We start from the raw sequence: 72,089 nt of genomic DNA on the forward strand, positions 1-72,089 counted from the left end.
ACTTGACTAGCTCGTTGATCAAAGATGGTTATGTTTCCTAGCCATAGACAAAGAGTTGTCATTTGATTAACGGGATCATATCACTAGGAGAATGATGTGATTGACTTGACCCATTCCGTTAGCTTAGCACCCGATCGTTTAGTATGTTGCTATTGCTTTCTTCATGACTTATACATGTTCCTATGACTATGAGATTATGCAACTCCCGTTTACTGGAGGAACACTTTGTGTGCTACCAAACGTCACAACGTAACTGGGTGATTATAAAGGAGCTCTACAGGTGTCTCCAAAGGTGAATGTTGGGTTGGCATATTTTGAGATTAGGATTTGTCACTCCGATTGTCGGAGAGGTATCTCTGGGCCCTCTCGGTAATGCACATCACATAAGCCTTGCAAGCATTACAACTAATGAGTTAGTTGCGAGATGATGTATTACGAAACGAGTAAAGAGACTTGCCGGTAACGAGATTGAACTAGGTATTGAGATACCGATGATCGAATCTCGGGAAGGTAACATACCGATGACAAAGGGAACAACGTATGTTGTTATGCGGTCTGACCGATAAAGATCTTTGTAGAATATGTAGGAACCAATATGAGCATCCAGGTTCCGCTATTGGTTATTGACCGGAGACGTGTCTCGGTCATGTCTACATTGTTCTCGAACTCGTAGGGTCCGCACGCTTAAGGTTTCGATGACAGTTATATTATGAGTTTATGAGTTTTGATGTATCGAAGTTAGTTCGGAGTCCCGGATGTGATCACGGACATGACGAGGAGTCTCGAAATGGTCGAGACATAAAGATTGATATATTGGACGGCTATATTCGGACACCGGAAGTGTTTCGGGTGATTTCGGAGAAAACCGGAGAGCCGGAGGGTTACCGGAACCCCCCCGGGAGAAGTAATGGGACATATGGGCCTTAGTGGAGAGAGAGAGGGGCAGCCAAAGGTGGGCCGCGCGCCTCCTCCCCCCTGGTCCGAATTGGACTAGGAGAGGGGGGGCGCCCCCCTTTCCTTCTCCCTCCCCACTTCTTTCCCCCTCCTAGTAGGAGTCCTACTCCTACTAGGAGGAGGACTCCTCCTGGCGCGCCAATAGGGGCCGGCCGGCCTCCTCCCCTTAATCCTTTATATACGGGGGCAGGGGGCACCCCTAGACACACAAGTTGATCCACGTGATCATATTCTTAGCCGTGTGCGGTGCCCCCTTCCACCATAATCCTCGATAATATTGTAGCGGTGCTTAGGCGAAGCCCTGCGACGGTAGTACATCAAGATCGTCACCACGCCGTCATGTTGACGGAACTCTTCCCCGACACTTTGCTGGATCGGAGTCCGGGGATCGTCATCGAGCTGAACGTGTGCTAGAACTCGGAGGTGCCGTAGTTTCGGTGCTTGATCGGACGGGCCGTGAAGACGTACGACTACATAAACCGCGTTGTCATAACGCTTCTGCTGTCGGTCTACAAGGGTACGTAGATCACACTCTCCTCTCGTTGCTATGCATCACCATGATCTTGCGTGTGCGTAGGAATTTTTTTGAAATTACTACGTTCCCCAATAGATCTCACTCTGGTTGACCTACAAGGTTCGGTAGTAACTTGATCTGAAGTTTCATGATCATCATCATTGGCTTCCTCACTAATTGGTGTAGGTGTCACAAGAACCGGTTTCTGTGATGAACTACTTTCCAATAAGGGAGCAGGTACAGTTACCTCATCAAGTTCTACTTTCCTCAAACTCACTTCTTTCGAGAGAAACTCCTTCTCTAGAAAGGATCCATTCTCAGCAACAAATATCTTTCCTTCGGATTTGTGATAGAAGGTGTACCCAACAGTTACTTTTGGGTATACTATGAAGACGCACTTCTCCGACTTGGGTTTGAGCTTATCAAGATGAAACTTTTTCACATAAGCATCGCAACCCCAAACTTTAAGAAACGACAGCTTAGGTTTCTTGCTAAACCACAGTTCATACGGTGTCGTCTCAACGGATTTAGATGGTGCCCTTTTTAATGTGAATGCAGCTATCTCTAATGCATAACCCCAAAATGATAGTGGTAAATCGGTAAGAGACATCATAGATTGCACTATATCAAATAAACTACGGTTATGACGTTCGGACACACCATTACGCTGTGGTGTTCTAGGTGGCATGAGTTTGTGAAACTATTCCACATTGTTTTAATTGAAGGCCAAACTCGTAACTCAAATATTCGCCTCTGCGATTAGATCGTAGATTTTTTTCTTGTTACGATGATTTTCCACTTCACTCTAAAATTCTTTGAACTTTTCAAATGTTTCAGACTTATGTTTCATCAAGTAGATATACCCATATCTGCTCAAATCATCTGTGAAGGTCAGAAAATAATGATACCCGCCGCGAGCCTCAACACTCATTGGACTGCATACATCAGTATGTATTATTTCCAACAAGTTTGTTGCTCGCTCCATTGTTCCGGAGAATGGAGTCTTAGTCATCTTGCCCATGAGGCATGGTTCACAAGCATCAACTGATTCATAATCAATCGATTCCAAAAGCCCATCAGCATAGAGTTTCTTCATGCGTTTTATACCAATATGACCTAAACGGCAGTGCCACAAATAAGTTGCACTATCATTATTAACTTTGCATCTTTTGGCTTCAATATTATGAATATGTGTATCACTACGATCGAGATCCAACAAACCAATTTCATTGAGTGTATAACCATAGAAGGTTTTATTCATGTAAACAGAACAACAATTATTCTCTGATTTTAAATGAATAACCGTATTGCAATAAACACGATCAAATCATATTCATGCTCAACGCAAATGCCAAATAACATTTATTTAGGTTTAACACTAATCCCAAAAGTATAGAGAGTGTGCGATGATGATCATATCAATCTTGGAACCACTTCCAATACACATTGTCACTTCACCCTTAACTAGTCTCTATTTATTCTGTAACTCCTGTTTTGAGTTACTAATTTTTAGCAACCGAACAAGTATCAAATACCTAGGGGCTACTATAAATACTAGTAAGATACACATCAATAACATATATATCAAATATACCCTTGTTCACTTTGCCATCCTTCTTATCCACTAAATATTCAGGGCATTTCCGCTTCCAGTGACCAGTCCCTTTGCAGTAGAAGCACTTAGTCTCAGGCTTAGGTCCAGACTTGGGCTTCTTCACTTGAGCAGCAACTTGCTTGCCGCTAGGTGACAGACCTATTGCAGGAGCAGATGCAGACGTTTCCTTCAATACAACAAGCGGAGTGACAAATCCTAATCTCGAAATACACCAACCCAAAAAGTACCTTCGGAGACACCTGTAGAGCACATTTATAATCACCTAGTTACATTGTGACGTTTGGTAGCACACAAAGTGTTCCTTCGGTAAACGGGAATTGCATAATCTCATAGTCATAGGAACATGTATAAGTCATGAAGAAAGCAATAGCAACAAACTAAACGATCAAGTGCTAAGCTAACGGAATGGGTCAAGTCAATCACATCATTCTCCTAATGATGTGATCCCGTTAATCAAATGACAACTCATGTCTATGGTTAGGAAACATAACCATCTTTGATCAACGAGCTAGTCAAGTAGAGGCATACTAGTGACATATGTTGGGGAACGTAGCAGAAATTCAAAATTTTCCTACGTGTCACCAAGATCTATCTATGGAGAAACCAGCAACGAGGGGAAGGAGAGTGCATCTACATACCCTTGTAGATCGCTATGCGGAAGCGTTCAAGTGAACGGGGTTGATGGAGTCGTACTCGTCGTGGTTCAAATCACCGATGATCCTAGTGCCGAACGGACGGCACCTCCGTGTTCAACACACGTACAGCCCGGTGACGTCTCCCATGCCTTGATCCAGCAAGGAGAGAGGGAGAGGTTGAGGAAGACTCCATCCAGCAGCAGCACGATGGCGTGGTGGTGGTGGAGGAGCGTGGTACTCCAGCAGGGCTTCGCCAAGCACCGCAAGAGACGAGGAGGGAGAGGGGTAGGGCTGCGCCAAGAAGGAGAGAAACTCGTGTGTGTTGGGCAGACCAAACCTCAAGTATATATAGGGGAAGGGGAGGGGTTGCGCCCCCACCTAGGGTTCCCTCTCTAGGGGTGGCGGCAGCCCCTAGATCCCATCTAGGTGGCGGCCACAAGGGGGAGAGGGGGAGGCGCACCTGGGGTGGGCCTTAGGGCCCATCTGCCCTAGGGTTTGCCCCCCTTCCCTCTTGGAGGCGCCTTGGGCCCTTGTGGGGGGGGGCGCACCAGCCCACCTAGGGCTGGTCCCCTCCCATACTAGGCCCATGCAGCCCTCCGGGGCTTGTGGCCCCACTTGGTGGACCCCCGGGACCCTTCCGGTGGTCCCGGTACGTTACCGATAAACCCCGAAACTTTTCCGGCGACCAAAACAGGACTTCCCATATATAAATCTTTACCTCCGGACCATTCCGGAACTCCTCGTGACATCCGGGATCTCATCCGGGACTCCGAACAACATTCGGTAACCACATACAAACTTCCTTTATAACCCTAACGTCATCGAACCTTAAGTGTGTAGACCCTACGGGTTCGGGAACCATGCAGACATGACCGAGACGTCCTCCGGTCAATAACCAACAGCGGGATCTGGATACCCATGTTGGTTCCCACATGTTCCACGATGATCTCATCGGATGAACCACGATGTCAAGGACTTAATCAATCCCGTATACAATTCCCTTTGTCTAGCGGTACGATACTTGCCCGAGATTCGATCGTCGGTATCCCGATACCTTTGTTCAATCTCGTTACCGGCAAGTCTCTTTACTCGTTCCGTAACACATCATCCCGTGATCAACTCCTTGATCACATTGTGCACATTATGATGATGTCCTACCGAGTGGGCCCAGAGATACCTCTCCGTTTACACGGAGTGACAAATCCCAGTCTCGATTCGTGCCAACCCAACAGACACTTTCGGAGATACCTGTAGTGTACCTTTATAGCCACCCAGTTACGTCGTGACGTTTGGCACACCCAAAGCACTCCTACGGTATCCGGGAGTTGCACAATCTCATGGTCTAAGGAAATGATACTTGACATTAGAAAAGCTTTAGCATACGAACTACATGATCTTGTGCTAGGCTTAGGATTGGGTCTTGTCCATCACATCATTCTCCTAATGATGTGATCCTGTTATCAATGACATCCAATGTCCATGGTCAGGAAACCGTAACCATCTATTGATCAACGAGCTAGTCAACTAGAGGCTTACTAGGGACATGGTGTTGTCTATGTATCCACACATGTATCTGAGTTTCCTATCAATACAATTCTAGCATGGATAATAAACGATTATCATGAGCAAGGAAATATAATAATAATCAATTTATTATTGCCTCTAGGGCATATTTCCAACAACATACTATTTGTCTATGTATTCACACATGTATTATGTTTCCGGTTAATACAATTCTAGCATGAATAATAAACATTTATCATGATATAAGGAAATAAATAATAACTTTATTATTGCCTCTAAAGCATAGGGGACGACCTTCGTCCTTCCTCTTTCTTCTGTCGTGGTCGAGCTTTAAGTCTTAACTTCATACCTTACAACTCAGGCAAGAACTCCTTCTTTAACTGATCCATCTTGAACACCTTCAAGATCATGTCAAGGTATGTGCTCATTTGAAAGTACCATTAAGCGTTTTGATCTATCCTTATAGATCTTGATGCTCAATGTTCAAGTAGCTTAATCCAGGCTTTCCATTGAAAAACACTTTTCAAATAACTCTGCATGTTTTCCAGAAATTCTACATCATTTCCGATCAACAATATGTTAACAACATATACTCATCAGAAATTCTATAGTGCTCCCACTCACTTCTTTGGAAATACAAGTTTCTCATAAACTTTGTATACACCCAAAACTTTGATCATCTCATCAAAGCATACATTCCAACTCTGAGATGCTTACTCCAGTCCTTAGAAGGATTGCTGGAGCTTTGCATACTTGTTAGCATCTTTCAGGATTGACAAAACCTTCCGGTTGTATCACATACAACCTTTCCTCAAAAAATCGTCGAGGAAACAATGTTTTGACATCCTATCTGCAAGATTTCATAAATAATGCAGTAATTGCTATTATAATTCCAACAGACTCTTAGCATCGCTACGAGTGAGAAAGTCTCATCGTAGTCAACTCCTTGAACTTGTCGGGAAACATCTTAACGACAAGTCGAGCTTTCTTAATGGTGACATTTACCATCATTGTCCGTCTTCCTTTTAAAATCCATATGTACCTAACAGCCTTACGACCATCAAGTAGTTCTTCCAAAGTCTACACTTTGTTTTCATACATGGATCCTCTCTCGGATTTTATGGCCTCGAGCCATTTATCGGAATCCAGGCCCACCATCGCTTCTCCATAGCTCGTAGGTTCATTGTTGTCTAGCAACATGACTTCCAAGACAGGATTACGTACCACTCTGAAGTAGTACGCATCATTGTCATCCCACGAGGTTTGGTAGTGACTTGATCCGAAGTTTCATGATCACTATCATAAGCTTCCACTTCAATTGGTGTAGGTGCCACAGGAACAACTCCCTGTGCCCTGCCACACACTAATTGAAGAGACGGTTCAATAACCTCATCAAGTCTCCACCATCCTCCCACTCAATTCTTTCGAGAGAAACTTTTCCTCGAGAAAGGACCCGATTCTAGAAACAATCCCTTATTGCTTTCGGATTTGAGACAGGAGGTATACCCAACTGTTTTGGGTGTCCTATGAAGATGCATTTATCCGCTTTGGGTTCGAGCTTATTAGCCTGAAACTTTTTCACATAAGCGTTGCAGCCCCAAACTTTTAAGAAATGACAGCTTAGGTTTCTCTAAACCATAGTTCATATGGTGTCATCTCATCAGAATTACGTGGTGCCCTTTTTAAAGTGAATGTGGTTGTCTCTAATGCCTAACCCATAAACTACCGTGGTAATTCGATAAGAGACATCATGGTTTGCATCATATCCAATAGGGTGCAGTTATGATGTTCGGACACACCATCACACTATGGTGTTCCAGGCTGTATTAGTTGTGAAACAATTTCCACAATGTCTTAATTCTGTGCCAAACTCGTAATTCAGATATTCATCGCTATGATCATATCATGGATCTTTTATCCTCTTGTCACGACGATCTTTCAACTTCACCCTGAAATTACTTGAACCTTTCAATAATTCAGACTCGTGATTCATCAAGTAAATATACTCAACATCTACTCAAATCATCTGTGAAGTAAGAACATAACGATATCCACTACACGCCTCAGCACTCATTGGACTGCACACATCAAAATGTATTACTTCCAACAAGTTGCTTTCTAGTTCCATTTTACTGAAAACGAGGCTTTCAGTCATCTTGCCCATGTGGTATGATTTGCATGTCTCAAGTGATTCAAAATCAAGTGAGTCCAAACGATCCATCTGTATAGAGTTTCTTCATGCATATCTACCAACAAACATGGTTCGCATGTCTCAATCCTTTCAGAAAATGAGTGAGTCCAAAGATCCATCAACATGGAGCTTCTTCATGCGTTTTATACCAATATGACTCAAATTGCAGTGCCACATTTGTGTGGTACTGTCATTACTATCTTATACTTTTGGCATGAAAAATGTGTATCACTACGATCAGGATGGTATTATTCAAATAAACAGAGTAACCATTATTCTCCTTAAATGAATAACCGTATCGCGAGAGACATAATCCAATCATGTCTATGCTCAATGCAAACACCAAATAACAATTATTTAGGTTTTAATACCAATCTCGATGGTAGAGGGAGCGTACGATATTTGATCAACCTTGGAAATACTTCCAACACATATCGTCATCTACCTTTTAGCTAGTCTCCGTTTATTCCGTAAACTTTTGTTTCGAGTTACTAACACTTAGCAACCGAACCGGTATTTAATACCCTGATGCTACTAGGAGTACTAGTAAAGTACACATTATAATGTATATCCAATATACTTCTGTCGACCTTGCCAGCCTTCTCATCTACCAAGTATCTAGGGTGGTTCTGCTTCAGTGACTGTTCCCCTTATTACAGAAGCACTTAGTCTCGGGCTTGGGTTCAACTTTGGGTTTCTTCACTAGAACAGCAACTGATTTGTTGTTCCATGAAGTATCCCTTTCTTGTCCTTGCCCTTCTTGAAACTAGTGGTTTTACTAACCATCAACGATTGATGCTCCCTTTTGATTTCTACTTTCGCAGTGTCGCGAATAGCTCAAGGATCATATCTATCCCTGATATGTTATAGTTCATCACGAAGCTCTAGTAGCTTGGTGGCAGTGACTTCAGAGAACCATCACTATTTCATCTGGAAGATCAACTCCCACTCGATTCAAGCGATTGTTGTACTCAGACAATCTGAGCACAAGCTCAACAATTGAGCTTTTCTCCCTTAGTTTGCGGGCTAAGAAAATCGTCGGAGGTCTTTTACCTCTTGACCTGGGCACGAGCCTGAAATCCCAATTTCAGCCCTCGAAACATCTCATATGTTTTGCGACGTTTCAAAAACCGTCTTCGGTGCCTCAACTCTAAATCCTTTAACTGAACTATCACGTAGTTATCAAAATGTGTATGTCAGATGTTCGCAACATCCACAGACGACGTTCGAGGTTCAGCACACTGAGCGGTGCATTAAGGACATAAGCCTTTTACTGTCTGCATAATTGCTACTATCAACTTTCAACTAAATTTTCTCTAGGAACATATCTAAACAGTAGAACTGAAGCGCGAGCTACGACATAATTTGCGAAGACCTTTTGACTATGTTCAGGATAATTAAGTTCATCTTATGAACTCCCACTTAGATAGACATCCCTCCAGTCATCTAAGTGATGACATGATCCGAGTCAACTAGGCCGTGTCCGATCATCATGTGAGACGGACTAGTCAACATCGGTGAACATCTTCATGTTGATCGTATCTTCTATACGACTCATGTTCGACCTTTCGGTCTTCTGTGTTCCGAGGCCATGTCTGTACATGCTAGGCTCGTCAAGTCAACCTAAGTGTTTCGCGTGTGTAAATCTGGCTTACACCCGTTGTATGTGAACGTAAGAATCTATCACACCCGATCATCACGTGGTGCTTCGAAACGACGAACTTTCGCAACGGTGCACAGTTAGGGGGAACACTTTCTTGAAATTTTAGTGAGGGATCATCTTATTTACTACCGTCGTTCTAAGCAAATAAGATGTATAAACATGATAAACATCACATGCAATCAAATAGTGACATGATATGGCCAATATCATATTGCTCCTTTTGATATCCATCTTCGGGGCTCCATGATCATCATCGTCACCGACATGACACCATGATCTCCATCATCATGATCTCCATCATCGTGTCTTCATGAAGTTGTCTCGCCAACTATTACTTCTACTACTACAGCTAACGGTTAGCAATAAAGTAAAGTAATTACATGACATTTATGTTGACACGCAGGTCATAAATAAATTAAGATAACTCCTATGGCTCCTGCCGGTTGTCATACTCATCGACATGCAAGTCGTGATTCCTATTACAAGAACATGATCATCTCATACATCACATATATCATTCATCACATCCTTTGGCCATATCACATCACATAGCATACCCTGCAAAAACAAGTTAGACGTCCTCTAATTGTTGTTTGCATGTTTTACGTGGCTGCTATGGGTTTCGAGCAAGAACGTTTCTTACCTACGCAAAAACCACAACGTGATATGCCAATTGCTATTTACCCTTCATAAGGACCCTTTTCATCGAATCCAATCCGACTAAAGTGGGAGAGACAGACACCCGCTAGCCACCTTATGCAACTAGTGCATGTCAGTCGGTGGAACCAGTCTCACGTAAGAGTACGTGTAAGGTCGGTCCGGGCCGCTTCATCCCACAATGCCGCCGAATCAAGATTGGACTAGTAACGGTAAGCATATTGAACAAAATCAACGCCCACAACTACTTTGTGTTCTACTCGTGCATAGAAACTATGCATAGACCTGGCTCATTATGCCACTGTTGGGGAACGTAGCAGAAATTCAAAATTTTCCTACGTGTCACCAAGATCTATCTATGGAGAAACCAGCAACGAGGGGAAGGAGAGTGCATCTACATACCCTTGTAGATCGCTACGCGGAAGCGTTCAAGTGAACGGGGTTGATGGAGTCGTACTCGTCGTGATTCAAATCACCGATGATCCTAGTGCCGAACGGACGGCACCTCCGTGTTCAACACACGTACAGCCCGGTGACGTCTCCCATGCCTTGATCCAGCAAGGAGAGAGGGAGAGGTTGAGGAAGACTCCATCCAGCAGCAGCACGACGGCGTGGTGGTGGTGGAGGAGCGTGGTACTCCAGCAGGGCTTCGCCAAGCACCGCAAGAGACGAGGAGGGAGAGGGGTAGGGCTGCGCCAAGAAGGAGAGAAACTCGTGTGTGTTGGGCAGACCAAACCTCAAGTATATATAGGGGAAGGGGAGGGGCTGCGCCCCCAACTAGGGTTCCCTCCCTAGGGGTGGCGGCAGCCCCTAGATCCCATCTAGGTGGCGGCCACAAGGGGGAGAGGGGGAGGCGCACCTGGGGTGGGCCTTAGGGCCCATCTGCCCTAGGGTTTGCCCCCCTTCCCTCTTGGAGGCGCCTTGGGCCCTTGTGGGGGGGGCGCACCAGCCCACCTAGGGCTGGTCCCCTCCCATACTAGGCCCATGCAGCCCTCCGGGGCTTGTGGCCCCACTTGGTGGACCCCCGGGACCCTTCCGGTGGTCCCGATACGTTACCGATAAACCCTGAAACTTTTCCGGCGACCAAAACAGGACTTCCCATATATAAATCTTTACCTCCGGACCATTTCGGAACTCCTCGTGACGTCCGAGATCTCATCCGGGACTCCGAACAACATTCGGTAACCACATACAAACTTCCTTTATAACCCTAGCGTCATCGAACCTTAAGTGTGTAGACCCTACGGGTTCGGGAACCATGCAGACATGACCGAGACGTCCTCCGGTCAATAACCAACAGCGGGATCTGGATACCCATGTTGGTTCCCACATGTTCCACAATGATCTCATCGGATGAACCACGATGTCAAGGACTTAATCAATCCCGTATACAATTCCCTTTGTCTAGCGGTACGATACTTGCCCGAGATTCGATCGTCGGTATCCCGATACCTTTGTTCAATCTCGTTACCGGCAAGTCTCTTTACTCGTTCCGTAACACATCATCCCGTGATCAACTCCTTGATCACATTGTGCACATTATGATGATGTCCTACCGAGTGGGCCCAGAGATACCTCTCCGTTTACACGGAGTGACAAATCCCAGTCTCGATTCGTGCCAACCCAACAGACACTTTCGGAGATACCTGTAGTGTACCTTTATAGCCACCCAGTTACGTTGTGACGTTTGGAACACCCAAAGCACTCCTACGGTATCCGGGAGTTGCACAATCTCATGGTCTAAGGAAATGATACTTGACATTAGAAAAGCTTTAGCATACGAACTACATGATCTTGTGCTAGGCTTAGGATTGAGTCTTGTCCATCACATCATTCTCCTAATGATGTGATCCCGTTATCAATGACATCCAATGTCCATGGTCAGGAAACCGTAACCATCTATTGATCAACGAGCTAGTCAACTAGAGGCTTACTAGGGACATGGTGTTGTCTATGTATCCACACATGTATCTGAGTTTCCTATCAATACAATTCTAGCATGGATAATAAACGATTATCATGAACAAGGAAATATAATAATAATCAATTTATTATTGCCTCTAGGGCATATTTCCAACAACATACTATTTGTCTATGTATTCACACATGTATTATGTTTCCGGTTAATACAATTCTAGCATGAATAATAAACATTTATCATGATATAAGGAAATAAATAATAACTTTATTATTGCCTCCAGGGCATATTTCCTTCAATAACAACATCGTTGTTCCCTTTGTCATCGGTATGTTACTTGCCCGAGATTTGATCGTCGGTATCTCAATACCTAGTTCAATCTCGTTACCGGCAAGTCTCTTTACTCGTTCCGTACCACATCATCCCGCAACTAACTCATTAGTCACAATGCTTGCAAGGCTTAAGTGATGTGCATTACCGAGTGGGCCCAGAGATACCTCTCCGACAATCAGAGTGACAAATCCTAATCTCGAAATACGTCAACCCAACAAGTACCTTCGGAGACACCTGTAGAGCACCTTTATAATCACCCATTTACGTTGTGACATTTAGTAGCACACAAAGTGTTCCTCCGGTAAACGGGAGTTGTATAATCTCATAGTCATAGGAATATGTATATGTCATGAAGAAAGCAATAGCAACAAACTAAACGATCAAGTGCTAAGCTAACAAAATGGGTCAAGTCAATCACATCATTCTCCTAATAATGTGATCCCGTTAATCAAATGATAACTCTTTGTCTATGGCTAGGAAACATAACCATCTTTGATCAACGAGCTAGTCAAGTAGAGGCATACTAGTGACACTCTGTTTGTCCATGTATTCACACATGTATCATGTTTCCGGTTAATACAATTCTAGCATGAATAATAAACATTTATCATGATATAAGGAAATAAATAATAACTTTATTGTTGTCTCTAGGGCTTCGGACTGGGAGTGGTGGGGACGAAGCAGAACGATGGCTGGAGAGGAGCTCGAGTGGGTGGTGTGCATGGAGGAGCCGGGACGCTTGACTTGCTCTGGCTGACAGCGCAATAGAGGGAGATGGTGGCATTGGGGAAGGAAAGGAATAGAGAGAGAGGGAGAGGGGGAGGGACCGATTGGAAGAAAAGAGCTGGCGGCCGAGGGCGGGGGAGGGGGGCTAAGTGCAAAAGGAGAAGTGCCACCGTTCGTGATGGTAAGAGTTAGAAGGTGACAGCTGGGGTGGACACTAGGGTTTGCACCGGTTTGGGCTGGGAGAAGGCCGACGCTGGCCGGATGGGAGGTGGGCTACGCCAGGTAGGCTGGGCTGCTCCCTCTCTCCCTCTAAAAGCTTTTTTTGTTGTTTTCCTATATGTCTGAAAACAATTTTGTAAATAGTTTTTGCGCAAGGAAAAGAAGCAGAAAATTAGGATTTTAATTTGAGATGAAAGAGGAAAATTCCTACAAAAACGCGTCACACGAAATGGAACATGATGAAGTCGAAGTTGCAGAAAACTAAGTATAACAAATTATTTTTACTCGTTGGAAACATATTTCAAAGTCTAAGAGCATTACATTTTTTAAGTATTATTATATTTATCTAAATTAAGTATTTCATAATTGTGGCAACACACAGGCATTCAGCTAGTTCTAATATAATAAGTTGGCCCACCCAGATCCATATCCAATCCCGTATAACCAATTGTATACGATGATCGTGTTGACGACGTTGGGCTGCCTTTCCGTGCTCTAATGGCTGCCGCCACGCGACCCGTTCAGGTGTGTCTATCCTTCTGCTACCTTTCCATGCTCTGCGGCGGATCACGGTGGGGCAGGAAGGTTTTGCCGTCCGGGAGTACGTGCAGACGGTTGTGTACGCATGTGACAGCTGGAAGAAGGTGCCTCCTGTGTTGGGTTGATGGTTCGAGGTTGACAGTTCTGGTTTCCTCCTCCGACATGGTAGTCGTGCGGGGGGTGTCAGTTCTGAAGTTTGATGGCGTGTCCGAGGACACGTTGCACCGGTCTGATTTTTTCAATGGCAATGGTTTTGCTTCAGGCAAACTACTTATGAGGTCCGCAAAGTTGCAGATTCATGATGGAGCTGTGTCGAGCTCGGGTGAAATGGTGATTTGTCTCATTTTTCTTGGTGGAGAGGGACATGCGCTGATTTTTGCATAGGATTCTTTCTTTTCATTCTTGTAATGTCGGTCTTTATGTGGCTTGTAATTGAACCCTTATTTTATTACTGTATTTCCGTCGATGAAATGGAAAGGTGGTGAGCTTGGTTCCAAAGGCGCAGAAGACCACCTCAGAATAATGTTGGGCCACGGTAGCCCTTTTCCACGCCGAATAGTTTTCAGTCCTGACAAGTGACAAGCAGAGCAGCCATCGTTGACGACTTGGACGTGCCACAGAATGCTCACGTACTACAACTTGGTCGCCAAGGTATCCGAGATCGATGAGGCCGAGACGGAGAGAATCATCCAATCTGGATTCGATTGGAACAAGGCGGTGTGGATACATGGACATAGCAGATTAACAGTAGCAGGTGCACTGCATGCTGACCAGCTGACGAGCCTCATCCGCCAACGATTGATTAACGGGGCCGTGACATCACTTGGGAAAAGCTACAGTTGGCAGCATGCACGCTCGTTTCCCTCCGCTCGCTGCTTCCTCGAACGAACGTCTGTAGCTAGCTCGGTGCTCCGGTGACTCGACGGGATGAGCGTCGCTAGCTAGCTTTGGTCGACAGCGACGGCGCCGGAGGAGGAGCGGGCCTGTAAAGCGCGGCGTCGCATCCATGAGTCGTCACGTTCGCGTGTCCGTCTCCGGCCGGAGGGAAGCTGGTGTCCAAACGGAAGGGGACACGGGGTGGAAGTGGAACGTTCGCCGGGGAGGGGAGGGGAGGGACCAACGCAGCCGCTCCACCGTCGCCATGCATCGCAAGGAGAACAAGGTAGGTAGGTGCCCCTTGTTCTTAGTTGCACAAACGACGGTAGCTGTCGGGCCGGAACTCGCCGTGCCGGCTGGGTCACTCGCATGTGATGTGTGGGGCTCCGTTCTTTTTTCGGCGTCTCCTCTGCGATGGGGGACGAGGAATTCTCGTCCGGGGGAGAGCAGGCCGCCGGCGCGCGTTTGAATGGAGGAGAGGTTTTGCACCCAAATCCCTTTTTGAGCAACGGGATTGCTAAAGCTCAGTCAGATGAGACTTAATTAATAAGTCCCTCTTGATACTATATTTATGGATCTTACGTGAAAACTCATGTAAAATTTTCTTTTAGTTTTTTATGTTTTATGTGTTGTATCATTTGACCAAGATTTGGTTAAATCTTAGTCGATTGAGACCTTGCTGCGCCCTTTGAGGAAGGCTATATATCATGGCTAGCTTTATGGATGAACAATTATATCATCTACGAGCTTACTAACGATACAATCAGACGGCCTACCAACCAACTAAAAAAGACTTATTACAATGACTGTAATTAGCTAGCACATGAGCCACTTGATTACAAGAATAAAAACAATGCTTACTTTTCTAGAAGAAAATCCATGCTTAAACTCACCTCTTGCAAGAAAGAACAAAAATATTTTAATTCGGTGCCGGCAACCACACTCCCCCAGCCCTCGCATCGCTCCCTCCCCGGGGCGACACGGGCGACGGCTCAGCCCCGTCTACCGCGCGACCTCCTCGCCACCCACTCCCCTCGCCGCCGCCCATGGGATCCGCCGGGCGAAGCCCGCGCGGATCTGGCGACGGCTGGGCCTCTTCTCCCCGTCGTTTCCTGGGCGCTCACGAGGCGGAGCTGGCGGCGGCGGGCGGCGGATGGCGGCCGGCGCACGGAGCTTCGCGTAGGCTGCGGGCGGAGGGAGGGGTGCAGGGACGGCGGCTTCGGTCCGAGCTCCCAGCGCGGCCTGGTTGTGGACAGCATGCGATGGCGGCGCGCATGCGCGCGACGACTCCGGATGCGTGCGTGGGGCGCGGACCGGCGGCGGGCGCGGTGACAGCTGGCTCGCAGCGGGCACGACGACTGCTGGGCGTGGTCGGCACGACGTCCCTGTGGCATGAGGTGTGCTGCGAGTGGAGGGTCCGCTCCTGCTCAGCTGCTTCACTCAAGTGGTTCGATCTGGATCTGGCGCGTCGGTGCTCCGTTCTGGTTGTTGCTCCTTACGATGCAGGTGTTTGTTGCGGTGGTGTGGTGGCCGCGGCGGTGCTGCGGTGGTGGTTGGCAGCTACGGGCAGGGGGTCCTGCGTGTCTGGGCACGGTGGATCGTGGGATCCCGCAGTCAGAGTGAGGTCGACTTCAACTGGGACGGTGGATCGTGGGCGGCGGCCGGTGGCGACTGATGGTGGACACAACTCTGGGAGAAATCCTTGTTCCGATCTTCATCGGAGCCGGCGACGGCGGCGCACGCGGGTGCCGTGACCTTTCTTGGAAGCGTTGTCTTAGAGGTGTACTCCTCTCCACGGCATTGGCTCCGGAGGAAAACCTCAGATCAGCTGTAGAGGGAAAACCAAAAATAGAATTGTAGAAAAAAACTAAAACTAAAAATGGTAACGAAAAAACCAGAAACAAAAAAAAATGGAAACCAAAACCTAAAGTACATTTCTGCCTTTTTCACTTTGAAAATCACAACTACAATTTTCTCTTTTCGAGCGGCACAATTGTGCTTCTCACGGAAGCACATAGTTTGTTTTTTTCCTTTTCTGAGGAAGCACAACTGTGCTTTTCCTTCTCATGGAAGCACATGTTATGTTTTCTTTCTACAGGAAGCATAATTGTGCTTCTCGAGGAAGCATAGGCAGTGTTTTTTCCTTTTTCGGGGGAGCATATATATGCCTTTTCTTTTTTAGAAGCACAACTATGCTTCACTTCTTTCTGAAAAACAAAAAAAAAAGTCTACCAAACCTAAGAACAACCAAAAGGCCAAAAAAAGGTAAAAAGATGAAAACCCAATAGTGCGTCCACGCGTGATATGTGGCAGCGGTTATTTGGTGCTTCTAGATCAAGAAAGTGACCTCTGAGGAGGCCTTCAAGTAGTGCCCCTTAATTAGTTGCTCCTGGGTTGCGTCATCCCTCAGGATCATATCACAATGAACTAGACTGGTCAGGATGCTCCAACAAACAATCTAGAATCCATACTTGATAGGATCAAGAATAAAAAAACATGATATCAAGAATAGCATATTGAAAGAATCTCAATCATTTTTCTTGATAACTTCTTCAACCTACGTATTTTTCATATAAATTGGATCAATTATTAATAAAATAAGTTCTATATCTCGCCTATTGTGAGACAAACCAACGCCTCACCTAAATGAGAGCATGTAGTCGGCCGGCATAGTAGTATTACATATGCTAGTTTCGTTAAAAAAAAACTCTCATTATTTTTAACTTTTCTTTACTTTTGTTTGTAATTTGAAATATTATATACACACATATATTAAAAACGAATGTTCATGAAATGTACATTTGTGGGATATTATTTTGTATAAATTTTTCAAAAGGTTCAGCGCACACTAAAAAAACATTAATGAATTTGCTGGTGCAATTTTTAAAATTATTCGTACCATTCAATTTTTTTGTGAAACTAAAATAATGTCACCTATGTAAAAATATATTCCGGAATTTTTTAAAAAGAATGTCCACGAAAATAGATATTTCTTTGCGTAATTTTAGGAAATATATGTACAATTGAAAATGTTGTTTATGACATGCAAAGTATTCCTGTATTTAAAAATATGTTCCATTATATCTATAAAAATAATTCACGAAATATAAAAAATTGTTTGTGCTGTTTCTGAAACAATTCAAATATATAAAATATTTTTTGCCATGTAGAAAAAAAATGGTCTACATATAGCAACTGTTTTCATGTTTCTAAACAATGTTCATGAAATTGTGAAAAGTATTCAAGCATGTGTTAAAAAATGTTCACTATGTATTGGAAAAATGGTCAATGTGCAGTTCCCAAATGTTCAACGTATATTCAGATAAAAATTCAACATTTATTTGAAAAGTACTTAATATGTATGTGAAAAATGTTCAACCTGTGTATGAATTTTTTTGAAGTATATTTAAAACACTAGACATGTATTTGAAAATAAAAAACAGATAAAAAAGGAAAATAATTTTTTTCCTCGAATAAGCACAAGCATGCGTATCATTCATTAAAAAAAGGAAAATAAAAATAAAAAGGGGAAATCACATCAAAGCTTGTGCATCTGATGTGTACCTATCGATAGAACATTCCAAAACCTCTCCTAGAAAGCTTTCGAACACCGAATTTTATTTGGCCGGCCAACTACTGGTGGCACCAGAGCCGAGAGGAGCGTACGTCTACAATAAGCAAGACATAGCTATCGTGGCAAGCTAGACACTCATCTCGCGTCAAGCGCCCCTGTGTTGATCCCGACCCAGGTAGCACGTCCTAACATATATTGTTTTCCATGCGTTGTCTACAAGCTAGCTAGCACAATCCTTAGTATAGGTTTTCCTTCTTTTTCCTTTTTATTTGTTTACTTTTCATTATATTTTCTGAATATATATATGAAATAAATTACATACATTTTCGAAATTTTCATTGATATTCATGCATTAAATAAACGTTCAGGAAATATAGAATAATTGTTCACAACAGTTATGAAAAATGTTTATACCATCAACTTTTTTAACATTTAATAATTTTGACTCGTCTTAAAATATTTTCGTGACATTATAAAAAATTATGAGACGCAAACATTTGTTTGCACAATTTATAAAAAGTTGAACCATTAAATAAAATTTTCATGACATTTAAAACAGTTCACACATTATAGAAAATATACACTATATTTAAGAAAAAATGTTCTAAATTTTGTTCTCCCAATTTTTAGAAATATTTAGGCCCTTAAAATAAGTTCATTAGCACGAAAAAAATATTCGCATGTTCAACCAGAAATGATCATCACATTTCTTAAAAATGTTAAATATGTGCTTTAAAATATATTTTGTGTATTAAAAATGTTCATAGTGTATTTACAATCATTCAACATGAATTTGGATGAATGGTAATTGTGTATTTGAAAAATGTTGCTCCTGTACCTAATTTGTTCCGTCCTACGTATGGAAAATATTCATTGTGTATTAAAAAAATAGTTGACACGTATTCGAGAAATGTAAAGTTAAACAAAGAGAAAGGGAAAATGACAATGAAAGACAAAAGATTAGAATGAAACTGATAAGCAAGTAAATAAAAATATGGGGGAGAAAAGGAGGAATCCCCGATCAAAAACCTTCTAAAAACCAAGTGAAAGGTTCCAAAACCGTTAAAGCCAGTGCAGCATATGCTTGTTCGGCCACGGTCCACTAAGTAATCACCAAAGGTGGGTACTCATTCGAGCTTGGTGTATTTCTTTTGCCTCAAAATAAATAACTAGACATTTCAAGCGCCGACTGGCGCTATCACACTCACACGCATGCTCAGTGGGCCATATCCCAATAACGATCTACGTCGCTCGCTTGCTTACACGCCAACTAAAAACCAACAAGTAATGGTTTCCTAAAAAACAATTTTTGGTTTTTCAAAATATTAGAATCGTACATTTGACAAATTCTCCCAGATTAAAAATGTCATCAAATCTAAAAAATGTTTGTGATATAAAAAGGTGAATTTGGAGAAACGTTAGCGTCTTTTGCAAATTTCATGAATTTTAACAAAAAGAGCCCGAATTTTAGAAATAATCTTGATTTTCAAAAAATCAAGAATTCTTAAAATGATCTTTGAAAAAAAAGTAAACCAAGAAGGATAGTTAAAAAAACCAGGAAACGCACCCCCAAGATGGGTCGGCCAGTTAGGAACGAAGAACGCCCAGAGCGGGAGGTGCGGGCCTTGTACACTATTTAGTGCAAATGTTATATCTCACTTATATAGAGTATAGCATCTGTCTCACGAGTAGGACGTTTCGGTGCCCAGACTCATCTGCACCTGGTTAGAAAAAATTCGTTAAAAAAAAAAAATCCAAATTTTTTTTGTGCGGCAGACAATTTGATGCGTGAGTTCTGCTCCAAATTTCAAGTCGTTTGAACATCTGAGCAACTTCAGCAAAAAAGACAAATTGATCAAAAACAGTACATGAACAGTAAACATTTTTACAGACCCCAATTTGTCTTTTTTGCTGCGATCGACTCATATGTTCAAATGATTTGAAAATTGGAGAAAACCTCACGCATCAAATTATCTACCACGCACAAAAAATTGGGAATTTTTTTAAGTCTTCTAGTATTTCTTTTGATTTTTTTCGTCGGCATGGGTGCAGATGAGTTCAGGTGCAGAGATGGATTTTCCCTGTCTCACCCGCAAAGCCCCACGGCGACGACGCGTATGGTACGGCCGAGTAATGTGTGCATTTCTTCGTTCGGATCCTGATACCCTGAAGGCATGTCGTGAAGGCATTGCTTTGACCTTTGGACTTGAATCTCAGGAGATTGGACATTGCGATGGACTGTCAAAACGTGGTTAAGGACATCGTAGGTGGATGTATCTGGTGCACAGAGGCAATTGGTGCTATTGGTGTAACTTCGCCTATGAAAAAAGAGGCTCAAACTATGAAACCCACAATCTAACTAGTTTACTTCTTCGTTAGATTAGGATAGACACATATGGCTCAGTCTACCTCATGACTCTCCTTATATCCTGTTGATTATTATCAATAAGCGTAGCAGACTGTTCTAAAAAAAGTTCTTGTTGCGTTCGTTACCGTCTTTTGTTTGTTTTATCCTCGATTTCTTCGGGTTTTTGCTTTTCCTTATACTTCGCTTGTCTTTGTTTTTTCATCGGTTCTGTTTTTTCTTTCTTTCTTCATTATACTTTAGTTTCTTCTTTCTTTCTTGGTTTTCTCCGTGTTTCTTTTGTTTCTTTGCTGGGTTTTGCTTGCTAACACATGCCTACCTTTTCTCAGAACACAATGTACATTTTCAGTGCACACGTGAAACATTTTTTTAAAACATATTGTATATTTTATAAAAACATGATGCACATTTTATTTAAAATACATGTTTTGAACACTTTTTAAAATACACGATAACATTTTACATTGTATTAAATTTTGTAAATGTCATGAATATTTAAATGAAACACGAAAATATTTTTGAAATATCCCGTACATTTTAAAATTGCGAAGAAACATTTTTTTAATCGACATGAACATAGTTTTACATCTGTATAAACATTTTTTTTAAACAAGTGAATATTTATTTTAAATTTTATACAGACATTTTTAATATTATGATTTTTTATCACGGAATCACTTTTTTGGTATACACTATTTTAAAATTCACATACATATTTTTTGAAATGTGAGAACATTTTTTCATTGCCAAGAACATTTTGTTAAATCATGTCAATTTTTTAATACTATGTTACTTTTTAAAATTTCGTTATTTTGTATAAAAATAAGTAAACGTCTGTTTTTCAATATATTCATTTGAAATAAAAGAAAGAGAGAAAGGGAAAAAAACAAGCTAGCCTGACACCGTGATGTCATCATGATATCAGTGTGGCCAATACAGGTCCCTGCTGGGTGGGCTCATCACCGGTTGCTATAGCCAGCAGTCGAACGCGGAAGGCTGACTTCTGCCTCGCTATAAGCAAGGCATAGCCCAGCCCACTATTTAGCAGCTTGTGCTGACGATTTTCCTTCATCCTGCCAGGACCTATAGGGAGTGAACATTGCCTATTTTAATGTGTAGATCGGGATAGCGAACATGAGCATTTTCTCTTGGTTCTTTCCATGGTTTTCAATTTAATTTTATTGGCAGTTCTTTATTAGAATTTGTGAACATTTTTTAGAAAATAGGAACATTTCCATGCAATTGTGAATAATTGTAAGTTTTTGTTAACATTTTATACATTCTGGAACATCTTTATATATTCATGACCATTTTCTAACCCTTGAATTTTAATATTCTTGAATTTTCTAGATTGTGGACCATTTTGCAATTCAAGAATGCATTTTTGACATTCAGAGGACACATTTAATTTCTGAATGGTTTTTGAAATTTGTGAAGTTTTTATTTAAAAAATTGGGATGTACATTCTTTCAGTGTTTGGAATTTGCCCCTCCGCTTGTCAACTACCTGGCATCTTTGTCGTGTATGTTGGATAGATTAGTAATTTTTTTGATTAATATCATTCATAAATAAATAATTAAGATGATAATAACTGCTGAAATATAGATGGTCTTTGGGGGCATGAAACAAATTCAAAAATAATAATCACTAAGGGGCCTCACAAGTGGACAGAATTTGAGACCCCTTTATAAGTGTTTCTTTTTCACATGTTGTTGGAACTTGAGAAAAGGAAGTGGTTTCCGCGCACTATTCCTCCGCCCACCACGCCACGCCTGCTCCGCGCGTGTTGTATTTCATGATCGAGCCAAGGCCAAACCTATGTCATGGGTACACTTAACTACCTCCTCGCGCACTGCCCACTGTCGAGAGCAGGCCTTCGAAACCCCACCTTTTGCGATCCTACACTCGGTGAAGGCCAATTAGGTTTTTGAGAGCGATTGCTCCCTCTTTTTCGTTTTCGAGCACTACTTCGTCACTTTCTCGTGTCCTTTGACATCACCATTTCGAGCGAAGCCGAGAAGAAGGCTGCCGCCACCGTCGCGGCTATGACTTGACTGATTGGAGAGTTTAATCCGCTTATCGCTCTACTGTTTATTCCCATGTTCAATGCCGTGTTCATGATTTATTTTAGTGTTATATTAACAAAAAAATGTTAATTAATCTAATAATAACAATATTAATCTCATACCGATATCTAAACATGTGAGCTCATACTAGACATAGAAGTGGAGCATCCATGAAAACGACAAGCATGCCTAGCACATGATTAACATATCACACCCGTCAGTTGGCCAGCACAAAAGCCATGGCGGCAAAAACTTCTGCTGTGTCATGAACTATTGTGATGTCCAGGAGGTCGAGGACGTAGTCGAAGTAGAGGAACAACAGCGAGCAATTGCACCTGAGACGCTCCCCGGAAACCCAATCGCCCTTCTCCTAGTGCAGGATCTCAAATGACAGGGTTTTGGAGGCCTACTCTCTCGTACAGTCGTGCACGTAGTCAACGGAATGGAATCGCCGGAAGTAGTGGCGGCGAGAGAAACGACGATGGGTTCTGCATGAGGAGGCAAAACAGATGCGATCTGATCTAGGTGACGACGTCTCGGTTTTGTGGCGCCTTCGTTAATAACTCGTAATTAATTGTCACTTAAATATTCATTCCTGACAGGCAAAATAAAAGTGCAGGCATGGCACATGTTTGAGCTCTCGCCTCGTCAATCAAACACTGCGAGCGAGGCGAGGCGGGCGGCGGAGGAGTAGTGTGTGTATATCACCCCTAAACTCAAGCTCCCATAGAATTGAAAATAGAAATGGAATCTCTTATAAGAAGGTCTCAGCTATTCTCCACTAACATAATGGGACTAAACTTCCGACGATGCTACGAAACCCCACATTAGCCTTTGAGATTTTTTTAGAAATTATGTCATCTATGCACCCAAGACCCATCTATAATTCAACATGCTGCAATGTGTAGTTTCTGTACATTCTCCTTGGATTCCTGTGTATACCATTGACCCCTGGGAGGGACAAAGGCAGGAGAAAATCGACCAGACATGCATCCATGTGTATGCAGGTTTTGCAGATGTAGATCTGAAATTCTCATGGAAATTCCTGACAGCTGGCAAGAATTTCGCGTAGGGTTGACTGATCTGGTTGATAATTATCTCACATCTCACTTGCCCAAGTTCAGATCCGCATACGCTTCGACTAACCGAATTGATCAACTAGCCGTTTTATTATGCGGCTGGAGCAAGCAGCTAAAACATGCACCATGCATGACAGCAAGTTACTGATTGCCATCACATGCATGTTACGTGCATTCACCGCCTGAAAGAACGGTGGATCGGAGCAGAAGCAAACATGCATGCCAAACAAGTCGCCGATCACATGCCAACATGGAACCTAATTAAGAGCTTGATTAGATCAGGAAGGATAATATCTTAGATAGCAATTGTACTGCCACATGTACACACGATACATCTCGAGGTTGTTCGTTGTTGAGTAGTTCATTTTTTTAAACGGTCACGGGAGGGAAGAACTTCTTCACCTGAATATATTATCACTCTAATGTAGTACTATATTCCATTGTGGGATTGCTAAAACTCAGTCGATTGGGACTTAACGAAGTCTCAGTCGATGCGATCTTACGTGGAGATCCGTGTAAAAAAATTCTTCTTCTTTTATATATGTTCTATTACTTAACTGAGACTTGGTTAAGTCTTAGTCGACCGAGATCTAGCCACACCTTTTACATTACAAGAGGGACTTAAATCTAGATGAGAGATAAAGCTGCCAAGACTTGGCCGTCCTTTGACGTAATGTTTTTGACCTAAAGATCAGAGAAACATCTAGCACAATGTTTCTAACAGTCATCCTGCAAGGTGATTTTCGTCATGGAAGACTAGAACATTATGAGAGTCCCATATTTTTCAAAGAATGATGAGTGATACAAGAAGGCCAAATGTTGGGGTCGAGGCTGTCGGGAGCTGCAGCCTCCGAAATAAGGTCTAAAGATCGATGGAGGCGGCACGAATCCTATGTCGATCCACATTTAAGACGCGGCCGGGCAGAGAAGAGCGATGTGTGCAACGTCTTCACAAGGAGCATCGCAGCTGGGGCATGAAAGGCGAGTAGATGATTAGCAAGTATACATGATGCACAGCAGCACATTCTGTTGAAGCAACTAAGCCACGACCATCGGTACGAGAGGGACTCGCTGTAGAGAGAGGTGAATTTTTCTTCAATTGCGTATGGTATTACATGTATATATGCATATATACATGTGGAGGGGGGGGGGGGGGGGGCACTGATACTGATTACTGAATGATCACTAAATTGAATTACACAGATATATGACAACATACATACATATATATATGTGCAAGTGCAACACACACTGGCATGCATGCAGAGCAAGCCACTAGCTATCTACCTGGCTGAGAGGTCAATGGATCCACTCCAGCGTAAGCGATGGCCAGAGCTACCCACAAGCAGCTGAATACAATTTACGTACGTACTCGAATATATTGGACGAAGAAAAGAAACCGGGCCGGTGCTAAACACAGCTAATTACGGCCGGGCAAAAGAAACCGCAGAAACAAACGATGCGTGGCTCGAGCTCGAGCTCGACAGTCCGTCAAAACGTCGCGTCCTCGCAAGCCAACGGGCGAATGAATGATTACACCTGCATGCAGGCGTGCTCCGAGCAGGTCATCATGGCGCTGGCGGACATGCTGGCCGCCGGGTCGACGACCTCGCCGACGCAGCCGCCGCCGACGGACTGCTGCGGCGCCGGGGCCGCCGTTGGCGGGACTTCGGGCACGGCCGCCGTGACGATGGTGCTGAGCTGCTGCTGGTGCTGGTTGGAGACCCTCTTGCAGCTGGGCGCGACGACCGCGGGCGGCGCGCAGGCGGCGGCGGCGTCGAGGTGCGTGACGAGCGGGATGACGGGGAGGTTGTCGCAGGTGCAGACCTCGATCATGAAGCCGTCGGGGTCGTGGAAGAAGATCTGGTCGACGTGGATGCCGCCCTCCTCCACCCGCCGCTGCACGTACCGGATGCCCAGCTCCTTGAGCCGCCGCTGCACCGCCTCCATGCTCTCGCACTGCAATGCATACGATACCAATCAACGCATGACACGTCAGCCCACGAACCACGCACTCCCAGCCACACAACGAATCATCTCCATCCACATGCACACACACACACATGACACGTATCCTTGTTGTTGGATCTATCTATCCTCTCGCGCGCAAACCATCACATCACATTATCACATGTAATCTAGCTAGGCGAAACACTATAAGCACAAGGCACACTATACGCAAGGTGTTTGCTAGCGCTAGACAGTGGACACTGTATGCATAATATGCGCATGTGACCTGTCACAGTCCAGCTCACGCATGTGTCCACCGTGTCGCGCTCCATCACGGTAGCTCACGGGGGGCTCCGTATCCAGTCCGGCCGGGTGGAGAATCGCTCTCCAGTGTGCATGTGCATTGAGACAGAAAGGAAATTGTGCAACCACAGTGGCACACACGGAGTAGACGGGCACGACGAAAGTCTAGCCAGTAGAGCCACTGGCGCACGACGAGATCTAGCTGAAGTGCCGTGATCAACGTGGGTGCAACTGCAGAGAGCATATGGAGGCATCGCGATGGTGATACGGTGTACACTGTGCATGTATTCCCCAGGTCAGGACTCAGGACTTTATTTTATGCTAGTATGATTGTTATCGTGAGATCAAGGGTGGACATGCATGCGTGCATGGTGATGGCGCCGCATGATCGTGCATGTGGATGCATTCCTCATGGGCTGATTTTCAACTCGAGATCTCACTTGAATTAATATATACGTACTAGCTACGTACTCCACCATGTAGTAACTATGTTCTGGTGTTGTGTTTGTTAAGTGTAGTTGAGCTGGAAGCATCCTTGGATCGAGATCTGTTTGTTTGGACGCATCCAATATGAATGGAGCCGTGCGTTTCACAATTCACATCCACACCCTGGAACAGATGGTGAGAAGGTTCTGAGCGCTACCACTCTAGCTACTCCGATTGACATTGGCCAAGAATAACCAACTAGAGCAATGCTCATTAGCTACTCTATAGCGACTAGCTGTACATATATTTGACCATGGATCTCGGTTGTCGTTTCTCAGCTTGACGACGTACGTACGTACGAGGTGGATCAGATCGACGCCACTTGTGTTGTACCTGGCGAACAAATCCGGAAGGAGGAAGGAGAGAAGTCGATCTCTGTGGGATGGAAGGAGACGGGAACGGCTTGGCTGTACTTAGTTTGGCCGATCGAGCGTGGTCACAAGATGACAACCAGAAGCAATTCCAGCCGTCTCTTCTCACATGGATCGATCTGCTTCTCGAAGAATTGGGTAGACTATTCTATTTCTAACTAGTGCAAGTTGCATGTGTCGTGTGAGGTACAGGCCAGGGTGTGGGCAGTGCAACTGTCTGTTTTTTCTTTCTTTCCTTTTGTGCTTCTGACGACACTTGCTACAGGAGCTACTGCTCTGAATAACAATGGGCAGAAGAATGAGCAGAAGTGCGGCAATGGTGGTGGTTGTATTGGTATAGTACCGTGGTGAAGGAGATGTGATTGTCCTTGGGGTTGATCTCCGTCTTCTGGGGCGGCAGGCTCTCCAGGTCCTCCGCCTGCAGCAGGTGCACGCCGATGCCGAAGTTGAACAGCCTGAAAAATCCGGCGGTCATTCCATGTGTCAGTGGCGGACCTAGAAATATGTTAGTGCCCCACACCGCCGGCCGATGGATGGATGGAACCCACGTACCATGCGCCGTCGAAGTCGAAGGAGCCCGGGCGGCGGATCTGGATGAAGCCGAGGACGTCGCGGTAGAAGCTGAGCGAGCTCTCCAGCGACCGGCACACCACGGAGATGTGGTTCAGCGACGCCAGCGGCAGCGCCCGGTGACCCCCCTGCGCCGCCGCCGCCGCCGCCTTGTTCACGCCGGCCGACGCCGTGTTCACCATCCTCACGTGCTCAAAAGCCTTTCCTTCTTGTTGGAGTGTTGTTCTTTTCCGAGAACCCCGCCAACCCAGCTGCCCTGTATATGTAGCTGCGGGCCGGCTGCCAAGCTCCGTCACACACTCACGCTACTCTCTAGGTAGCTGCAGATCAGTTTACTGACCAGTCGCCGAGATCGATGGAATGGACTCGGTGGAGACAATGGCCGACCGCCGCGTGTAGGTAGCTTGCTCCGGCGAAGACGTACGCGCCGGACTCCAGGGAGGAAGTGGACGCGCGTACGACTCGATGGAGGGAAGGAAGGTAGTGGCTGTGGCTACGGGTGAGAGCCTGTGAGCTGCAAGAGAGCTCGAGGGTGGTATATATAGAGAGAGATTAGAGAGAGCTCGCACATGCGATGCGCCGACAGCTACTCAGCTAGGTAGGTTGACGAAAAGTGCAAGACCCTCCCCCAGTGAGATCGATAAGCGGCCGGGCTATTCGTGCTAGAGAGTACATACACACAATAAAGGAGCGAGATCCATATACGCGCCGCGGGATAAAATCAAAATTTTAAATAGCGCGCTAAACGCTATAGCGTGCTATAGCACGCTATTTATAATGTTTGTTCATTTGTTTGAACCAAAGTCTTTTAACGCAAGACCTTTTGTAAACGCTATAGCGTGCTATAACGAAGCTATAACGGGCTATTTAAAACCATGGATAAAATATCAGCCAGCTCCATGAGAGTGAGGCGAGAACAAATGATTTTTTCAAAAAGGGCAAGAGCAGATGATGGTGTGCTATGATTTTGTTGTCTGTGCATAAGAGCATCATTGCGTCGTGCTCCTCGTTTTTAGCTAGTTGCGCGTTGTCCAATTGTGTTCTCCTTTTTCCTTTTCATGATACCCCCACCACCTGGCTACCAAACACATATTCACAACAACAACAACAACAACAACAACAACAACAACAACAACAACAACCATCTGATCTCTACACTGAGATTCACCAAAACCGTTTGCGGAAACAGAGGTCCGAACACATACATTACATGGAAAATTGACACGACGACGACTGCAAGTTTCACTGACACTGACCTACTTGAGCTAGATCACCTAGTTAATTTCAAGCCAATAAGTTCGTGCCGTTGTGATGATCACCTGCAACCGGAATTCATCGGACAAAGTAAACCGCCTCAACGACAATCATGTGGTGCCATGACTCACGAGTGATGTTGTATCATGTGGGGTAGTGCTCGTTTAGGGGCCTAGTGCCAAGCCAAGTGATCCCCAAAAGGAGTCATGGTGCCTATTGGTGATGACAAATACCCTGCTTGAGAAATTCTAGTTTTTCTCTTGGAGAAATGACATATTTTGATTCTCATGAAACCCCTTTTTTTGGAAGGTAGTCATGAGACCCTTCGAGATTGCATATTGTGTATATATAGAAATAGGTTTTATTGCAAAAAATATACCTAGAGTGATACTAGAACACTTTGAATTGATAGGAGAGAATGCAAGGAAAAGACTCTAGTCGTGAGCGAGCTGGAGTCTGGTTTCCGCATTCCCTCATCTCGGACATACTAGGAGGCGAGGGGAACCGCGTAAGAACACTCGGAGAGCAATTTCAATTGTCTTCTCTATTTGTGTTTCATGTGTCCTAAAGGTATAGACGCGATGGTAGAGGCAATGTCAAGTGGAATAAAAGTCCACCACTCTAACCCCGTCTTAGTCACGACTGGCACCGAAGAGTATGTGGTGTGTCTGGACCACAAATCAATGGCTACCGATTTGGTGGTGTCATCCGATGCTTCGGCCTAATTAACTTGGCAGTTGTGGGTTTGTTTTATGCACTGATGTTTTAGTTTCATTCCTTTGTATGGTCTTTTTATTCGACCTTATTGTGATGATGCAGTAGTGAGGCCGCTTACATTGCAAGAAGTGTGTCTGTGGCCACGACGTGTCTAGCAACCTAAGTTTCTTATCTATTGGAGATGGATGAGTCATGCGGCAATGTAAAACCTTTATGCTTATGTTGGATTTGGTTTTCACAGTTTTATGGTTGGAAATGTGAAGGAAAAATCGAGATGCGAAAGGTGAAGCTAGGACGACTACCCCGAAGTACCTTGATGTAACATTTTGTTTCAGCGAATGTCTTTACTGATTGTGCCTGTTTCACTGTGTAAAATCTGTTGCTCATTGTTTGAATAATCTATAAAATCTGGTCCTTTTTACTCATAAAAATATAATTTTACTGTTTCGGCACATATTTCCTGAAGATATTGCTGCCTGAATAACCGATAGAGCACCCTGCTGCTGGTACTTTCAAACCATTACATCAATTAGTACTTCCTACGTCCGAAAATACTTGTAAAAAATACATGTATTTTAACTTTAGATACATTCATTTTTTATTTATTTTTAATAAATATTTTCGGACGGAAGGAGTATCCTTTTGTATGCTCCCACGTGCCACAGGGGGTAAGGAAGAGTGTGCATAAATATAAGCGCAATCACATATATGTTCTGCATATACTTCCATTGCAGAAAAGAACAGCCATATGTTTCCACTGCATAAATAAAGAACATTTATATATGCGTGTCAGTGTGTGTTTTTGAAGCGCATGCTGGGACTGGGACTCTGGGAGGGATAGCATGCAGCATCGCTATCAGGTCACCCCTCCGTGTCCCCCACGCGAACGTACTGCGCGTATGCAAAGGGGGTTTGGCCGGACACGCGGTGCTGACCGGCCGGGCTGGGCCGTCGACAGCGCACGTTTTCCTCGAGGAGCGTTACCCGTGTACGTACGCTGAAGCATGTGGAGGCCTTATCGAGTGTGTCTGGCCGCCCCGTCAGCTCGCTCCATGGCTGCCAACCCGTAGAGCTCCAGCAATGGCTAGTTGCCTACTTGCACTTGAGACTTGGGATTCAATCAATCACTGTACAGCTGTTTCAGGTCTCTGGACTGAAAGTTTAGGCCCAACATTCCAAAAAGTGGCTTTTTGTGAGGAAGCAACGATGAGCAGCATGTGGATTTATCATTTCTAGCTTATCAAGTATTTGGTTATTTCCTAACGAACAAATGTCGGTCCCCTTTTCCCTTCCCACCCTCCCATCCCCATTTCTTTTATCGAATGGACCATAAGAGCATCAACAACCGGGCACCTCAAACCACCCTCATACGCCCAGGCAGACGGCTCGGTCATTGACAGGTCAAAAAAGTCCGATCCAGATGGGCGCCTCAAACTGGCCTCAAACGCCGGACTGACCGACACCCTTCGTATCCATCCTAAATATGAGACGGATACGGGGAGGCTCGGGCTCATCCGCCACGTTGGACCCGGCCCACCCGACCCCACATATATTTGTTCACATCCGCTCCCCAGACCGAACCCTAGGCACTCCACTCCAGTCCGCCACTCAAGCTTACGTCCGACTATCTCGGACATGGCGGGTAGCGGATCCGAGTCCTACACCTCCAGATCTGTTGACTCCGAGCTCATCCGCGCGGCCCCGAGGAGGAGATGACTGTGGGCTCCGTCGCTCTCAGGATGAGGCTGCCCCACGACAACGCTCGGACTCCTTCGATCGGAAATTCATTGTATCTGCCCAAATGACGCATGGATCTGCTGTGATGTGTGCCGCCGCTGCCTCACCAGAGGCGGTGTGGTCCGTTTGGCGTCCGAACGCGGTGGCGGACGCGCAACCCCTTTGTTGGCGCGTTGAGCCGGAGGTGAATGCATGGGCGTCGTCCGAAGCAAATATGGCACGGCGTGCCCGTCGTGCGAGGCAGCATGCGCGGGAGATAGCAATAGCCCTTGCGGCTGTGGACGTTGGCGAGGGGAGTCGCATTCTTCGGCGCCCCGTATGGTGCACGAGTCCGAGCACCGTAACCGCGTCGTGGTGGACGTCACAGGCTCCTCCCAGGACGGATCCATCATCGATCTCACATCCACTGGCACTGTCAAGGTTTCAGGCTCCGACGAGAAAGAGTAGGGCATGAGAGAAGGCGGCGCCTTGAGTCCGGTGAGCCGATGTGTGTTCCATGTCCTACTCTACCTCACCGGTGACCGGACCAACACTTCGAGGGGGGCAGCCGGCGGCGGGACATGGGCACGGCAGAGTCGAAACGTGCTTCGCTTAGATTAGGTTTATGTTGCATGTAATAGTATGAATTTGAGGTTTCTAAATTGAGGTATCGAGTTGGGGAAGAGATTGTTGAGGGACTGACTAGTCACTATCCGCGGACGCGCTTGGGTGCATCCGTGGGTGTTTGAGGGATCGGATTTGTTGTGTCCGGCCGTAGATGCTCTAACTACAAAAAACACAACAGTCACATAGGGTGAGTTGTCCGGTATTTTTATGAAAAACTTGACCAAGAAAGAAGATTGCATTCAGGTCCCTCATGGTTTCTTCATTGTAGCCATAGTGTTGTCAATTATCTTCTCTTGAGTACGCCGAAGATCGAGGCTCTCACGATGATTAAGTGGTAAGATCTTTTTTAGGCAGAGACAGTAGAACAATAGTTCTACGGTAAATTTTCATTAATATAACCCAAAGTAGCTATGTACAAAGAAAAATAAAATACAAGGGGAAGGATGAATCCCTCTATCCAACGCCTGTTCTAGGAAACATAATAAAGATTAAAAATCAGGTTAATCTTGACTCAATCCATCCTTGAAGAACTTGATGTAGTTGCTGCTTAGTTCTGAATTTGAGCAGCTCTAGATCTTTCGTGGGTTGCAATTTCCAGAAGGTGATGCTGTGGCTTATATGTTTGAATATTTTGTTGTTTCTCTGCATCCAAATATGCCAGCAACTCATAATAACTATGCTCATAGCCAAGCCAGTAGTTCGATCAAGGCCAAGTTGTTTTCCTGGATAACAGAAATATCTCTTTTTTGTTGGGAGTGATCATATCCCAGCATTGGAGAGCAAACTTACAGTCCCAGAAAAGATGTGTGTGTGTGTGGGGGGGGGGGGGGGGGGAGGGGGTCTCATCCACATGCTCATCAGAAAGTTCACATAGGTATAGGAGGGCATATATAAGGACTTTCTGTGAAGAAGGCTTTTGATATTCAATCTGTCAAGTGCAACAAAACATCAGAAGATTTTGTATCTCTGGACAACTGAAGATTTCCAAATCTTGTTAAAAATGGGAGAAACCATTTCCACCTGCATTAGGATGTTGTACATCTTGGCAGTAGAAAAATTAGCAGAGTTCCAAGGATACTGGCATGTATCATCACTGTTGGGGAATCTGGTCTGGTTCAATGTTCATTGCACCTCTTGAAATTGATCAAAGGCCTGAATAGACAGTGTCATGTACAAGATTCCTTCAAAGCTTTCAGTCTCAACCACTTGTCAAACAGAGATGGATTTATCAATGGTAAAAGAGAATAATACTCGGGATATTGGATATTAAGGGGTGTGCTGTTCCATTTGTCATGCTAGAAAAGTACAGATCTTCCTTGTCCCACACTGCAAGATGCCATGGATTTGAAACTCAGGTAGTAACTTCAAGATTGCCTTCCACCAAAATGAACCCATTGGTCTGTCGGCAGGTGCACTGTTGGGATAGTAAGTGTTCCAAATTAAGTGAACCCATGGCAGATCATGTCTGTTGAGAAACTTTGTAAATGTTTCATGAGAAGTGCTTTGTTGTGTAAATGTTTCACGAGAAAGTGGCAAGATCTTAAAATGGGACGTCGAAAATCTGGATGAACAATTCTTGAAACCTCGAGCCTCGGCGTATGCCTCTTCTAGGCCCTTCCCGCATTCAAGAATGGTGCATATTTCTTTTCTAAAGTTTGACAGTCCCTTTAGTAATGAATGTTCTGGTGGTAAACCGTACTACCTTTTTTAGGGTGGTAAACCGTACTGTTGGTTTGATGATGATCAATACTAGACCATTTTCGAAAAGAACGAATTTACATGGATATTGCACCGTGGGCCTCCGTGCAGAACAACTACGGACAGCAGGGCAGCAGTACAGGCCTGCTCCTCGGAGGGACGGCAGCAGCAAGCCAGCAGCGTGGCACGGGCAGAGCGCACTGTCGAGCCCTCGTACGCCCCGTGACCTGCGACAGAGCTCCCCGGCTAAACGAGGAGCAGGGAGAGCATGCATGCATGGCCCTCCTTCTGCTGACGACGTGCGTGCCCCGTTTCCATCTCGAGAGAGATCGAGCCGATTCCCGCGGCGGGCGCGCGCGGACAAGATCCGGCCGGCACACCGCCCGGCGGCCGTACGCCGAGGTGATCGGTGCGGGGAGGAGGCTCCTGCTCCGGTGTCCGTCCGTTCGCCAGAGATTCTCTCCTCTCGCTTGCTTGCTTGCTTGCTTGTGTTTTGGTCAGTTGAAGTTGTCGTGCAGAGCAAAACGCATGTGAGGAGTGAGAAGGGATCAGAGTACAGGGTACGTACGGAGTACTACGGGATGAGTGGCGCACGTACCCCGCGATAGGCCGATGGCGTCTAGAATAATTGAGCGCAGCGCGGCCTGTGGTTTTCCATTGAGACCTCTTTTCACTTCTTTGATATTTCATGGAAATTGAGACGGAGCACGTATCACTGCAGGTCACTCGGTTGTCGGAGCATCTTTTCTACTAGCTGCATGACGGAATGGGCAGAAACATACTGTGATTGGACAAGACCGGGGGTGTCACCAAATCACTCAAACGTCGCTCGATGCGGCTAAATTTCGTGCTTTTACCCTTTTGACAAACAAAATCAAGATCTGACCCCGGTTTGAAATATTTTCAGAATTTGACCTTTTCGCTATCGCCAGTGTCTCTGGCGGTAAGGTTAGACAGCCTACCGTCAACGTCCCTGGCGGTAGGGTGTGACGGAGGGGACGGCGGCCGTCACCACGTGCTGGCGTGGATAAGTAACTTACCGCCAGGGGCCCTGGCGGTAGGCTGTCTAACCTTACCGCCAGTGCCTCTGGCGGTAAGGTGTGGCAGGATTTTGCCGTGCATACATTCTGTAACGAAAGATGCAAGGGCCCTGGCGGTAGGTTCACCCTACCGCCAGCCCCCATGGCGATAGGTTGTCTGACCCTACCGCCAGGACCCCTGACGGTAGGGTCTTGTGTTTTGCCGTATATAGCTTCTGTAACGAAATATGAAAGGGCCCTGGCGGTAGGTTCACCCTACCGCCATGGGGGCTGGCGGTAGGTTGTCTAACCCTACCGCCAGGGTGCCTGGCGGTAGGGTCCTCTGTTTTGTTTTTTCAAGTTCATTTGGTTGCTTGTTCTCAAATTCAGTATGACAGCAATATCACAGTAAGTTTCACAAATATAACAGCAATATCATAGATTTTAAACAATTAAACTTGGGCATCACATAGATCCATATTAAGATAACTTGAAGTGCATAGAACATTTCAAACACATAGATCCACAAATAGCAAACACATAGTTCCACGTAGTTTCACAACCACTAGACAAGTTCAACCAAACGAAATTCAACCAAACTAAAAGAGCCAAGTATCGAAGAGCATAATCAGTTGCTCCTTTCCCTCTTGGAGGTACGGTCCTCGTTACTCTTTGAACGAGTCTCTTCGGTCTTATTCTTGGGCCGGCGAGGAACCGGTCTCTGGAAAGGGTCTGGACTCAGCAAATCCTTCTTCTTCGAATTCCTCTTTGGCAGCTGAGATGCTTGAGATGTTTGAATTGGTGGAGATCCATAATCTTCATCGTACTTCTCCTCCCCGTTGCTCTCCTCCTCCTCCCCTTCTTCATGTGTGGCCTCCTCCTCCTCCTCCCCTTATTCATGTGTGGTTGTTGGGGAACGTAGTAATTTTAAAAAAAAATTCCTACGCACACGCAAGATCATGGTGATGCATAGCAACGAGAGGGGAGAGTGTTGTCCACGTACCCTCGTAGACCGAAAGCGGAAGCATTTGCACAACGCGGTTGATGTAGTCGTACGTCTTCACGATCCGACCGATCAAGTACCGAACGTACGGCATCTCCGAGTTCAGCACACGTTCAGCCCGATGACGTCCCTCGAACTCCGATCCAGCCGAGTGTTGAGGGAGAGTTTCGTCAGCACGGCGGCGTGGTGACGATGTTGATGTTCTACCGACGTAGGGCTTCACCTAAGCACCGCTACAGTATTATCGAGGTGGACTATGGTGGAGGGGGGCACCGCACACGGCTAAAAGATCAACTTGATCAACTGTTGTGTCTATGGGGTGCCCCTACCCCCGTATATAAAGGAGCAAGGCGGGGTGCGGCCGGCCAGGGAGAGGGCGCGCTAGGAGGAGTCCTACTCCCACCGGGAGTAGGACTCCCCCCTTTCCTAGTTGGAATAGGATTCGGGAGAAGGAAAGAGAGAGGGGAAGAAGGAAAGAGGGGGCTGGCCCCCCTTGCCCTAAACCAATTCGGTTTGGGCCTCGGGGGGGGGGGGCGCCCCACACTCCCCTTGCTTCCCTCTATTTCCACTAAGGCCCATATAGGCCCATTAAGCCCCGGGGGGGTTCCGGTAACCTCCCGGTACTCCGGTAAAATCACGATTTCACCCGGAACACTTCCGACATCCAAACATAGGCTTCCAATATATCAATCTTCATGTCTCGACCATTTCGAGACTCATCATCATGTCCTTGATCACATCCGGGACTCCGAACAATCTTCGGTACATCAAAACATATAACTGTCATCGTAACGTTAAGCGTGCGGACCCTACGGGTTCGAGAACTATGTAGACATGACCGAGACACGTCTCCGGTCAATAACCAATAGCGGAACCTGGATGCTCATATTGGCTCCCACATATTCTACGAAGATCTTTATCGGTCAAACCGCATAACAACATACATTGTTCCCTTTGTCATCGGTATGTTACTTGCCCGAGATTCGATCATCGATATCTCAATACCTAGTTCAATCTCGTTACCGGCAAGTCTCTTTACTCGTTCCGTAATACATCATCCCACAACTAACTCATTAGTTGCAATGCTTGCAAGGCTTACAGTGATGTGCATTACCGAGTGGGCCCAGAGATACCTCTCCGACAATCGGAGTGACAAATCCTAATCTCAAAATACGCCAACCCAACAAGTACCTTCGGAGACACCTGTAGAGCACCTTTATAATCACCCAGTTACGTTGTGACGTTTGGTGGCACACAAAGTGTTCCTCCGGTAAACGGGAGTTGTATAATCTCATAGTCACAGGAACATGTATAAGTCATGAAGAAAGCAATAGCAACAAACTAAACGATCAAGTGCTAAGCTAACGGAATGGGTCAAGTTAATCACATCATTCTCCTAATGATGTGATCCCGTTAATCAAATGACAACTCATGTCTATGGTTAGGAAACATAACCATCTTTGATCAACGAGCTAGTCAAGTAGAGGCATACTAGTGACACTCTGTTTGTCTATGTATTCACACATGTATTATGTTTCCGGTTAATACAATTCTAGCATGAATAATAAACATTTATCATGATATAAGGAAATAAATAATAACTTTATTATTGTCTCTAGGGTATATTTCCTTCAGTCTCCCACTTGCACTAGAGTCAATAATCTAGTTCAAATTGCCATGTGATTTAATACCAATAGTTCACATCACCATGTTATTAACACCCATAGCTCACATCGACATGTGACCAACACCCAAAGGGTTTACTAGAGTCAATAATCTAGTTCATATCGCTATGTGATTAACACTCAAAGAGTACTAATGTGTGATCATGTTTTGCTTGTGAGAGAAGTTTAGTCAACGGGTGTGCCACATTCAGATCTGTAAGTATTTTGCAAATTTCTATGTCAACAATGCTCTGCACGGAGCTACTCTAGCTAATTGCTCCCACTTTCAATATGTATCCAGATTGAGATTTAGAGTCATCTGGATCAGTGTCAAAATTTGCATCGACGTAACCCTTTACGACGAACCTTTTTTGTCACCTCCATAATCGAGAAACATATCCTTATTCCATTAAGGATAATTTTGACCGTTGTCCAGTGATCTACTCCTAGATCACTATTATACTCCCTTGTCAAAATCAGTGTAGGGTATACAATAAATCTGGTACACAGCATGGCATATTTTATAGAACCTATGGCCAAGGCATAGGGAATGAATTTCATTCTCTTTCTATCTTCTGCCGTGGTCGGTCTTTGAGTCTTAATCAGTTTCACACCTTGTAACACAGGCAAGAACTCTTTCTTTGACTGTTCCATTTTGAACTACTTCAAAATCTTGTCAAGGTATGTACTCATTGAAAAACTTATCAAGCGTCTTGATCTATCTCTATAGATCTTGATGCTCAATATGTAAGCAGCTTCACCGAGGTATTTTTTTTGAAAAACTCCTTTCGAACACTCCTTTATGCTTTGCAGAATAATTCTACATGATCTCCGATCAACAATATGTCATTCACATATACTTATCAGCAATGTTGTAGTGCTCCTACTCACTTTCTTATAAATACAGGCTTCACCGCAAGTCTGTATAAAACTATATGCTTTGATCAACTTATCAAAGCATATATTCGAACTCTGAGATGCTTGCACCAGTCCATAGATGGATCGCTGGAGCTTGCATATTTTGTTAGCACCTTTAGGTTGACAAAACTTTCTTGTTGCATCATATACAACTCTTCTTTAATAAATCCATTAAGGAATGTAGTTTTGTTTATCCATTTGCCAGATTTCATAAATGTGGCAATTGCTAACATGATTCGGACAGACTTAAGCATAGATACGAGTGAGAAACTCTCATCGCAGTCAACACCTTGAACTTGTCGAAAACCTTTTGCGACAATTCTAGCTTTGTAGATAGTAACACTACTATCAGCGTCCATCTTCCTCTTGAAGATCCATTTAATCTCAATGGCTCGGCGATCTTTGGGCAAGTCAATCAAAGTCCATACTTTGTTCTTATACATGGATCTCATCTCAGATTTCATGGCCTCAAGCCATTTCGCGGAATCTGGGCTCATCATCGCTTCCTCATAGTTTGTAGGTTCGTCATGGTCAAGTAACATAACCTCCTGAACAGGATTACCGTACCACTCTGGTGCGAATCTCACTCTGGTTTACCTACGAGGTTTGGTAGTAACTTGATCTGAAGTTACATGATCATCATCATTAGCTTCCTCACTAATTGGTGTAGTAGTCACAGGAACATATTTTTGTGATGAACTACTTTCCAATAAGGGAGCAGGGACAGTTACCTCATCAAGTTCTACTTTCCTCCCACTCACTTCTTTCGAGAGAAACTCCTTCTCTAGAAAGGATCCATTCTCAGCAATGAATATCTTGCCTTCGGATCTGTGATAGAAGGTGTACCCAACATTTTCTTTTGGGTATCCTATGAAGACGCACTTCTCCGATTAGGGTTTGAGCTTATCAGGTTGAAACTTTTTCACATAAGCATTGCAACCTCAAACTTTAAGAAATGACAGCTTAGGTTTCTTGCCAAACCATAGTTCATACGGTGTCGTCTCAACGGATTTAGATGGTGCCCTATTTAATGTGAATGTAGCTGTCTCTAATGCATAACCCCAAAATGATAGTGGTAAATCGGTAAGAGACATCATAGATCGCACCATATCTAATAAAGTACGGTTACGACGTTCGGACACACCATTACACTGTGGTGTTCCAGGTGGCGTGAGTAGTGAAACTATTTCACATTATTTTAACTGAAGGCCAAACTCGTAACTCAAATATTTTACTTCTGCGATCATATCGTAGAAACTTTTATTTTTTGTTACGATGATTCTCCACTTCACTCTGAAATTCTTTGAACTTTTCAAATGTTTCAGACTTGTGTTTTATCAAGTAGATATACTCATATCTGCTCAAATCATCTGTGAAGATCAGAAAATAATGATACCTGCCGCGAGCCTCAATATTCATCGGACCACATAAATCAGTATGTATGATTTCGAACAAATCTGTTGCTCGCTCCATTGTTCCGGAGAACGGAGTCTTAGTCATCTTGCCCATGAAGCATGGTTCGCAAGCATCAACTAATTCATAATCAAGTGATTCCAAAAGCCCATCAGCATGGATTTTCTTCATGCGCTTTACACCAATATAACCTAAACGGTAGTGCCACAAATAAGTTGCACTATCATTATTAACTTTGCATCTTTTGGCTTCAATATTATGAAAATGTGTATCACCACGATCGAGATCCAACAAACCATTTTCATTGGGTGTATGACCATAGAAGGTTTTATTCATGTAAACAGAACAACAATTATTCTACAACTTACATGAATAACCGTATTGCAATAAACATGATCCAATCATATTCATGCTCAACGCAAACACTAAATAATATTTATTTTAGGTTTAACATTAATCCCGAAAGTATAGGGAGTGTGCGATGATGATCATATCAATCTTGGAACCATTTCCAATACACATCGCCACTTCATCCTTAACTAGTCTCTGTTCATTCTGCAACTCCCGTTTCGAGTTACTATGCTTAGCAACTGAACTAGTATCAAATACTGAGGGGTTGCTCTAAACACTAGTAAAGTACACACCAATAACATGTATATCAAATATACCTATGTTCACTTTGCCATCCTTCTTATCCACCAATTACTTGGGGTAGTTCTGCTTCTAGTGACCAGTCCCTTTGCAGTAGAAGCACTCAGTTTCAGGCTTAGGTCCAGACTTGGGTTTTTTCACTTGAGCAGCAACTTGCTTGCTGTTCTTCTTGAAGTTCCCCTTTCTTCCCTTTGTCCCTTTACTTGAAACTAGTGGTTTTGTTTACCATCAACACTTGATGTTTTTCTTGATTTCTACCTTCGTCGATTTCAGCATCACGAAGAGCTTGGGAATCGTTTCTGTTATCCCATGCATATTATAGTTCATCAGGAAGTTCTACTAACTTGGTGATGGTGACTAGAGAATTCTGTCAATCACTATTTTATCTGGAAGATTAACTCCCACTTGATTCAAGCGATTGTAGTACCCAGACAATCTGAGCACATGCTCACTGCTTGAGCTATTCTCCCTCTTTTAGCTATAGAACTTGTTGGAGACTTCATATCTCTCAACTCGGGTATTTACTTGAAATATTAACTTCAACTCCTGGAACATCTCATATGGTCCATGACATTCAAAACGTCTTTGAAGTCCCGATTCTAAGCCATTTAAGCATGGTGCACTAGACTATCAAGTAGTCATCATATTGAGCTAGCCAAATGTTCATAACATCTGCATCTGCTCCTGCAATAGGTTTGTAACCTAGCGGTGCATCAAGGACATAATTCTTCTGTGCAGCAATGAGATTAAACCTCAGATCACGGATCCAATCCGCATCATTGCTACTAACATCTTTCAACTTAGTTTTCTCTAGGAACATATCAAAAATAAAACAAGGGAGCTAAACGCGAGCTATTGATCTACAACATAGATATGCTAATACTACCAGGACTAAGTTCATGATAAATTTAAGTTCAATTAATCATATTACTTAAGAACTCCCACTTAGAAAGATATCCCTCTAATCTTCTAAGTGATCACGTGATCTAAATCAACTAAACCATAACCGATCATCACGTGAAATGGAGTAGTTTTCAATGGTGAACATCACTATGTTGATCATATCTACTATATGATTCACGCTCGACCTTTCGGTCTCAGTGTTCCGAGGCCATATCTGCATATGCTAGGCTCGTCAAATTTAACCTGAGTATTCTGCGTGTGCAAAACTGGCTTGCACCCGTTGTAGATGGACATAGAGCTTATCACACCCGATCATCACGTGGTGTCTGGGCATGACGAACTTTGGCAACGGAGCATACTCAGGGAGAACACTTTTTATCTTGAAATTTAGTGAGAGATCATCTTATAATGCTACCGTCAATCAAAGCAAGATAAGATGCATAAAAGATAAACATCACATGCAATCACTATAAGTGATATGATATGGCCATCATCATCTTGTGCTTGTGATCTCCATCTTCGAAGCACCGTCATGATCACCATCGTCACCGGCGCGACACCTTGATCTCCATCGTAGCATCGTTGTCGTCTCGCCAATCTTATGCTTCTACGACTATCGCTACCGCTTAGTGATAAAGTAAAGCATTACAGGGCGATTGCATTGCATACAATAAAGCGACAACCATATGGCTCCTACCAGTTGCCGATAACTCGGTTACAAAACATGATCATCTCATACAATAAAATTTAGCATCATGTCTTGACCATATCACATCACAACATGCCCTGCAAAAACAAGTTAGACATCCTCTACTTTGTTGTTGCAAGTTTTACATGGCTGCTACGGGCTTAGCAAGAACCATTCTTACCTACGCATCAAAACCACAACGATAGTTTGTCAAGTTGGTGTGGTTTTAACCTTCGCAAGGACCGGGCGTAGCCACACTCGGTTCAACTAAAATTGGAGAAACTGACACCCGCCAGCCACCTGTGTGCAAAGCACGTCGGTAGAACCAGTCTTGCGTAAGCATACGCGTAATGTCGGTCCGGGCCGCTTCATCCAACAATACCGCCGAACCAAAGTATGACATGCTGGTAAGCAGTATGACTTATATCGCCCACAACTCACTTGTGTTCTACTCGTGCATATGACATCTATGCATAAAACCAGGCTCGGATGCCACTGTTGGGGAACGTAGTAATTTCAAAAAAATTCCTACGCACACGCAAGATCATGGTGATGCATAGCAACGAGAGGGGAGAGTGTTGTCCACGTTCCCTCGTAGACCGAAAGCGGAAGCGTTTGCACAACGCGGTTGATGTAGTCGTACGTCTTCATGATCCGACCGATCAAGTACCGAACGTACGGCACCTCCGAGTTCAGCACACGTTCAGCCCGATGACGTCCCTCGAACTCCGATCCAGCCGAGTGTTGAGGGAGAGTTTCGTCAGCACGACGGCGTGGTGACGATTTTGATGTTCTACCGACGCAGGGCTTCACCTAAGCACCGCTACAGTATTATCGAGGTGGACTATGGTGGAGGGGGGCACCGCACATGGCTAAAAGATCAACTTGATCAATTGGTGTGTCTATGGGGTGCCCCTGCCCCCGTATATAAAGGAGCAAGGGGGGTGCGGCCGGACAGGGAGAGGGCGCGCCAGGAGTCCTACTCCCACCGGGAGTAGGACTCCCCCCTTTCCTAGTTGGAATAGGATTCAGGAGAAGGAAAGAGAGAGGGGAAGAAGGAAAGAGGGGGCCGGCCCCCCTTGCCCTAAACCAATTCGGTTTGGGCCTTGGGGGGCGCGCCCCACACTCCCCTTGCTTCCCTCTATTTCCACTAAGGCCCATATAGGCCCATTAAGCCCCGGGGGGTTCCGGCAACCTCCCGGTACTCCGGTAAAATCACGATTTCACCCGGAACACTTCCGACATCCAAACATTTCGAGACTCCTCGTCATGTCCTTGATCACATCTGGGACTCCGAACAATCTTCGGTACATCAAAACATATAACTGTCATCGTAACGTTAAGCGTGCGGACCCTACGGGTTCGAGAACTATGTAGACATGACCGAGACACGTCTCCGGTCAATAACAAATAGCGGAACCTAGATGCTCATATTGGCTCCCACATATTCTACGAAGATCTTTATCGGTCAAACCGCATAACAACATACGTTGTTCCCTTTGTCATCGGTATGTTACTTACCCGAGATTCGATCGTCGGTATCTCAATACCTAGTTCAATCTCGTTACCGGCAAGTCTCTTTACTCGTTCCGTAATACATCATCCCGCAACTAACTCATTAGTTGCAATGCTTATAGTGATGTGCATTACCGAGTGGGCCCAGAGATACCTCTCCGACAATCGGGGTGACAAATCCTAATCTCGAAATACACTAACCCAATAAGTACCTTCGGAGACACCTGTAGAGCACCTTTATAATCACCTAGTTACGTTGTGATGTTTGGTGGCACACAAAGTGTTCCTCCGGTAAACGGGAGTTGCATAATCTCATAGTCATAGGAACATGTATAAGTCATGAAGAAAGCAATAGCAACAAACTAAACGATCAAGTGCTAAGCTAACAGAATGGGTCAAGTTAAGCACATCATTCTCCTAATGATGTGATCCCGTTAATCAAATGACAACTCATGTCTATGGTTAGGAAACATAACCATCTTTGATCAACGAGATAGTCAAGTAGAGGCATACTAGTGACACTCTATTTTTCTATGTATTCACACATGTATTATGTTTCCGGTTAATACAATTCTAGCATGAATAATAAACATTTATCATGATATAAGGAAATAAATAATAACTTAATTATTGCCTCTAGGGCATATTTCCTTCAGTGGCCTCCTGCTCCTCCTCCCCAACCAACCTAGACGACGAGGGAGCATGGCTCGATGAGCCGATGAGACCCGGTGTGGCTACGTGCTGATAAGCTTCAACTGACCCAGCTCCAACACACCCAAGCAGCCCTACCAGCTTGCGACAACGCTTCATGAACTTCTGCACTCACAATGAAACAAGGGCATAATAAGTATCAGATCGACTGATTGCAAGTGAACAAGATGCATCTGTTTTGATGAGGCTGAAATTGTACCTTCATCGTCCCCCTCACTTTGTTCTCAGATTCTATGCTCCCGGGGAGATCACCTAGTGCATCCGAGGCTTCAAAGATGCATATGTTCAGCTCACCAGACTGCAACGACATAAGTTAGTCACGATGATGAATAAACTAATTTAAATACAACCGTCGGTTCAAACTTACCACTCTATTGATGAGGGGTGCAAACTCCCTAAATCCACTATGCATGTCTCTGATGCCGGTCTGGTAGGCCTCTTCCTCAGGGTCATCCCTCTCTAGCTCCGCGATGTCTTCCACCATCCACCAAGGCCTGAGACGAAGACGGTGCTTCTGGCCATCATCGTACCACCTCATGTGTCGGCTCAGGTAAGCATCCCAGTCAGTCACTTTCCTCTCCACGTCTTTACGGTACCTCCGTCGGTTCCACTCCGTCACATGAGTTTTATGCTCCTCTCCCTAGTCTGTGATCGACTGATTCTTCTACTGGCTCATCCTGCAAGGCATAAGCAACAAGAATCATCATAAGTGCAATGAGATCATCATAAGAAACATGAAACATGATAAGCGTAATGAAATCATGGGCACGGAGAACAAAGCGCTCACAGGTGGAGCGCGTGGCCGCCGGTATCGGTGGGCTGGCCCGGTGGGCTATGCTGATAAATCTCAAACTGTGTGGCCACGCGGTGTGGAAAGTACCACTCGACGGCGTACACACAGATCATGGGCACGATGCACCGCCAGAGACCACGATCCGCATCGCACATCACGTTCAGATCAAAGCCCCACTGTCGGTCATGATACGGCCATCAGTTTACCTATTACATATACATTGGTAAGTTCCCACTCTCGGTCAAAAGTGGAACCAAAGAGAAAGGTGTTGAGCGAGTTCATATACCTGCGTATGGGTCAAAGCGTTCAACTCATTGGTGTAGGTCTTGTATGAAGTCTTGTTTAGGCCCGTGTAGAGTTTGACAACATCCCACTCATAAGCTACGGTGGGGTGTCGAGTCTCGTCGCCGTCTTCGCTATAGGCACCCCACGGGCGTCTTGGCAACTTCTCCGGATGCCCCACCGGCAGCCGCTCCCACATCCAAATGGAGAAGGCCCAGACAAAGCCACTGATACGTCCATTTTGCATCATGCTTTTATATTGATATTTATTGCATTATGGGTTGTTATTACACATTATGTCACAATACTTATGCCTATTCTCTCTTATTTTACAAGGTTTACATAAAGAGGGAGAATGCCGGCAACTGGGATTCTGGGCTGGAAAAGGAGCAAATATTAGAGACCTATTCTGCACAGCTCCAAAAGTCCTGAAACTTCACGGAAGTCATTTTCAAAATATATAAAAAATACTGAGCGCAAGAAGTTCCAGAGGGGGGCACACCCTACCCACGAGGGTGGGGCGGGGCCCCTGCCTCGTGGGCCGCCTGGTGTCCCTCTGATGCCCATCTTCTGATATATGGAGTCTTTCGATGAGAAAAAAATCATAAGCAAGCTTTCGGGACGAGACTCCGCCGCCACGAGGCGGAACCTTGGCGGAACCAATCTAGGGCTCTGGCGAAGCTGTTCTGCCGGGGACACTTCCCTCTGGGAGGGGGAAATCATCGCCATCGTCATCACCAACGATCCTTTCATCGTTAGGGTGTCAATCTCCATCAACATCTTCACCAGCACCATCTCCTCTCAAACCCTAGTTCATCTCTTGTATCCAATTCTTGTCTCCAAGTCTGGGATTGGTACCTGTGGATTGCTAGTAGTGTTGATTACTCCTTGTAGTTGATGCTAGTTGGTTTATTTGGTGGAAGATCATATGTTCAGATCCGATATGCATATTAATACCCCTCTGATTATGAACATGAATATGCTTTGTGAGTAGTTACGTTTGTTCCTGAGGACATGGGAGAAGTCTTGCTATTAGTAGTCATGTGAATTTGGTATTCGTTCAATATTTTGATGAGATGTATGTTCTCTCTCCTCTAGTGGTGTTATGTGAACGTCGACTACATGACACTTCACCATTATTTGGGCCTAGAGGAAGGCATTGGGAAGTAATAAGTAGATGATGGGTTGCTAGAGTGACATAATCTTAAACCCTAGTTTATGCGTTGCTTCGTAAGGGGCTGATTTGGATCCACATGTTTCATGCTATGGTTAGGTTTACCTTAATACTTTTGTTGTAGTTGCGGATGCTTGCAATAGAGATTAATCATAAGTGGGATGCTTGTCCAAGTAAGGACAGCATCCAAGCACCGGTCCACCCACCTACCAAATTATCAAAGTACCGAAAGTGAATCATATGATCGTGATGAAACCTAGCTTGACGATAATTCCCATGTGTCCTCGGGAGCGCTTTTCTCTATATAAGAATTTGTCCAGGTTTGTCCTTTGCTACAAAAAGGATTGGGCCACCTTGCTGCAGTTTATTTACTTTTGTACTTGTTGCTCATTACAAATTATCTTATCACAAAACTATTTGTTACCTATAATTTCAGTGCTTGCAGAGAATACCTTGCTGAAAACCGCTTATCATTTCCTTCTGCTCCTCGTTGGGTTCGACACTCTTACTTATCTAAAGGACTACGATAGATCCCCTATACTTGTGGGTCATCAAGACTCTTTTCTGGCGCCGTTGCCGGGGAGTTAAGCGCCTTTGGTAGGTGGAATTTGGTAAGGAAAAATTTTATATAGTGTGCTGAAATTTACTGTCACTTGTTACTATGGAAAGTAATCCTCTAAGGGGCTTGTTCGGGGTATCTTCACCTCGACCAGTAGAGCAAAGAGTTGCTCCTCAACCTACTGAACCTACTGAAAATGAAATCTACTTTGAAATTCCTTCGGGTATGATAGAAAAACTGCTAGCTAATCCGTTTTAAGGAGATGGAACATTACATCCTGATGAGCACCTAATATATGTGGATGAAGTTTGTGGATTATTTAAGCTTGTAGGTATGCCCGATGATGTTATCAAGAAGAAGGTCTTCCCTTTATCTTTGGAGGGAGACGCATTGACATGGTATAGGCTATGTGATGATATGGGATCATGGAACTACAAACGATTGAAATTGGAATTTCATCAGAAGTTTTATCCTATGCATCTTGTTCATCGTGATCGTAATTATATATATAATTTTTGGCCTCACGAAGGAGAAAGCATCACTCAAGCTTGGGGGAGGCTTAAGTCAATGTTATATTCATGCCCCAATCATGAGCTCTCAAGAGAAATGATTATTCAAAATTTTTATGCTCGACTTTGTGACAACAATCGCACCATGCTCGATACTTCTTGTGCTGGCTCTTTTATGATGAAGACTATTGAATTCAAATGTGATTTATTGGAAAGAATTAAACGCAACTCTGAAGATTGGGATCTCGACGAAGGTAAGGAGTCAGGTATGACACCTAAGTTTGATTGTGTTAAATATTTTATGGATACCAATGTTTTCCGTAAATTTAGCACTAAATATGGACTTGACTCTGAGATAGTAGCTTATTTCTATGAATCTTTTGCTACTCATGTTGATCTCCCTAAGGAGAAGTGGTTTAAATATCATCCTCCCATAAAAGTAAAAGTAGTTGCACCTATTAAAGTTGAAGAAAAGACTATCACTTATAATGATCCTATTATTCCTACTGCTTATGTTGAGAAACCACCTTTTCTTGGTAGGATAAAAGATCATGCTAAAGCTTCAACTGTGGTTCGTAAAAGCAATATTAGAACCTATACACCTCCTGAGGAAGTTAAAGTTGAACCTAATATTGCTATTGTCAAGGATCTCTTGGCTAATAATATTGATGGGCATGTTATTTATTTCTGTGATGAAACTGCTAGAATTGCTAAACCCTGTGCTAAAGATAAACATAGACCTGTGGTAGGCATGCTTGTTATTTCTGTTAAAATAGGAGATCATTGTTATCATGGCTTGTGTGATATGGGTGCTAGTGCTAGTGCAATACCTATTGACTTATACAAAGAAATTATGCATGATATTGCACCTGCCGAGTTAGAAGAAATTGATGTCACCATTAAACTTGCCAATATAGATACTATTTCACCAATTGGGATTGTTAGAGACGTTGAAGTCTTGTGTGGGAAAACTAAATATCCTGCTGATTTTCTTGTTCTTGGTTCCCCACAAGATAGCTTTTGTCCCATTATATTTGGTAGACCCTTCTTAAACACTGTTAATGCTAGGATAGATTGCAAAAAGGATGTTATTACTATTGGTTTAGGTGATATGTCTCATGAGTTTAACTTTTCTAAATTTCGTAGACAACACCGTGAAGAAGAATTGCCTAGTAAAGATGAAATTATTGGTCTTGCTTCTATTGCCGTATCTCCTAGTGATCCTTTAGAACAATATTTGCTAGACCATGAAAATGATATGTATATGAATGAAAGAAGGGAAATAGATGAAGTGTTCTTTAAACAGGAACCTATTCTGAAACACAACTTGCCTGTTGAAATCTTAGGGGATCCTCCTCCACCCAAGGGTGATCCCGTGTTTGAGCTTAAACCATTGCTTGATACTCTTAAATATGCTTATATTGATGAAAAGAAGATATATCATGTTATTATTAGTGCTAACCTTTTAGAGAAGGAGGAAGAAAATTATTGAAAACTCTGAAAAAGCACTGTGCTGCTATTGGATATACTCTTGATGATCTTAAGGGCCTTAGTCCCACTCTATGTCAACACAAAATAAATTTGGAAAAAGATGCCAAACCAGTTATTGATCACCAATGACGACTGAATCCTAAGATGAAAGAAGTGGTAAGAAAAGAAATACTAAAGCTCCTTGAGGCAGGTATAACTTATCCCGTTGCTGATAGTCAGTGGGTAAGTCCTGTCCATTGTTGATTCTAAAGTAGCTATTCACACTGATCATGCTGCTATTAAATATCTTATGGAAAAGAAAGATGCTAAACCTAGACTTATTAGATGGTTTCTCCTGCTACAAGAATTTGATTTGCATATTATTGATAGAAAGGGAGATGAGAACCCCGTTGCAGACAACTTGTCTAGGTTAGAAAATGTTCTTGATGACCCACTACCTATTGATGATAGCTTTCCTGATGAACAATTAAATGTCATAAATGCTTCTCATACTGCTCCATGGTATGCTCATTATGCTAATTATATTGTTGCTAAATTTATACCACCTAGCTTTACATACCAGCAAAAGAAGAAGTTCTTCTATGATTTGAGACATTACTTTTGGGATGACCCACATCTTTATAAAGAAGGAGTAGATGGTATTATTAGACGTTGTGTACCTGAGCATGAACAGGAACAGATCCTACACAAGTGTCACTCCGAAGCTTATGGAGGACACCACGCTGGAGATAGAACTGCACATAAGGTATTGCAATCCTGTTTTTATTGGCCTACTCTCTTCAAGGATGCCCGTAAGTTTGTCTTGTCTTGTGATGAATGTCAAAGAATTGGTAATATTAGTAGACGTCAAGAAATGCCTATGAATTATTCACTTGTTATCGAACCATTTGATGTTTGGGGCTTTGATTATATGGGACCTTTTCCTGCCTCTAATGGATATACACATATTTTAGTTGCTGTCGATTACGTTATTAAGTGGGTAGAAGCTATTCCAACTAGTAGTGCTGATCATAACACCTCTATTAAGATGCTTAAAGAAGTTATTTTTTCGAGGCTTCGAGTAGAATTGCATCCCCTTATCACCCACAATCTAGTGGTCAGGTAGAATTGAGTAATAGAGAACTCAAATTAATTTTGCAAAAGACTGTTAATAGATCTAGAAAGAATTGGTCCAAGAAACTTGATGATGCATTATGGGCCTATAGAACTGCATATTAAAATCCTATGGGTATGTCTCCGTATAAAATGGTTTATGGAAAAGCATGTCACTTACCTCTCGAACTAGAACATAAGGCTTATTGGGATATTAAAGAGCTCAACTATGATTTCAAACTTGCTGGTGAGAAGAGGTTATTTGACATTAGCTCACTTGATGAATGGAGAACCCAAGCCTATGAGAATGCCAAATTGTTTAAAGAAAAGGTTAAAATATGGCATGACAAAAGAATACAAAAGCGTGAGTTTAATGTAGGTGATTATGTATTGCTATACAACTCTCGTTTAAGATTTTTTGCAGGAAAACTTCTCTCTAAATGGGAAGGTCCTTACGTTATCGAGGAGGCCTATCGTTCCGGCACCATAAAAATCAATAACTTCGAAGGCACACATACGAAGGTGGTGAACGGTCAAAGAATCAAACATTATATCTCAGGTAATCCTATAACTGTTGAAACCAATATTATTGAAACCGTAACCCCAGAAGAATACATAATGGACACTTTCCAGAACGTTTCAGACTCTGAAAAGGAATAGGTATGTGGTACGGTAAGTAAACCCACTCCAAGACAGTTCTAATGGCAATTTTCTCCGTTTTGGAATATTTAGAAAAATAGAAAAATAAGAAGCAGTCCGAGAGGGACACGAGGGCTCCACGAGGGTGGAGGGTGCGCCCTACCCCCTGGGCGCGCCCCCTGCCTCGTGGACACCTCGTGTGCTCTCTGGACTCCGTTTTCTTACACGTTACTTCTTTTGGTCGGTAAAAATTCATTATATAATCTCCCGAAGGTTTTGACTCCCGTATCACGCAAAAATCTCATGTTCTTGTTTCGAGCTGTTTTCTGCCAGGGTTGTCAAAGCCAAGCATCATGTCGTCTCCCTCCTCCTCCAACAATGAGGGCAACGATGCTTGGCTAATGAAGATAGAGCTGAAGAGAGAAGAACCCATGGAGATCAACAAGGATAAAGGGATCAAGAAAACCATGGAGGACCAATTTCCGGCAACAGAAGACATCCTTCAATTTGATCACAATCTTCTTACCCCAACTGAGATCGAAGCTTTCAAGATGATTGAGTTAGCTCGTATACAAAATAAGTATCTCACACGTGAAAATATTTTGTTGAAGGAGCATATCATCGCACTCAAAGGCATTATCCGCAAGTTAGAAGACCTCCTACGCTCGATGTGCGACTATCCATCATCACCACCATGTTCTTCACCAACAAAAGAGATATAATCACATGGGTATGGGCACTCCCCTTGGCAACTGCCAAGCTTGGGGGAGTGCCCCGGTATCGTATCACCATCATTTCTATCTTTACCGTTTTTCTTAGTTTGATCCTTTTGGTAATATCTTGATCTAGTAGCATAAAGTTTTAGTATGATCTAGTTGTGAGTTTTGCTTTATGATCCTTCTATGTAATCGAGTCCGTGAGCAATATATAATAAAGATTAGTGTTGAGTCAAGGGCTTGATTATTTTGCCATAATCTTGAGTGAATAAAAGAAAAGAGAAAGAAATAAAAAGAAACAAAGAGATCATATGGATCTTATGGAGAGTAATGACTTACATAGAAAGAGTATGATGAATAAAAGTTATTGAGAGTTGACAAACATAGTTTTGGTCATCGTTGCAATTAATAGGAAGTAATAAAGAAAGAGAGGTCTTCACATATAAATATACTATCTTGGACATCTTTTATGATTGTGAGCACTCATTAAAATATGACATGCTAAAGAGTTGACGTTGGACAAGGAAGACAATGTAATGTGTTATGTTTTCTTACATCTAAGATAAATTATATTGTCATGGATCATCCAACATGGTTGAGCTTGCCTTTCCCCCTCATGCTAGCCCAATTCTTTGCACCAAGTAGAGATACTACTTGTGCTTCCGAACACCCTTAAACCAGTTTTGCCATGAGAGTCCACCATACCTACCTATGGATTGAGTAAGATCCCTCAAGTAAGTTGTCATCGGTGCAAGCAATAAAAATTGCCCTCTAAATATGTATGACTTATTAATGTGGGAGAAAATAAGCTTTATACGATCGTGTGATATGGAAGAAAGAAAAGCGACGAACTGCATAATAAAGGTCCATATCACAAGTGGCAATATAAAGTGACGTTCTTTCACATTAAGATTTTGTTCATCCAACCATAAAAGCGCATGACAACCTCTGCTTCCCTCTACGAAGGGCCTATCTTTTACTTTTATCTCCTACCTTACATAAGAGTCATGGTGATCTTCACCCTTCCTTTTTACATTTTATCTTTTGGCAAGCACAACATGTTGGAAAGATCCTGGTATATATGGCTAATTGGATGTGAGTTTTCATGAACTATTATTGTTGACATTACCCTTGAGGTAAAATGTTGGGAGGCAAAACTATAAGCCCCTATCTTTCTCTATGTCCGATTAAAACTCCATACCCATAAGTATTGTGTGAGTGTTAGCAATTGTGAAAGACTATATGATAGTTGAGTATGTGGACTTGCTGAAAAGCTCTTATATTGACTCTTTCCTATGTTATCATAAATTGCAATTGCTCCAATGACTGAAATTATAGTTTTTTAGTTTTCAATGAAGTTATGATTCATACTTGAAATTGTGATTGAATTGTTACTCTAGCATAAGAGATCATATGACAAGAATTATATAAATTGTTGTTCTAAGAATGATCATGATGCCCTCATGTCCGTATTTTATTTTTATCGACACCTCTATCTCTAAACATGTGGACATATTTTTTGATTTCGGCTTTCGCTTGAGGAAAAGCGAGGTCTAAGCTTGGGGGAGTTGATACGTCCATTTTGCATTATGCTTTTATATCGATATTCATTGCATTATGGGTTGTTATTACACATTATGTCACAATACTTATGCCTATTCTCTCTTATTTTACAAGGTTTACATAAAGAGGGAGAATGCCAGCAGCTGGGATTCTCGGCTGGAAAAGGAGCAAATATTAGAGACCTATTCTGCACAGCTCCAAAAGTCCTGAAACTTCACGGAAGTCATTTTCAGAATATATAAAAAATACCGAGTGCAAGAAGTTCCAGAGGGGGCCACACCCTACCCACGATGGTGGGGGGCGCGCCCCCTGCCTCGTGGGCCCCCTGGTGGCCCTCCGATGCCCATCTTCTGCTATATGGAGTCTTTCGATGAGAAAAAAACCATAAGCAAGCTTTCGGGACGAGACTCCGCTGCCACGAGGCGGTACCTTGGCGGAACCAATCTAGGGGCTCCGGTGGAGCTGTTCTGCCGGGGACACTTCCCTCTAGGAGGGGGAAATCATCGCCATCGTCATCACCAACGATCCTCTCATCGGGAGGGGGTCAATCTCCATCAACATCTTCACCAGCACCATCTCCTCTCAATCCCTAGTTCATCTCTTGTATCCAATTCTTGTCTCCAAGTCAGGGATTGGTACCTGTGGGTTGCTAGTAGTGTTGATTACTCCTTGTAGTTGATGCTAGTTGGTTTATTTGGTGGAAGATCATTTGTTCAGATCCTATATGCATATTAATACCCCTCTGATTATGAACATGAATATGCTTTGTGAGTAGTTACGTTTGTTCCTAAGGACATGGGAGAAGTCTTGCTATTAGTAGTCATGTGAATTTGGTATTCGCTCGATATTTTGATGAGATGTATGTTGTCTCTCCTCTAGTGGTGTTATGGTGAACGTCGACTACATGACACTTCACCATTATTTGGGCCTAGAGGAAGGCATTGGGAAGTAATAAGTAGATGATGGGTTGCTAGAGTGACAGATGTTGGGGAACGTAGTAATTTCAAAAAAAATCCTACGCACACGCAAGATCATGGTGATGCATAGCAACGAGAGGGGAGAGTGTTGTCTATGTACCCTCATAGACCGAAAGCGGAAGCGTTATGACAACGCGGTTGATGTAGTCGTACGTCTTCACGGCCCGACCGATCAAGCACCGAAACTACGGCACCTCCGAGTTTTAGCACACGTTCAGCTCGATGACGATCCCTGGACTCCGATCCAGCAAAGTGTCAGGGAAGAGTTCCGTCAGCATGACGGCGTGGTGACGATCTTGATGTTCTACTGTCGCAGGGCTTCGCCTAAGCACCGCTACAATATTATCGACGAGTATGGTGGAAGGGGGCACCACACACGGCTAAGAAAACGATCACGAGGATCAACTTGTGTGTCTAGAGGTGCCCCTGCCCCCGTATATAAAGGAGCAAAGGGTGGGTGCGTCCAGCCCTAGGAGGAGGCGCGCCGGAGGAGTCCCACTCCTACCGGGAGTAGGACTCCCCACCTTTCCCTAGTTGGATTAGGACTTGGGGGGAAGGAGGAGAGGGAAGAAAGGAAAGGGGGGGCGCCGCCCCCCTCCTTGTCCAATTCGGACTTGGGGGGGAGGGGCGCGCGGCAGCCCCTAGGCCTCCTCTCCTCTTCCTCCACTAGGCCCATTAAGGCCCATTAGGTTACCGGGGGGTTCCGGTAACCTCCCGATACTCCGGTAGAATGCCAATTTCACCCGGAACACTTCCGATATCCAAACATAGGCTTCCAATATATCAATCTTTATGACTCGACCATTTCGAGACTCCTCGTCATGTCGGTGATCACATCCGGGACTCCGAACTAACTTCGGTACATCAAAATATATAAACTCATAATGAAACTGTCATCGTAACGTTAAGCGTGCGGACCCTACGGGTTCGGGAACAATGTAGACATGACCGAGACATGTCTCCGGTCAATAACCAATAGCGGAACATGGATGCTCATATTGGCTCCCGCATATTCTACGAAGATCTTTATCGGTCAGACCGCATAACAACATACTTTGTTCCCTTTGTCATCGGTATGTTACTTGCCCGAGATTCGATCGTCGGTATCTCAATACCTAGTTCAATCTCGTTACCGGCAAGTCTCTTTACTCGTTTCGTAATACATCATCTCGCAACTAACTCATTAGTTGCAATGCTTGCAAGGCTTATGTGATGGGCATTACCGAGAGGGCCCAGAGATACCTCCCGACAATCGGAGTGACAAATCCTAATCTCGAAATACGCCAACCCAACATGTACCTTTGGAGACACCTGTAGAGCTCCTTTACAATCACCCAGTTATGTTGTGACGTTTGGTAGCACACAAAGTGTTCCTCCGGCAAACGGGAGTTGCATAATCTCATAGTCATAGGAACATGTATAAGTCATGAAGAAAGCAATAGCAACATACTAAACGATCGGGTGCTAAGCTAATGGAATGGGTCATGTCAATCACATCATTCTCCTAATGATGTGATCCCGTTAATCAAATGACAACACATGTCTATGGTTAGGAAACATAACCATCTTTGATTAACGAGCTAGTCAAGTAGAGGCACACTAGTGACGTTTAGTTTGTCTATGTATTCACACAAGTATTATGTTTCTGGATAATACAATTCTAGCATGAATAATAAACTTTTATCATGATATAATATAAATAATAACTTTATTATTGCCTCTAGGGCATATTTCCTTCAGTCTCCCACTTGCACTAGAGTCAATAATCTAGATTACACAGTAATGATTCTAACACCCATGGAGCTTTGGTGCTAATCATGTTTTGCTTGTGGAAGAGGCTTAGTCAACGGGTCCGCTACATTCAGATCCGTATGTATCTTGCAAATCTCTATGTCTCCCACCTGGACTAGATCCCGGATGGAATTGAAGCGTCTCTTGATGTGCTTGGTTCTCTTGTGAAATCTGGATTCCTTTGCCAAGGCAATTGCACCAGTATTGTCACAAAAGATTTTCATTGGACTCGGTGCACTAGGTATGACACCTAGATCGGATATGAACTCCTTCATCCAGACTCCTTCGTTTGCTGCTTCCGAAGCAGCTATGTACTCCGCTTCACATGTAGATCCCGCCACAACGCTTTGTTTAGAACTGCACCAACTAACAGCTCCACCATTTAATGTCAACACGTATCCGGTTTGCGATTTAGAATCGTCCGGATCAGTGTCAAAGCTTGCATAAACGTAACCATTTATGATGAGCTCTTTGTCACCTCCATATATGAGAAACATATCCTTAGTCCTTTTCAGGTATTTCAGGATGTTCTTGACCGCTGTCCAGTGATCCACTCCTGGATTACTTTGGTACCTTCCTGCAAGACTTATAGCAAGACACACATCAGGTCTGGTACACAGCATTGCATACATGATAGAGCCTATGGCTGAAGCATAGGGAACATCTTTCATTTTCTCTCTATCTTCTGCATTGGTCGGACTTTGAGTCTTACTCAATTTCACACCTTGTAACACAGGCAAGAATCCTTTCTTTGCTTGATCCATTTTGAACTTCTTCAAAACTTAGTCAAGGTATGTGCTTTGTGAAAGTCCAATTAAGCGTCTTGATCTATCTCTATAGATCTTAACGCCCAATATGTAAGCAGCTTCACCGAGATCTTTCATTGAAAAACACTTATTCAAGTATCCCTTTATGCTATCCAGAAATTCTATATCATTTCCGATTAGTAATATGTCATCTACCTATAATATCAGAAATGCTACAGAGCTCCCACTCACTTTCCTATAAATACATGCTTCTCCAAAAGTCTATACAAAACCAAATGCTTTGATCACATTATCAAAGCGTTTATTCCAACTCCGAGAGGCTTGCACCAGTCCATAAATGGATCGCTGGAGCTTGCACACTTTGTTAGCTCCCTTTGGATCGACAAAACCTTCTGGCTGCATCATATACAACTCTTCTTCCAGAAATCCATTCAGGAATGCAGTTTTGACATCCATCTGCCAAATTTCATAATCATAAAATGCGGCAATTGCTAACATGATTCGGACAGACTTAAGCATCGCTACGGGTGAGGTCTCATCGTAGTCAATCCCTTGAACTTGTCAAAAACCTTTTGCGACAAGTCAAGATTTGTAGACAGTAACATTACCGTCAGCGTCAGTCTTCTTCTTGAAAATCCATTTATTCTCAATTGCTTGCCGATCATTGGGCAAGTCAACCAAAGTCCACACTTTGTTCTCATACATGGATCCCATCTCAGATTTCATGGCTTCAAGCCATTTTGCGGAACCTGGGCTCACCATCGCTTCTTCATAGTTTGTAGGTTCATCATGATCTAGTAGCATGACTTCCAGAACAGGATTACCGTTCCACCCTGGTGCGGATCTTACTCTGGTTGATCTACGAGGTTCAGTAGTATCTTGTTCTGAAGTTTCATGATCATCATCATTAGCTTCCTCACTAATTGGTCTAGGTGTCACAGAAACCGGTTTCTGTGATGTACTACTTTCCAATAAGAGAGCAGGTACAGTTACATCATCAAGTTCTACTTTCCTCCCACTCACTTCTTTCGAGAGAAACTCCTTCTCTAGAAAGTTTCCGAATTTAGCAATAAAAGTCTTGCCTTCGGATCTGTGATAGAAGGTGTATCCAATAGTTTCCTTTGGATATCCTATGAAGACACATTTCTCCGATTTGGGTTCGAGCTTATCAGGTTGAAGCTTTTTCACATAAGCACCGCAGCCCCAAACTTTCAGAAATGACAACTTTGGTTTCTTGCCAAACCACAGTTCATAAGGCGTCGTCTCAACGGATTTTGATGGTGCCCTATTTAACGTGAATGCGACCGTCTCTAAAGCATAACCCCAAAACGATAGCGGTAAATCAGTAAGAGACATCATAGATCGCACCATATCTAGTAAAGTACGATTACGACGTTCGGACACACCATTACGCTGTGGTGTTCCGGGTGGCATGAGTTGCGAAACTATTCCGCGTTGTTTCAAATGTGCACCAAACTCGTAACTCAAATATTCTCCTCCACGATCAGATCGTAGGAATTTTATTTTCTTGTTACGATGATTTTCAACTTCACTCTGAAATTCTTTGAACTTTTCAAATGTTTCAGACTTATGTTTCATTAAGTAGATATACCCATATCTGCTTAAGTCATCTGTGAAGGTGAGAAAATAACGATATCCGCCACGAGCCTCAACATTCATCGGACCACATACATCTGTATGTATGATTTCCATCAAATCTGTTGCTCTCTCCATAGTACCGGAGAACAGTGTTTTGGTCATCTTGCCCATAAGACACGGTTCGCAAGTACCAAGTGATTCATAATCAAGTGGTTCCAAAAGTCCATCAGTATGGAGTTTCTTCATGCGCTTTACACGGATATGACCCAAACGGCAGTGCCACAAATAAGTTGCACTATCATTATCAACTCTGCATCTTTTGGTTTCAACATTATGAATATGTGTGTCACTACTATCAAGATTTAATAATAATAGACCACTCTTCAAGGGTGCATGACCATAAAAGATATTACTCATATAAATAGAACAACCATTATTCTCTGATTTAAATGAATAACCGTCTCGCATCAAACAAGATCCAGATATAATGTTCATGCTCAACGCTGGCACCAAATAACAATTATTTAGGTCTAATACTAATCCCGAAGGTAGATGTAGAGGTAGCGTGCCGATCGCGATCACATCGACTTTGGAACCATTTCCCACGCGCATCGTCACCTCGTCCTTAGCCAATCTTTGCTTAATCCATAGTCCCTGTTTCGAGTTGCAAATATTAGCAACATAACCAGTATCAAATACCCAGGTGCTACTGCGAGCATTAGTGTAACACCCCGGATGCGACTTTCCCAATTTGTACTCCAACTCTTGCCGTTTCGGCGTTAAGTCATTTTTGCCATGATTATTGTGTGCATGATATGCCCATGAGTTCTACATATATTTTGTTAAGGGTTTTGTCATCTTTCCAGAGGTGCAACCCATGTATTTTTGTGATGCGTGTGGTGACTAGCACAAGCTTGCAAAGTGGTGCACTTGGTAATTCTGTTTTCAGGGACTTAGCAATTCCACCAAGTCCTTGATCTGTTTATCTCATGATGCCATATGTTCGTGTTGTTTCCTAGTGTTCCGTGCCTCTTTTGAGGATGATCAGTAAGGATGTTTTGTTAATCTTGTAGTGCTTTATCCATCCATGTCTTTGTTTGCAATTATGGAGCACCCTAGCTTGAGTCAAACGAGCTCTACTTTTGCTACTTTGTGAATCTGGGCAGATTGTCAACTTGTTTGCAATTTTGCCGATGATGTTGTAGTTGATCCGTGCATGCTATGCTATTGTTATTGCCATGTATAGCTTGCATTTTGTGTGTTCTTAATGGGTGTATGCTTATCTTTTCATGACTTGCACCGTAGTGAGTGCATCGAGCTCGTAAACATGCCTACTTGAGTTATGTTTCAGCATGTGCCAGTTTTCACTAAGTCTGAAAACTGATTATGTTTTTGCTATATTCACATGCTTGCAATTGTATTTTCTGATCCCTTTTGGCTCAAGGTCACTAAGGGACTTTTGTTAAGCTCTTTGAGTAGCTCCATGCCATGCTTTACTTTTCCATGTTCAGGTCCTGTAGCATGTAGTTTTGTTGCTCCGAAGAGTGCTACCTGATCTGGAATTCCAGACAAGTGTTAATTTCACGAAGTCTGAGATCTGTTTGCCATATGCATTTTTGCCATGATTGTTTGAACCTGTTAATGGATGAATTGGCCGTAGCTCAGTGCTAGACTTTTGTTAAGCATCTTGAATGCATCCCTTCCATGTATTTTGTTGTCATGTTTGGGTGCTGTAACATGTTCATATCATTGCATTTAGATGGCTACTTGCTGTAAATCGCAGACCGGTGTCATATTTGAATCGCTTGCCATTTCCAAACCGTAACTCCGATTCCGGTGTTCTTTATATCGTTTTCAAGCGATTTCATCTCATATTTCCAGTGGCACACTTGGATTTCCAAGTTGAGGCTAGGTTCATGCATTCCCTGTCATATCTTGCATATGCATCCCGCATCGCATCCCGCATAGCATATCATCTTGGCATCATATTGTTTGATCCTTGCACGTGGTTGATTGTGTCCTTGTTGCTTGCTTGTCTTGTTTGGGTAGATCCGGGAGACGAGTTCGCTAACGAGAAGCCCGTTGAGTTTGCTTTCGAGGATCCAGTTAACTCTGACAACTGTGCAGGCAAGATGATCATACCCTCGAGATCACTACTATCTTTGCTATGCTAGATTGCTCGCTCTTTTGCTATGCCATTTCTACGATGCCTACCACTTGCTTTCAAGCCTCCCAAATTGCCATGTCAAACCTCTAACCCACCATGTCCTAGCAAACCGTTGATTGGCTATGTTACCGCTTTGCTCAGCCCCTCTTATAGCGTTGCTAGTTGCAGGTGAAGATTGGAGGCCGTTCCTTGCTGGAACATTTATTTACTTGTTGGGATATCATTATATTATCTTGTTATCTTAATGCATCTATATACTTGGTAAAGGGTGGAAGGCTCGGCCTCTCGCCTAGTGTTTTTTTCCACTCTTGCCGCCCTAGTTTCCGTCATATCGGTGTTATGTTCCCGGATTTTGCGTTCCTTACGCGGTTGGGTTATAATGGGAACCCCTTGATAGTTCGCCTTGATTAAAGCTTTTCCAGCAATGCCCAACCTTGGTTTTACCATTTTCCACCTAGCCTCTTTTCCCTTGGGTTTCCGGAGCCCGAGGGTCATCTTATTTAATCCCCCCGGGTCAGTGCTCCTCTGAGTGTTGGTCCGACCGAGTAGACTGCGGGGCCACCTCGGGGCAACTTGAGGGTTGGTTTTACTCGTAGGATGTCTCATCTGAGTGTGCCCTGAGAACGTGATATGTGCAGCTCCTATCAGGATTTGTCGGCACATTCGGGCGGTGTTGCTGGTCTTGTTTTAACCTGTCGAAGTGTCTTGAATAACCGAGATACCGAGTCTGATCGGAACGTCTTGGGAGGAGGTCTATTCCTTCGTTGACCGTGAGAGCTTGTCATGGGCTAAGTTGGGACTCCCCTGCAGGGATTTGAACTTTTGAAAGCCGTGTCCGTGATTATGGGCAGATGGGAATTTGTTAATGTCCGGTTGTAGATAACTTGAACCTTAACTTATTTAAAATGAATCAACTGAGTGTGTTACCGTGATGGCCTCTTCTCGGCGGAGTCCGGGAAGTGGACACGGTGTTGGAGTAATGTTTGCGCAGGTTGTTCTCTAGTTTCTCGCTCGCGCTTTGCCTCCTCTTCTCGTTCTCTTTTGTGAATAAGTTAGCCACCATATTTTGCTAGTCGCTTGCTGCAGCTCCACATATATTTACCTTGCCTTACCTATAAGCTTAAATAGCCTTGATCGCGAGGGTGCGAGATTGTTGAGTCCCCGTGGCTCACAGATTACTATTACACCAGATGCAAGGCCTGATGATTCCGCTCCAGGAGACGTGTTTGAGCTCAAGTGGGAGGTCGACGAGGACTCTCAACGTTACTATGTTTCCTTTCCTGATGATCAGTAGTGGTGCCCAGTTGGGGGTGATCGGGACCGTGTCGCATGTTGGGTTATCTTTTATTTTGGCACCGTAGTCGGGCCATGAGTGTTTGGATGATGTAATGTTATTTATGTACTTGATTGACGTGGCGAGTGTAAGCCAACTATGTTATCTCCCCTTTTATTATTATATTACATGGGATGTTGTGAAGATTGCCTAACTTGCGACATATGCCTTCAATGCGATTATGCCTCTAAGTCGTGCCTCGACACGTGTGAGATATAGTCGCATCGAGGGTGTTATAAGTTGGTATCAGAGCCTTCCCCGACCTTAGGAGCCCCATTGCTTGATCGTTATTAGCAGCCGAGTTGTGTCTATAAAAATGTTTTGAGTCATTTAGGAATTATATATCGGAGAGTTTAGGAATTCTTTTTACTTCCCAGTCTCCTCATCGCTCTGGTAAGGCATCCTGACGTAGAGTTTTGACTCTTCTCTTCTCAAATTTCACTAAAAAAAAAATTTAGGATCACGCGGGTATCTTGGAATCGTTCCGATGGTTTTATGATGAGAACATTGTCTTGGTGCCTCCTGTCAGGGGTTTAGTGGAAGTGTCCCGGGGAGTTGAGCTCTGAGGTGTTGTCATCATAATTTTATCGTTGCAGTTCTGGAATACCTGAGTTTAGTACGTCGACATCGAAAATCTCTTTTATGCAGTTCGTTGGTGAGATAACCTCGATGCCACCCAGTACTGGGGCGGGAGTTCTGGAGTATCGCCATAACTTGTATAACAGATGATTTTTCGAAGGTTGAAGTAGATGGTTTCCGAAGTTTTTCTTGGTTATGTGTTGAAGGAGGAATACAGCTGGATGTAGGATTTGCTAGATTTGGGTGAGATATTATGCTTCCCCTGTATCCCCAACACCTGATTGCATAACCGGAAAGGTTCGGGAGTTTCATAGGTGGGAATTCTTGTAGCTCTAGTTCTTCTTCCACAGATATGGGTTTGAGATTGGGATTTCTTACCGATTATTCGTTCTTGATCCGTACCTTGTTGATTTATTTCTCTACCTTAATTCTATGTGGCTTCTCAATTTATGGATATGTGACCATTCAAGATGAATGCATTCGTTCATTTTGTTCGGATGTGAAGACTATATGTTGCAATTTTCATTCCATTGGATTCAGCTTTAATATTTGTCTATCAATGTGCTAATGGTGGTCAACCTCTTCAGGATGGCTCCTCCAACGCGCATGACTCCGAATCCTGATCCGCCACCACCTCCACCTCCTCCGGAGGCATGGCAAGCTGTGATGGCCGCAACCAATGCAAACACACAGTTGATCATGCAAATTCTTCAAGAGCGCAATCAAGGCAACCAAGGGAATCAAGGCAACAATCAGAATCACTTTGCTACACTCAACCAGTTCCTTGCTAATGGGCCAAAGACTTTCAGCAATTGTGTTGAGGCAACCGATGCTGACGATTGGCTTGTGGATCTGTGCAAGCATTTCGAGTGCAGTAACGTGAGGCCTGAGGACTTTGTCAAGTTCGCTTCCTTCCAACTCAAAGATCAAGTTGCAGAATGGTTCCAGCAGTACAAGGACTCCAAAGGTGGACGTGTTATCACTTGGGATGATTTCCGTCGAGATTTCAGGGCTCATCATATTCCTCAGAGCGTGGTTGAAAGCAAGCGTGAGGAATTCCGCAACCTTAAGCAAGGCTCTTTGTCTGTCTATGACTACAACAAGTTGTTTCAGAAGCTCGCCCACTTTGCCAAGCAGGACGTCCCTGATGAGAAGAGCATGATATACCAGTTCAGGGGTGGTCTCAGAGAAGAAATTCAGCTAGCTCTTGTCCTCTTCGAGCCTTTGAGATACGATGAGTTCTACAACATGGCATTGAAGCAAGAGGCTGCTCAGCTGAGGTGTGATGCTTCCAAGAAGCGAGTCAGAGATGTTACTCCTTCTTCCTCTACTCAAGTGGCCAAGCAGCAGAAGTATTGGCTTCCTCCTCCTCCGTTCCGTCAGCCGTATCAGCAGAAGAGCAAAGGTGGCAGTGGATCTTCCCACCCACCCAACCCTGGCTTTCAGAACAAGACTTCGTCTCAAGCTCCAAGATCGAGTGCTCCGTATCACCGTCCGCTTTCAGAGGTCACGTGCAACAAGTGCCAATAGAAGGGTCACTATGCCAACAAGTGTTTCAACCAGAGGCGTCTTCCTCCTCCTCCTCCCGTCAGATCGGCAAGTACAGCTGTGTTCAAGCATAATCCCAAGCACGCCAAGGTCAATTTGATGAATGCAGCTCAGGCAGAGGACTCGTCAGATGTGATCATGGGTAACCTTCCTGTTAACGATGTTCCTGCAAAAGTTCTTTTTGACACTGGTGCATCGCATTCTTTCTTGTCATGCCCTTTTGCATCGAAGCACAATGTTGAGACCGTATAATTGCTACCATCATCTTTCAACTTTGCTTTCTCAAGGAACACATTAAAATTCAATGGAACAATAGCACGGGCCATCTATCTACAATCAAACATAAACAAGCAAGATACTATCAGGTACTAAGTTCATGATAAATTTAAGTTCAATTAATCATATTACTAAAGAACTCCCACTTAGATAGACATCCCTCTAATCCTCTAAGTGATCACGTGATCCAAATCAACTAAACCATGTCCGATCATCACGTGAGATGGAGTAGTTTCATTGGTGAACATCACTATGTTGATCATATCTACTATATGATTCACGCTCGACCTTTCGGTCTCCGTGTTCCGAGGCCATATCTGTATATGCTTGGCTCGTCAATTATAACCTGAGTATTCCGCGTGTGCAACTGTTTTGCACCCGTTGTATTTGAACGTAGAGCCTATCACACCCGATCATCACGTGGTGTCTCAGCACGAAGAACTTTCGCAACGGTGCATACTCAGGGAGAACACTTCTTGATAATTAGTGAGAGATCATCTTAAAATGCTACCGTCAATCAAAGCAAGATAAGATGCATAAAAGATAAACATCACATCCAATCAATATAAGTGATATGATATGGCCATCATCATCTTGTGCTTGCGATCTCCATCTTTGAAGCACCGTCATGATTACCATCGTCACCGGCGCGACACCTTGATCACCATCGTAGCATCGTTGTCGTCTCGCCAAACTTATGCTTCCACGACTATCGCTACCGCTTAGTGATAAAGTAAAGCATTACAGCACAATTGCATTGCATACAATAAAGCGACAACCATATGGCTCCTGCCAGTTGCCGATAACTCGGTTACAAAACATGATCATTTCATACAATAAAATTTAGCATCATGTCTTGACCATATCACATCACAACATGCCCTGCAAAAACAAGTTAGACGTCCTCTACATTGTTTGTTGCAAGTTTTATGGTGGCTGGGGGCACCGCACACGGCTAAGGAATAGATCACGTGGATCAACTTGTGTGTTCTAGGGTGCCTCTACCTCAGTATATAAAGGACTAAAGGGGGGAGGCTGGCCGGCCACAAGGAGCGCGCCAGGGGAGTCCTACTCCCTCCGGGAGTAGGATCCCCCCCCAATCCTAGTTGGAATAGGATTCCTCGGGGGGAAAGAGAGAGAGGGGGCCGGCCACTTCTCCTAGTCCTAATAGGACTAGGGGAGGGGGGAGGTTCGCAGCCCACCTTGGTCTGCCCCTTTCTCCTTTCCACTAAAGCCCACTAAGGCCCATATAGTTCCCGGGGGGTTCCGGTAACCTCCCGGCACTCCGGTAAAATCCCGATTTCACCCGGAACACTTCCGATATCCAAACATAGGCTTCCAATATATCAATCTTTATGTCTCGACCATTTCGAGACTCCTCGTCATGTCCGTGATCACATCCGGGACTCCGAACTAACTTCGGTACATCAAAATGCATAAACTCATAATATAACTGTCATCGTAACCTTAAGCGTGCGGACCCTACGGGTTCGAGAACAATGTAGACATGACCGAGACATGTCTCCGGTCAATAACCAATAGCGGGACCTGGATGCCCATATTGGCTCCTACATATTCTACGAAGATCTTTATCGGTCAGACCGCATAACAACATACGTTGTTCCCTTTGTCATCGGTATGTTACTTGCCCGAGATTCGATCGTCGGTATCCAATACCTAGTTCAATCTCGTTACCAGCAAGTCTCTTTACTCATTCCGTAATACATCATCCCGCAACTAACTCATTAGTTGCAATGCTTGCAAGGCTTAAGTGATGTGCATTACCGAGAGGGCCCAGAGATACCTCTCCGACAATCGGAGTGACAAATCCTAATCTCGAAATACGCCAACCCAACATCTCCCTTTGGAGACACCTGTAATGCTCCTTTATAATCACCCAGTTACGTTATGACGTTTGGTAGCACCCAAAGTGTTCCTCCGGCAAACGGGAGTTGCATAATCTCATAGTCATAGGAACATGTATAAGTCATGAAGAAAGCAATAGCAACATACTAAACGATCGGGTGCTAAGCTAATGGAATGGGTCATGTCAACCAGATCATTCAACTAATGATGTGACCTCGTTAATCAAATAACAACTCATTGTTCATGGTTAGGAAACATAGCCATCTTTGATTAACGAGCTAGTCAAGTAGAGGCATACTAGTGACACTTTGTTTGTCTATGTATTCACACATGTATTATGTTTCCGGTTAATACAATTCTAGCATGAATAATAAACATTTATCATGATTATAAGGAAATAAATAATAACTTTATTATTGCCTCTAGGGCATATTTCCTTCAGTAACACCCCGGATGTGACTTTCCCAATTTGTACTCCAACTCTTGCCGTTTCGGCGTTAAGTTATTTTATTTTCTCGGGTTCGGGTCTTTGTCTCCGTGTGTTGTTATCTTTGTCATGCATCTCATATCATGTCATCATGTGCATTGCATTCGCATACGTGTTCATCTCATGCATTCGAGCATTTTCCCCGCTGTCCGTTTTGCATTCCGGCGCTTCGTTCTCCTTCGGTGGTCATTTCTAGCTTTCTTTTGTGTGTGGGGATTAAACATTTCCGGATTGGATCGAGACTTGCCAAGCGGCCTTGGTTTACTACTGGTAGACCGCTTGTCAAGTTCCGTATCATTTGTAGTTCGTTTGATACTCCAATGGTTAACCGAGGGACCGAAAAGGCCTCGTGTGTGTTGCAGCCCAACACCCCTCCAAGTTGGCCCAAAACCCACCTAAGCCTGCTCCATCATCTAGAGTGTTCGATCACGATCGTGTGGCCGAAAACCGCACCTCATTTGGACTCTCCTATCTCCCTCTATCTCTATTTAAAGTCCCCTCCCGAAATTCGCGGATCTTCCCCTTCCTCTAACCCTAAAAATCCACCCCGCGCCGCGCCGGACACGTCCGTGCCGGCCGGACACCGTCCGCCGCCCGCCCGCACCAGTGGCAAGCTGCCACGTGGCGCGCCGCCGCCGCCGCCGAGGCCCGCGAGGCCCAGCCGAGGCCCCCGCGGCCCGTAGCTGCCTCTCCGCTGCCCGCCTCCTTCCCCGAGCGCCGCCCGCGCCCGGAGCAGCGCCGCCGCGCGCCATCGGCTGCCCCGCCGCCCGGTGGCCGGAGCACCTCGTTTCATGATAAATTTAAGTTCAATTAATCATATTACTAAAGAACTCCCACTTAGATAGACATCCCTCTAATCCTCTAAGTGATCACGTGATCCAAATCAACTAAACCATGTCCGATCATCACGTGAGATGGAGTAGTTTCATTGGTGAACATCACTATGTTGATCATATCTACTATATGATTCACGCTCGACCTTTCGGTCTCCGTGTTCCGAGGCCATATCTGTATATGCTTGGCTCGTCAAGTATAACCTGAGTATTCCGCGTGTGCAGCTGTTTTGCACCCGTTGTATTTGAACGTAGAGCCTATCACACCCGATCATCACGTGGTGTCTCGGCACGAAGAACTTTCGCAACGGTGCATACTCAGGGAGAACACTTCTTGATAATTAGTGAGAGATCATCTTAAAATGCTACCGTCAATCAAAGCAAGATAAGATGCATAAAAGATAAACATCACATCCAATCAATATAAGTGATATGATATGGCCATCATCATCTTGTGCTTGCGATCTCCATCTTTGAAGCACCGTCATGATTACCATCGTCACCGGTGCGACACCTTGATCACCATCGTAGCATCGTTGTCGTCTCGCCAAACTTATGCTTCCACGACTATCGCTACCGCTTAGTGATAAAGTAAAGCATTATAGCGCAATTGCATTGCATACAATAAAGCGACAACCATATGGCTCCTGCCAGTTGCCGATAACTCGGTTACAAAACATGATCATTTCATACAATAAAATTTAGCATCATGTCTTGACCATATCACATCACAACATGCCCTGCAAAAACAAGTTAGACGTCATCTACATTGTTTGTTGCAAGTTTTACGTGGCTGCTACGGGCTTAAGCAAGAACCAATCTTACCTACGCATCAAAACCACAACGATAGTTTGTCAAGTTGGTGCTGTTTTAACCTTCGCAAGGACCGGGCGTAGCCACACTCGGTTCAACTAAAGTTGGAGAAACTGACACCCGCCAGCCACCTGTGTGCAAAGCACGTCGGTAGAACCAGTCTCGCGTAAGCGTACGCGTAATATCGGTCCGGGCCGCTTCATCCAACAATACCGCCGAACCAAAGTATGACATGCTGGTAAGCAGTATGACTTATATCGCCCACAACTCACTTGTGTTCTACTCGTGCATATAACGTCAACACATAAAACCTAGCCTCGGATGCCACTGTTGGGGAACGTAGTAATTTCAAAAAAATTCCTACGCACACGCAAGATCATGGTGATGCATAGCAACGAGAGGGGAGAGTGTTGTCTACGTACCCTCTAGACCGACAGCGGAAGTATTATGACAACGCGGTTGATGTAGTCGTACGTCTTCACGGCCCGACCGATCAAGCACCGAAACTACGACACCTCCGAGTTTTAGCACACGTTCAGCTCGATGACGATCCCCGGACTCCGATCCAGCAAAGTGTTGGGGAAGAGTTCCGTCAGCACGACGGCGTGGTGATGATCTTGATGTTCTACTGTCGTAGGGCTTCGCCTAAGCACCACTATAATATTATCGAGGAGTATGGTGGAAGGGGGCACCGCACACGGCTAAGAAAACGATCACGAGGATCAACTCGTGTGTCTAGAGGTGCCCCCTGTCCCCGTATATAAAGGAGCAAAGGGTGGGTGCGGCCGGCCCTAGGAGGAGGCGCGCCGGAGGAGTCCCACTCCTACCGGGAGTAGGACTCCCCACCTTTCCCAAGTTGGATTAGGACTTGGGGGGAAGGAGGAGATGGAAGAAAGGAAAGGGGGGCGCCGCCCCCCCCCCTCCTTGTCCAATTCGGACTTGGGGGGGAGGGGCGCGCGGCAGCCCCTAGGCCTCCTCTCCTCTTCCTCCACTAGGCCCAATAAGGCCCATTAGGTTACCAGGGGGTTCCGGTAACCTCCCAGTACTCCGGTAAAATGCTGATTTCACCCGGAACACTTCCGATGTCCAAACATAGGCTTCCAATACATCAATCTTTATGTCTCGACCATTTCGAGACTCCTCGTCATGTTTGTGATCACATCCGGGACTCCGAACAAACTTCGGTACATCAAATTATATAAACTCATAATGAAACTGTCATCGTAACGTTAAGCGTGCGGACCCTACGGGTTTGAGAACAATGTAGACATGATCGAGACATGTCTCCGGTCAATAACCAATAGCGGAACCTGGATGCTCATATTGGCTCCCACATATTCTACGAAGATCTTTATCGGTCAGGCGGCATAACAACATACTTTGTTCCCTTTGTCATCGGTATGTTACTTGCCCGAGATTCGATCGTCGGTATCTCAATACCTAGTTCAATCTCGTTACCGGCAAGTCTCTTTACTCGTTTCGTAATACATCATCTCGCAACCAACTCATTAGTTCTCAGGTGCCTCGATGAAGGAGCTAGTCATCAATGCAAGCAGGAGTTTTAGGAAACCTTTCTTCACTGAAGTGGTCTTTATAGCTTGCTGGAATATATGGATTGTCAGAAATGCTAAGGTCTTTAGGCATGAGAGAGCTGGATTTAATAAATGGAGAACAGCTTTTCTTCATGATATTGCCCTTATGCAATATAGGGTTAAGCTTGCTTTTAAGGATGATCTCCTTAAATGGATCTCTTTTCTTCCACCTTGATCCTTTTTGTTGTTTTTCCTCCTTTTAGTTTAGCTTGATTACCCCTTGTAATCCCCCTTGTATTTGTTCTTGTCTTGCCTTTTAATAAAAGTTTTGATATGCCGTGGGGGTTTTTCCCTACAGTCCCCAGTCAAAAAAAAACCAACTCATTAGTTGCAATGCTTGCAAGGCTTATGTGATGTGCATTACCGAGAGGGCCCAGAGATACCTCTCCGACAATCGGAGTGACAAATCCTAATCTCGAAATACGCCAACCCAACATGTACCTTTGGAGACACCTGTAGAGCTCCTTTATAACCACCCAGTTACGTTGTGACATTTGGTAGCACACAAAGTGTTCCTCCGGCAAACGGGAGTTGCATAATCTCATAGTCATAGGAACATGTATAAGTCATGAAGAAAGCAATAGCAACATACTAAACGATCGGGTGCTAAGCTAATGGATTGGGTCATGTCAATCACATCATTCTCCTAATGATGTGATCCCGTTAATCAAATGACAACACGTGTCTATGGTTAGGAAACATAACCATCTTTGATTAACGAGCTAGTCAAGTAGAGGCACATTAGTGACGTTTAGTTTGTCTATGTATTCACACAAGTATTATGTTTCCGGATAATACAATTCTAGCATGAATAATAAACTTTTATCATGATATAAGGAAATAAATAATAACTTTATTATTGCCTCTAGGGCATATTTCCTTCAATAGAAGCTTAAACCCTAGTTTATGCGTTGCTTCGTAAGTGGCTGATTTGGATCCACATGTTTCATGCTATGGTTTGGTTTACCTTAATACTTTTGTTGTAGTTGCGGATGCTTGCAATAGAGGTTAATCATAAGTGGGATGCTTGTCCAAGTAAGGACAGCACCCAAGCACCGGTCCACCGACATACCAAATTATCAAAGTACCGAACGCGAATCATATGATCATGATGAAACCTAGCTTGCCGATAATTCCCATGTGTCCTCGGGAGTGCTTTTCTCTATATAAGAATTTGTCCAGGCTTGTCCTTTGCTACAAAAAGGATTGGGCCACCTTGCTGCACTTTATTTACTTTTGTTACTTGTTGCTCGTTACAAATTATCTTATCACAAAACTATTTGTTACCTATAATTTTAGTGCTTGCAGAGAATACCTTGCTGAAAACCGCTTATCATTTCCTTCTGCTCCTCGTTGGGTTCGACACTCTTACTTATCGAAAGGACTACGATAGATCCCCTATACTTGTGGGTCATCAGCCACCCATATTGTACTTGTCTCCCGTCCTATGCGTTGCGTCGTCAAGCTGCAAAGCATCAAATGAGGATCAGACATAAGAAAATGTCATGGACACACTTTCGTAGGTAGGTAGGCAATTAGATCCTCTCTTACCGAACGGTATAGGTAGGCAAGAGATGCGCCCCCCCAACTGTACCCTGCCTCCCAGTCCGCTAGGAAGAAGAGATACAACCAGTTGGCAGAGTTCCCGGAGCTGTCTGGAAACACGACCTCCGTGAGAAGATACCACAGGTAGGCCCTCGCGTACCACTCCACGGTCATCTCGTCAGCGCCTTCGGGGCATTTCTGCCGGTGCTCCAAGAGCCAGGTCAACGGCACACCGGATATACGGTTACCCTTGATAGCGGGGCAGTCGCCGATGAGGGTGGCAACCCTCTGCTGCCAGTTGGTCCTCTCCACTCGCCCGGTTAGTGCATGACCCTCGATCGGCATGGCAGTAATCATCGCCCAATCCTCGAGGGTCACCGTCATCTCCCCGCATGGCAGATGGAAAGAATGGGTCTTCGGTCGCCACCGGTCAATCAACGCCGTCAGAGCTGCGTGGACAAGCGTCGGCGGCTGACGCTTGAACTGCAACACAAAAACCAACAGACGGGCTCTCTTGAAGAACGGCGTGTAGCACTCGTCGTAGTCCATATGCCCATGAACCCCGTGACCCCTCATGCGCAGTGGCTGGAGGATCTGTCAAAAAGTGAACGCCAAAAGTTAGGAAATTATTTTCATCAATTCGGAAACTTTCATAAAAATTTCATTCATATCACTTACCTCTCTGTTCTCTATGAACCGGGCACGATGACCCTTGTCGAATGCCCAGTCCAGCATGAAGTACCGTGGGCCGATGTTGTCCACAAGTGGTGGCCGCCTTAATAAAATTTCATAAACAAAACCACCATAAGCATAAAGCATACATAAACAAAAAATGAACTCAAATCATATCAACATGCATCATATCAAAATAAAATTTTAAGCATATTCCTCCAACAACAACTACTACACATGATGGATCAAATCATATCGACATGCATCATATCAAAAAAAATCCTCCAACATACATCATATCATCATATTTTTAAAGAAAATTTTCCAAAGAACATCTTCATATCATCATATCAACATGCATCATCAAACTAGGGTTCATCTTCACACTAGATCATATCATCATATCAACGTGCATCATCAAACTAGGGTTCATCCTCATATCAACATTACATCATAATTTTTTTAACAAAAAAAATTATGAACTAGGGTTCATCTTCACACTAACATATGAACTATTGATTAGAGTTCATATCCAATACCACTAGTTACTAAAGAACTAAGAACTACAACTACAATCAATCTTAGGTGAAAAAAATCCAATCTAAGTTCAAAAATATGAGGGATTTCAAGCAAATAATGCGTCGAATTGGAAGCAAGTTTGCAAAAAATAATTGGAGGGATTGGAGGAGCTTACGTTTCTCTCTTCGGGGCCATCTCGATCCGCAAAAACGATCAACAAACGGTGAAGATCCAAGGGGGGAGTGGAGGAGATGAGAGAGGGAGAGAGGGGCGACTTGGGG

General features: G+C 44.1%; 3 protein-coding genes across 3 annotated transcripts; all 3 read right to left on the minus strand.

Annotated features, from left to right (window-relative positions):
- Nucleotides 1-24,617: 24,617 nt before the first annotated feature.
- On the minus strand, nt 24,618-27,650 carry LOC125543204 (glyoxylase I 4). The gene is made up of 3 exons (XM_048706471.2): nt 27,112-27,650; nt 26,903-27,014; nt 24,618-25,408 (listed from the first exon to the last, which is right to left on the minus strand). The coding sequence occupies exons 1-3, from the start codon at nt 27,309-27,311 to the stop codon at nt 24,983-24,985; spliced, it is 738 nt and encodes a 245-aa protein (XP_048562428.1). The 5' UTR covers nt 27,312-27,650; the 3' UTR covers nt 24,618-24,982.
- A 4,716-nt stretch (nt 27,651-32,366) lies between these two features.
- On the minus strand, nt 32,367-44,164 carry LOC147978780 (uncharacterized). Its single transcript, XM_087514888.1, has 4 exons — nt 43,994-44,164; nt 43,826-43,924; nt 43,601-43,731; nt 32,367-32,463 (listed from the first exon to the last, which is right to left on the minus strand). The coding sequence occupies exons 1-4, from the start codon at nt 44,162-44,164 to the stop codon at nt 32,367-32,369; spliced, it is 498 nt and encodes a 165-aa protein (XP_087371014.1).
- A 126-nt stretch (nt 44,165-44,290) lies between these two features.
- On the minus strand, nt 44,291-44,951 carry LOC147978781 (serine/threonine-protein phosphatase 7 long form homolog). Its single transcript, XM_087514889.1, has 3 exons — nt 44,706-44,951; nt 44,414-44,595; nt 44,291-44,303 (listed from the first exon to the last, which is right to left on the minus strand). The coding sequence occupies exons 1-3, from the start codon at nt 44,949-44,951 to the stop codon at nt 44,291-44,293; spliced, it is 441 nt and encodes a 146-aa protein (XP_087371015.1).
- Nucleotides 44,952-72,089: the final 27,138 nt, after the last annotated feature.

This window comes from Triticum urartu, chromosome 3A (assembly GCF_056163025.1).
Source record: "Triticum urartu cultivar PI428250 chromosome 3A, HENAU_Tu73, whole genome shotgun sequence".
In the NCBI taxonomy this organism is placed as follows: Eukaryota; Viridiplantae; Streptophyta; class Magnoliopsida; order Poales; family Poaceae; genus Triticum; species Triticum urartu.

Coding starts and splice junctions, on each gene's coding strand:
- LOC125543204 (XM_048706471.2), bottom strand. CDS start 27,311: ATGGTGAACACGGCGTCGGCCGGCGTGAACAAGGCGGCGGCGGCGGCG. Junction 27,015..27,111: donor TTCGACTTCGACGGCGCATG/GTACGTGGGTTC, acceptor CGGATTTTTCAG/GCTGTTCAACTTCGGCATCG. Junction 25,409..26,902: donor ATCACATCTCCTTCACCACG/GTACTATACCAA, acceptor TATGCATTGCAG/TGCGAGAGCATGGAGGCGGT.
- LOC147978780 (XM_087514888.1), bottom strand. CDS start 44,164: ATGAGGTGGTACGATGATGGCCAGAAGCACCGTCTTCGTCTCAGGCCT. Junction 43,925..43,993: donor CACCCCTCATCAATAGAGTG/GTAAGTTTGAAC, acceptor ATGTCGTTGCAG/TCTGGTGAGCTGAACATATG. Junction 43,732..43,825: donor AAGTGAGGGGGACGATGAAG/GTACAATTTCAG, acceptor TTGTGAGTGCAG/AAGTTCATGAAGCGTTGTCG.
- LOC147978781 (XM_087514889.1), bottom strand. CDS start 44,951: ATGATGCAAAATGGACGTATCAGTGGCTTTGTCTGGGCCTTCTCCATT. Junction 44,596..44,705: donor ACGCTTTGACCCATACGCAG/GTATATGAACTC, acceptor CATGACCGACAG/TGGGGCTTTGATCTGAACGT.